This window comes from Dromiciops gliroides, chromosome 1 (genome assembly GCF_019393635.1).
Source record: "Dromiciops gliroides isolate mDroGli1 chromosome 1, mDroGli1.pri, whole genome shotgun sequence".
Classification (NCBI taxonomy): domain Eukaryota; kingdom Metazoa; phylum Chordata; class Mammalia; order Microbiotheria; family Microbiotheriidae; genus Dromiciops; species Dromiciops gliroides.
In genome coordinates this window covers 8,049,664-8,118,447 of record NC_057861.1, presented here as the reverse complement: position 1 = coordinate 8,118,447, position 68,784 = coordinate 8,049,664, and the positions used below count along the sequence as shown (strand labels likewise).

Below are 68,784 nucleotides of genomic sequence, written 5' to 3'. Positions count from 1 at the left end.
TTAAAAGTCTAAACTCTTGCTAAAGCTTATAATTTATTGGTGACCACTCAGTAGATATTTTAGACAGACTAGCTAGAATTTTAGCCCCTTACAATATATATATATATATATATATATATATATATATATATATATATATATATATACATATACATGTGTGTATATGTACACACACAGTTATCCCTTTAACATCTTGACTTTCCCCACTGTGGTTTTGATATGTTGAGGGTTGGCATGAGAAATTAAATGGGAATTTTTGGGGAGCAAATATATACATGTGCAAATATGTGAATGTGTAAAAAAATGTGTGTCTATATGGGGAGAGATAATGATGGTGGTGGTGGTGGTGGTGATGAGAGGGCTTGGGACAGAACCTTGGATTACAACCAGAATTAGGGGTCTAGATATACACCATGAGCCAGTAAGAGAGACAGAGAAGCAACAGTCAGAGGAGAAGGAGATCCAGGATGGGGTGCTATCACAAAGGCAAGAGAGAGGAGAGTATCCAAGGGAAGAGGGTGGTTGACAGTAGCACAGGTGGCAAAAAAATCTCGAAGGCTGAACACTAAGAAAAGCCCAGCAGATTTGGCAATGAAGAGATCACCAGTTGCCTTAGACAGAAGAGGTGAGGAAGCCGGGTCAGCCATTCCAGACTCTCCCAGGAGTTTGGCTGAGAAAGGTAAGTGATACAGAGGATGGTTGTGTGAGGGGTGAGTAGGGTCTAGTGAAGGGTCTTTTTCAGGACGGGAGGACATTTGGGTGTGTTGGAAGGCTGTAGAGAAGGGAACAGTGACCCAGTGAAGATTGGAGATTGGGGATGATGGTGGGAAAATCTGCTGGAGAAAAATGGAGGGACCGGATCTAGGACACATGTAGAGGGCTTCGCTGTGACAGAGAGAAGGGCCACTTCATCAGGAAAGGGAGAGAGTAGGGGGTGGTGTCAAGAGGTTTGGAGAGGAAGAGAAAGGGGAAGGTGGGAGTTCCCTGGGAATAGCCTCAATTTCCCCAATAAAGTGAGAGGGAGGATTTTGGGCTGAGGGGGACTAATAGGTATGGGAGGCTTGAGGGAAGGGAAGCTTTGGAATAGCTTCTGTGGGGAGTGGGATGGAGAATCAATTAGGGAGGTATAGACAGACTATGTGGCAGCTAGGTGGCGCCATAAGGTATAGAGCATCAGGCCTGGAGTCAGGAAGACCTGAGTTCAAATCCAACCTCAGACACTTACTAGCTCTGTGATCCTGGACAAGTCACTTAACCCAGTGTTTGCCTCAGTTTCCTCAACTGTAGAATGAGCTGGAGAAGGAAATGGCAAACCACTCCATATCTCTGCTAACAAAGGATGAGAGTCAGTAGGAAGAGAGGCAGGGGCAGCTAGATGACGCAGTGGATAGAGCCCCAGCCCTGGAGTCAGGAGTACCTGAGTTCAAATCTGGCCTCAGACACTTGACACTTACTAGCTGTGTGACCCTGGGCAAGTCACTTAACCCCAATTGCCTCACTAAAAAAAAAACAAAACAACAATAGGAAGAGAGGTATTTGAAGAGAAAGGACAATATTTTTGATTAACTAGTAGGCTGAGTAAGGGAGGGAAGATGGGGAGGTCAGAGCAGGGGTGAGGGCCTGAAAGAACGCTGGGGAATGGAGGGAGTGGAGATCGAAAGGAAAGTGAAGGACCGGTTTAATGGGCTAAGCACAGGGAGATTTGAGACAATGGGACAAAGGAGTGGGTCAGTGTCAGCAGAGGTTGGGGCTGTGCATAGCTCTACAGAGAATCTGGCTGGAGCTATCCAGAGCTATGCCTGCCAAGTGATTCCTGCCTCCCAGAGCCAGGCAGGGCTCAGAGGGGTCTGGGCCCTCTCTCATATCCCAAAGTGATCTGACCACATCTCCCCTGCTTAATAAGCCCCATGGCTCCCTGTTATGACCAGGTACAGACAGGAAATCCTCTGTGGATGTTTAAAGCTGGGCCCCTTTGGAGCCTTCTGGCCTTAGGTATGCATTATTCTGTACCATGAGCCCTCCACCCTCCCTCTAATCCAGCTCAACAGGATTCCTTACTAGGACTGCCTCCAGTATCTTCTGCCTCCCTCTTTTTGCACAGGCTGTCCCTCATGCCTGTGTCAGGATGGGGCTTGACTGAGTCAATCAGCCAGATCACCCCATTCCAGTAAAGTAACTGGCAGGGATCTTTGTCCAGTGAGAACACATCAAGCAGAGGTGTGAACGAATATGAGCAAGGCCTCCTGGCATAGAGTGGAGACCCCTTAAAAGTAGGCATTGTTTGATTGTCCTTTTTTTTTTTTTTTTTAGTGAGGCAATTGGGGTTAAGTGACTTGCCCAGGGTCACACAGCTAGTAAGTGTTAAGTGTCTGAGGCTGGATTTGAACTCAGGTCCTCCTGACTCCAGGGCTGGTTCTCCATCCACTGTGCCACCTAGCTGTCCCTGATAATTTGTTTTTATGCAGAATCACTGATGCCTAGTACAGTGCCTGCAATAGAGTCAGTGCTCTATAAGTGATTGGTGATATAACCTGCACTTGCAGACCTCCAGTGATGGGGAACTCACTACCTCTCCAAGCAGGACATTCCATTTTTGGACAATTCTAATTGTTAGGAAGTTTTCCCTCACATCAAGGATAACTAAATTTTAATAATTGCCTTTCGGAAACTCCCCACCCCTCACTGCTCCTGCTTGAGCCCTGTGGGGCCAAATAAAACAAGTCTGATCCCTCTTCCACAAACAACATTCTGATACATAAAAATAAAAAGTCACATTCCCCTTAAGTCTCCTCTTCCCCAAACTCACCAGCCCCCAACTCCTTCAGCCAATCCTTATACGGCATCATCTTCAGGCTCTTCCAGATCCCAGCTTCCTCCTCTGGACACTGTCCAGCCCATCAATGTCCTCTATGAAATATGGCCCCAGAATTGGCTGTGGTAGCCCAGCTGTGTCCAGCCGGGATCCAGCATTAAGGAAAAGCACCACAGGGATGAGCCCTGGGCCTCCCAAAAATGTTTGAGCATGTGTGAAGCAATCTGAGCCAATTAACTTCAAGTGTCAGAGATGAGAAGGCTCTTAGAGTACAGAAAAGAGAAAACATCCCTCTTGGAGAAGGGAGGTTCTCAGAACAGGGGATGTCAGGGCTGGGAGGGGCCTTAGAACAGGGATGTCAGGGCTGGGAGGGGCCTTAGAACAGGGGATGTCAGGGCTGGGAGGGGCCTTAGAACAGGGATGTCAGGGCTGGGAGGGGCCTTAGAACAGGGGATGTCAGGGCTGGGAGGGGCCTTAGAACAGGGATGTCAGGGCTGGGAGGGGCCTTAGAACAGGGGATGTCAGGGCTGGGAGGGGCCTTAGAACAGGGATGTCAGGACTGGGAGGGGCCTTAGAAACTATCTAGTCCTTAGACTAGATAGAAGAATACAAAGCTCAAAGAGGAATGCTACCTGGGTCACCAAGGGCGGTACCACTTCAAGCCTCTTCTTTCTCTCAGTGCCCTTAGTTCCCTAACCCTGTCCCAACTCTCTCCTGGCCCTTCTAGGCCACCTTCCCAAGGGGCCAGTCCTACTGTCCACTTTCTGGTCCTGGGGATGCCCCTGGAGTTCCCAGGGTGTCCACATTTGCAGAATTGTCCTCCAGGGCCTCATCTTCTTTCATCACTAATACTCTTTTTTTGGTTTTTTTTTGGGGGGGCTTAGGGGGGGTGCAATGAGGGTTAAGTGACTTGCCCAGGGTCACACAGCTAGTAAATGTCAAGTGTCTGAGGTCAGATTTGAACTCAGGTCCTCCTGAATCCAGAGCCAGTGCTCTATCCACTGCACCACCTAGCTGCCCTATCACTAATACTCTTGAAGGGGAAGGCTGGGTTTGGGTAGAGAGATCCTGGCTCTGGTAGGCTGGACACCTGGGCCTCAGCCTTGTCTTTCTCAAGAACTACCTCGTGACCTTGGACAAATCCCCTCCTTGGCTGGTGGTGTATAAATGTAGATTAAGCCAAATGCTCTCCAAAGTCTCTCCCTCAGTTCTAAGCTGTCCTTTCCCCTTCCTCTCTAGACCAGTCCCCAGTACAGACCTGGAGCAGCTGAGTTGCTGGTATGGGGGACTCTTGAAATAAAATTGGATTTATTGTTTGGGCTGGGGAGAACATGAAGCCTGCAGGCCTGGTGGTTGGCTCCGAGCCCCCACTGAAGCCATCTCATCTGGCCTCTGTACAGCTGCTGCCCCAGGGGAGAGTGAAAAACATCTGCCTTACTCTTTGCTTGCTGGAAAGCCATGTTCCTCCTGGGGAGGGAGCCTTTGTGCTGGGGTCCAGCCCTGGAGCCTGGGTCTGGGAACAAGAGCTGCTTCTCCTGGGCTGAAGCCCCAGTCGATGCCGGTAAGACCAATTTTAAGCCCAGTCCTCTGGGCTAAAAAGCACATCTAGGCTCCCGGTGAGCCAGCTTCCAGCCAGAGATCATAGAAGCTCAGGACAGACTTTGGTCACACCCCCACCAGCCCTGGACCTGCAGACAACATGAAATCTCCCCCATTAGGTTGTAAACTCCTCGAGGGCAGGGACTGTCTTTTGTCTCCCTTTGAATCCCCAGGGATTGGCACAGTGCCCAGGCCATATTGGGCACTTAATAAATGTTTGTTGAATGAATAAATGAAATCAGACCCTGCCCCCAAGGAGCTTCTATTCTGTTACACCCAGTCAACCCATCCCCAAGCAGGAGCTTTGTTGGAACTCCCCACATGACCCCTGGGCAATCCCAAAGTCTTGGGGGCGGGGCCATATAGCACAGATGTGGGGACTGAGAGCCCCAGGTCAGACAAGTCATTGCTAGTGCCATGGAAGGCAGTGAAGCCCAGTGGAAAGGGCGCTGATTCTAGAGACAAGGGACTGGCTCTGACCCTTACTACCTGTGTATCCTTGGGGAAGTCACTTGGCCTCAGTTTCCCCATCTGTGAAATCAGAAGGCTGGACTCAGGAATCTGGCAAAGTCTCTCCCGACTCTGCCTCTCTGAGCCTCTTGCACTGCTCTGCCCTGAGTCTTGTTGAGCCTCAGTTTCCCCATCTGTAAAACAGGAGAAGAGAAACCCTAAACAGGAAGTGAGAATGCTAACACTTTAGGGCCCATGTACTGTAAGCCTCTATTAGGCCCCTAACCTCTCCTGTCCAAGTGGGATGCTCTCCCAACTTTTCCATCTCCCCCCATATCTCTATTATTAGTCAGAATGTCCTCATCTTAAAACCAGATGGGGAAAGCATGAGAGAGTTTGGAAGCCTGAATGCCGTGGGGAGCCGGGGGTCTCTGGGAAGCAGCAGATGGCTGGGCACAAGAGCCAGAGGAAGGATGGGGGCCTGCCCCGCCCAGTGGCTCCCACCATCGGAAACGAGCCACGTTGACATTTGGCTTTGCGATACTCCAGGCCTGGCCTTTCACCCTGGCCAAAGGATGCTCTCTCCCCAAGCCCAGGAGAGTTACAGGAATTGTTCTCAGCCCAGATTGTCTCTGAACTCTGGGGCCAGCCTGAGCCTGGGAGTCAGTGCAGCAGTATTGAAGAGCGCTGGTTTGGAAGCAGAAAACCTCTGCTCAAGACCAGCCTCTAACACTCATCGACTGCGTGGCTTTGGGAGGATCTCTTAATCTCTCTGGGCCTCAGTTTCTTCCCCTGTAAAAATGAGGGGATTGGATTAGATAATGCCTGAGGTCCTTATCAATTTAGATAGATTCATTACTATACACACACACACACACACACACACACACACACACACTGGCCAATTTTATATATTCTGAACTCAACATTCCATCTTCCATCTCCAAATACTAGCCATGCCCCATGCCAGCAATGCCTTCCCTCTTCACCCCTGTCTCTTAAACCTAGGATCTCTTCAAGACTCAGCTCAAGTGCCCCTTCCTACAAGAGGCAGGGCCTAATTTCTCCCCTCCCCCCAAATTCAGTCACTAATGCTCTCTCTTTGCTTTTGGGTTATATTGTAATTGTTTTTGTGCCAACTTATCTGGGTAAAAGTTGTTTTTCCCCAGTAAAATGTGAGTTCCTTAGGGGCAGAATCTGCTTTGTTTTTCTCTTCCAAATCTCCAGCTCCTAACACAGTTCCCAGTGCATAGTAGGGGGTTAATTAATGCTTCTTAATGAGTGGATGAATGAAAGGCTGGATCACATGAACAAGATGAAGGACTAGCAGTTTTCTATGATCCCCAGGAACTCTCCAACATCTCCAAAACAGAAATTATACAAACCAAGATAAAGCAACTTCAGCTGCTTCTGTGCTGTAGCACACCCTGAATCCAAAAGAAGGTTAAAAAGCAAACAAATTCATGAACTGGTATTCCCTGATCCCAAACTTACTTAGCACCTCTCTCCAAACTCCAAAGCTATGGAGAGCAAGATCTAAAGATGTGACACAGGCTTACCACAAAACCTAACTATACACCCTGCTCCCCCCTCCCTCTTCCCAGTGCCAGGGAGAGCCTAGCTCCAGGCTGGAGAAGTTTGCTCAGGGCTCATCAGTCAGCTCCACCAAAGCCCTCGAAGAGCAAAAGCCCAGCAGGGCTACAACCGTATAGCACCAGTGCTGCAAAGTATGCAAAGTCTCCAGTATGGGAGGATGATGGGACACTTTGAGATCTATCCCCCAAGCAAACCAACATTGGAGGGGAGGGGATCCGAAAGTGAGTAATAAGGAAAATAAGGAGTGGGGCTGAAATTACTAGATTTCAGGAAGAAAAAAAAACTCAAAGATCTTGAATATAAACAGATAAATCAACAGGAAAAACATTAACAGAATCAAACATGGTCTCCAGATCTAGTAAATGAGTTCAGACATCTATGAATAAATATTGCCAAAAAAAGGGAAAATGATTTCATATATTATGAAACAGACCCCGTGGAATTTGGGAAGAACATGGAACCATAACATACTGTTCCTGAGTGGTTCAAAAGAGAAATGATAATCATGAGAACAGAATTTATGTTTGCACAGCAAAAATAATGGGCAGAAAAAAAAATAATGGGCAGAGTAAAAAAACTTGAAGTTCCAATGGCAAGCCACACCAAAGAAACAAGAGAGAGCAATAGATCGGGAATGTAAATACACAGAAATAGCTGGAGCTCTCTGCTCTCCATCTCCATCTTCAATATGAGGTAGGAACAGAAGCCCCCAAGTCTAGGATCAAGGTGTATTGACTAGATTGGAATTCCAGGGTTTATGTGATCTTGCAAGACAATGAGTTTCCTAAGGACACAATAAAGTATGCCAAAGTGAAAGACAACCTGGAAAAAGAGACACAAAGACTAAAAACATTAAAAGAAAACGTGGGGCAGCTAGGTGGCACAGTGGATAGAGCAACGGCTCTGGAGTCAGGAGGACCTGAGTTCAAATCCGGCCTCAGACACTTAACACTTACTAGCTGTGTGACCCTGGGAAAGCCACTTAACCCCAATTGCCTCACTAAAAAAAAAAAAAAAGAAAATGGGTTCACTATGCACACAAAACATACATATCTTGAAGACAGGATGCACAGAGACAACAGAAAGATCACAGGTCTCTCACAACATAATGGGACACAAAATTTTAACACCTTAATGAAGGAAATAAAAGAAAGGACCCGCCCAGAACTTCTGAGCATAGAAAATAAAATTCCAAATGAAAATGTTGTTTGCCCTTCATGTTCGGAGAGGACCAAAATAACATCACGATGTAGGGGTCAATGTACTTCATGTCTGACTGTGGCTGGTCAGACCAATATGAGCCCAGAAGGCTCCACTCCTGGTTGGGCATAAATAGTCCATCTGAACATTTGGAGAAGAGATGTCTCTAAATGTGTACATCTCATGTTTCTTTTGAGCTACTGCAATTCTGTTTCACTCATAGAGCACAGATCCTTCTTTGGTATGGGCACGCCATGCTGGGCAGTCATGGGCCAGTGTCTCCCATGTCTCGCAATTGATTCCAAAGTTCTTCAGAGAGACCTTGAGAGTGTCCTTGTATCACTTCTTCTGACCAACCTGTGAGCACCTGCCTTGTGTGAGTTCAAGGTAAAATAGTCTTTGAGGCAAACCTAAGTTTGGCATTGGAATAATGTGACCAGCCCACTGGAATTGTGCTCTCTGCGGTAGAGTCGGATGCTTCACAGTTTAGCTCTAGAGAGGATATTGCTATCTGACACCTTATTCTTCAGGATCTTCCTAAAACAATTCAAATGGAAGTGATTCAGTTTCCTGGCTTAGTAGACTGTCCAGGTTTCATGGGCATACTACAATAAGCTGAGCACAACGACCCTGTAGACCTTCAGTTTGATAGTCAGTCTAATAATACCTTTTCTTTCCCACACTTTCCTTCAAAGCCTCCCTAATGCTGAGCTAGCTCTGGCAATGCATGTGCCAACCTCATCATTTACGTGTACATCCCTGGAAAGTCTACTGCCAAGGTAATTGAACTTATCCACAGCAACCAAAATCTCTCCATTTGCTATAACCGATGGTTCCACATAGGGGTAGTGTGGAGATAGTTGATGGAGAACCTGTGTTTTCTTGGTGTTAATTGTTAGGCCAAATTTAGCACAAGCAGATTAGTGATCTATACTTTGTTGCATCTCAGCCTCCGAGGCTGCATTGAGTGTACAATCATCTAGGAACCAAAAGTCCTACACCAACTCTCCCTTCACTTTAGTCTTGGCTTGTAGCCAAATGAATGAATGAATGAATGAATGAACGAACGAACGAACGAACGAACGAACGAATGAATGAATGAATGAATGAATGAATGAATGAATGAATGAATGAATGAATGAAGTCTCTGAGTCTCAGACACAAGGGTCCAACGAACCTCCTCCCCCACTTCAACCTTTCACACACAGAGAGCTGTGTATGAATTAGGAAACCTAGCAATGATAAATTTTTGTCTTGCCTCTGCTATGGGCACTCAAGTTTAATCCGACAGTCTTCGTAATATGCATGACCATTGTTGAAGTTGCTGTGTAGCCCCTCCTAGGCTGGGTCAAGCTGGTCACTGGGGACTTCACTCCTCACTGGGCTCAGCTGTTCATGGAATCTAGCTCCCTGTCCTCCCATGGAAGACCCACTCTCTGAACCCTTTAAAGGTAACAAGGCCGAAGTCTAGTCTGATAGCAATGCCAAGAGACAAAGACGCAGGAGCCGTATCCATGGCTGGCTGCATGTTGGCAGCCCGGGGTGGTGGGGACAGAGGTACCAGGCCATGCCACCCTCTCCAGCCAGAGGCTTACAGCATGTTTTCCTTGGATCACAGAAGAGAGGTAACACATACAGATGATTTCTACCTTTAGAATGCATGCCCCATCCACTCAAGGACCAGTCAACAGCTTGGTACTTCCCTACCTGCTTATCAAGACAGAAAACAGAACCCCCGGGGATGGCATCAGCTGCTCAGCTGATACCATACATACATACCTGAGGGCTGGGCTCGCCCATGATTGGCTGCAGGAATTCAGTGCGCTTTTCCTCAGAGGCACACATTAGTGGTCTTCAAAAATCTGAGGGACTGGCCCAGGGAGAATGGATTAACCTTGTCCTGCCTGGCCACAGTGCCCAGGACCAGGTGGAGGGAAGGAGATTTAGAACCAAGGTAATGGAAACCTCCCTAACAATGAGAGGTAGCTGCCTGTAGGGGAGCAAGTCACCCATCACTGAAGGTCTTTAAGGAGAGGCTGGAAGGCCACTCATTAGAGGGGTTGGAGCAGGATTCTTGCACTGGTGCATAGTAGATCAGGTGTCTCCTGAGCTCTCTGTGCCACCTTCCCCCCATCTCTCCCTTCTTTCCTCCCTCCCTTCCTCTCTTCCTTTCTGCCTTCTTTCCTTCCTTTTATCCCTCCTTTTTATTTTTCCTTCCTTCCTGTCTTCCCTCTTCCTTCTCTTTTCCTTACTTCTTCTTCTTTTTTTTTTTTTTTTTTTTTTTTTTTTGCGGGGCAATGGGGGTTAAGTGACTTGCCCAGGGTCACACAGCTAGTAAGTATCAAGTGTCTGAGGCCGGATTTGAACTCAGGTACTCCTGAATTCAGGGCCGGTGCTTTATCCACTGTGCCACCTAGCCGCCCCTTCCTTACTTCTTTTTATTCTCTTTTCTTCCTCCCTTCTTTTTCTTCCCTCCTTCCCTTCTTTTCCTACTCTTTTTTCCTTCCCTCCTTTTTCTCCTCTCTTTTTTCCTCTTTCTTCCTCCTTTTTCTTCTTTTCTTCCTTCCCTCCTTTTTCTCCTCTCCTTTCTTCTTTCCTTCTCTCTTTTTATTCTTCTCCTTTCTTCCTTCCTTTCCTCCTTTTCCTTCTCTTTTCTTCCTCCCTTCTTTTTCTTCTTTTCTTCCCTCTTTCCCTCCTTCCCTCCTTTTTCTCCTCTTTTCTTCCCTCCTTTTTCTTCTCTTTTCTTCCTTCCCTCCTTTTTCTCCTCTTTTTCCTGCTTTTTCTTCTCTCCTTTTTCTCCTCTTTTTCTCCCTCTTTCCTTCCTTTTTCTCCTCTTTTCTTCCTTCCTTCTTTTTCTTTTCTTCCTTCCCTCCTTTCTCTCTTCTCTTTCCCTCCTTACTCCTTAAAGGCTACATAATATAGAGCAGTACCTGACCCTCATAATGCTCACATTCAATAATGAGTAAGAAATTGAACCCAGGTCTTCCAGATTTATTCTTTCTTTCTTTCTTTCTTTCTTTCTTTCTTTCTTTCTTTCTTTCTTTCTTTCTTTCTTTCTTTCCTTCCTTCCTTCCTTCCTTCCTTCCTTCCTTCCTTCCTTCCTTCCTTCTTTCTTTCTTTCTTTCTTTCTTTCTTTCTTTCTTTCTTTCTTTCTTTCTTTCTTTCTTTCTTTCTTTCTTTCTGCAGGGCAATGAGGGTTAAGTGACTTGCCCAGGGTCACACAGCTAGTGAGTGTCAAGTGTGAGGCCGGATTTGAACTCAGGTCTTCCTGAATCCAGGGCCGGTGCTTTATCCACTGCACCACCTAGCGGCCCCCCAGATTTATTCTTGCTCTCTTTTCACTGATGGGGGTCACCAAAGGGCCACGGTGGAGTTGGTCACCAGGTTTCCTTTGGGAAGGAGGTTGAGGAAAAACCTTTGGGGAGCCAGTACCCCCTCCATCCTCATCCCCTATGCCAAGGACACAGACCCGGCAACAGCAGAGACCCAGGCTGCCCCAGAATTGGCTGAGCTTTCCTCGTGGAAGACCCTACTGTCCTCCCAGGTGCCTGGCCTTGATATTTCAGTCATAGCTAGATGGCTCAGTGGATAGAGCTGGGTACAGAGACAGGAAGGCCTGAGTTCAAATTCAGCCTCGGACTCTTACTAGCTATGTGACCCTGAGCAAGTCACTTCACCTCTGTCTGCCTCAGTTTCCTCAACTGTGAAATGGGGATAATAGGTTGTTGAGCAAATGAGGTGGTTACACTATAGGCCTCCCAAGGTCCCTTCTAGCTACAGATCTGTGATTCTTCTCCAGTTTTCTCCAGGGCTCTGCTTGGGTCTCTCCGTCCCCCCCTCACACCTGTCCCTGTGCCCTTCGCTCCCCTCCCCGGTAGAGCATGAACTCTTTGGAGGCAGGACCTCGCCATCTTTGTAACCCCAGCCTGAGGACAAAGCCTGGCAAACAGTTGGGGCTTAATAAAGGCGGGTTGAATTGACTGCATTAACCTAGAGCAAAGGTGGCCAGGACTTCAGACGCCTCCACGTCTGCCCACCAGGATGCCCGGGCTTCCTGGAAGAGGGCATTGTCACTGCACCCCAGCCCCAAGCTGACCCCAGATGAGCACTCACTCCAGAGAAGGGCCAGGAGCGCCCGAGAGGCTGCTTGCCCCTGCTCCAGGCTCTGGGTTCTGGGCTCCCAGAAAGAACAGGTTTGTCTGGTTCCTGCCACATACCCCAAGCTCCATCCAGGACACTGGGTGTGCTCCTGAGGATGAGGGGGCCTGGGGAGGTGATGGCTTGTATCACGGGCCCAGACTCTGCCTGGGACAGGTCCTGCTGCGCCTCACAGTGGGAAGCCGCAGTGGGGGCAGGATGGGCGCGCTTATGGATGCACTGGGGGGATTGGGGTGGGAAGGCTGGGAGGCTGGGAGGGGCTGCTCAGTTCTGTGTTCCCAGGTGATTCCGAACCTTCTGGGACCTGCCAGATGACACTCTGGACCCTTAGAACAAGGAATGTCAGAGTTCAGAAGAGGTTTAGAACAGGGAATGTCAGAACTGGAAGAGGCCTTAAAACAGGGGATGACAGGGCTGGGAGGGGCCTGAGAACAGGGGATGGTGGAGGTGGGACGGCAGAAAGAACCTTAGACCATCTGTTCCTTCCCCCCACCCCATAATAGCCGTTTTGTAGAGGAGGGAAATGAAGGCCCAACATAGGAAGTGAGTCACTCCAAGCCAAGTAACCAGCCATTGGCACACAAGGCCCTGGAATCTTGTTCTCCTGTCCTGGAGTCCTGAGCTCTTCTTGGCCTCCCCTGCCTCCTGGCTTCTGGGCCCAGGTCTATGTGACCCTGGCTTTTTCTTGCCAGGGTTCGGAGCCATCCTGGGTGCTGGAGCCTGGCTGAGGAGAACAGTGCTGTCCCCTTCCCTACTCCCTCCACTCCTCCCGACGCGGCACCCAAGGTGTTCTCCCCCAGTGGGCGGTGGTTGTGACTCATGGATCTGGCACAGGATGGATTTTTAAAATATTTATTTTCAAATGTTTGGGTTTGAGCAAAATATTGTAATTGGCTGAGTAGCTAATTCCTATCCATCCATCTTTCCCCACCCCTGCCCCCACCTTCCCCTCCCTCTCTGGAAGGGGCCGGGCGTGGGAGAGAGTTTGCCCTCTTCAGTCCCCCATACACCCCCTCTCCTCCCCACCAACCTCCCAACACTAGCTCCTTTTGTGGCCTCTGATACCCCAGGGCCTCAGTGAGTAAAGTTCTTACCTCCAGGTACGAGGCACAAGAGCCAGGCCCAGGATCTGACATGAGACTGGCTGTTCAGGCACCTTGTAACCCTCCCCATCCTTGCCTTGCCCCTGAGAGGTGCAGAGCTGTAGGGTTTAAAGCTAGAAGGACCCTTGGGGGTCAGCGAGTCCAACAACTACTTATTAAGCACCTACTATGTGCCATTTGATCCTCACAGTAATACTGGGGGGGTCGCTGATATTATTATCCCCATTTTCCAAATGAGGAAACTGAGGCAAACATGGTTAAGTGACTTGCCCTGGGTCACACAGCCAGAAAGTATCTCTAAGATAGGATTTGAACTCAGGTCTTCCTAACTTCAGACCCAGTGCCCTAGCCATTACCTTCAGCTTCAATTCCATGTACAGTCATGGGCCCACATAGGTGGACCAACATTTATGCAGGAGCATGTAAATGTATATATGTATACATATGTGTATGCACACATACACAGAGAAAGACATGCACAGACAGACACACCTGTGCACTACTACAGACATTATGTTTGTCCCTAAAATGGAAATTGGGCAGCTAGATGGCACAGTGGATAGAACAACAGGCCTAGAATCAGGAAGAAATGAGTTTAAATCCAGCCTCAGACACTTCTCAGACACTTACTAGCAGGGTGACCCTGGGCAAGTCACTTTACCCTGTATGACTCAGTTTCTTCATCTGTAAAATGTGCTGGAGAAGAAAATGGTGAAACCACTCCAGTATCTTTGCCAAGAGAACCCTAAACAGGCTCACGAAGACTTGGACATTACTGAAAAACAACCGAATCAAAAGGAAATTCAAAAGGGTTAAATATAAAGTGCTGAACTTGGTTTCAAAAAGTCAATTGTCTCAGTCTAGATTTTAATTCAACAAACATTTTAAAAGTACCTACTATGTGGAAGGCAATATGTTAGGTACTGGCAATAAAGGCCAAAATGAAATAGTCCCTCCCTTCACAGAATTCACATTTGACTGAGTTGTTTAATCCTGGAGTGGAGAGCCTTACAAGGTAGTGAGTTCCCTGTCACTGGTGGTCTTCAAAAGAAGGTTAGGAGGGGGCAGCTAGGTGGTGCAGTGGATAGAGCACAGGCCCTGGAGTCAGGAGTACCTGAGTTCAAATCTGGCCTCAGACACTTGACACTTACTAGCTGTGTGACCCTGGGCAAGTCACTTAACCCCAATTGCCTCACCAAAAAAAAAAAAAGAAGGTTAGGAGACACAACTTTTAGGCAGGCATCAGAGAAGGGTCATTCTCTGATTCTAAGACCCAGAAGCTACCCAGGCCCATTTGTAAGGTCACACACACACACACACACACACACACACTCGCACAACTCTAACACACTCTAACAACACTCACTTTACAGATGAGAAAACTGAGGCTCAAAGCACTTAAGCATCTTCTCTCAGTTGCACAGAGTGGCAAAAACAGTCTCTGGGTCTCAGAAAGGGAACAAATTATTGTCCTTATTATACAGATGAGAACACTGAGGTTCAGCCTAGTCACATTATCATGATTACCTTCACCTTCATCATTATCATAACAGCTAATAATGTTATCACTTCACTTGTTCTCTCACAGACTTCAGAGGAAGGAAGGAAGGAGAGAGGGAGGAGGGAGGGAGGAGGGAGGGAGGGAGGGAGGAAGGAAGGAAAGAAGGAAGGAAGGAAGGAAGCGGGGAGCTAGGAAGGAGGGAAGAAAGAAAGGAGGGAAGGAAGGAAGGAAAGAAGGAGGGAGGGAGTGACAGAGGGAGGGAAGGAGGAAGGGAGGGAGGGAGGAAGGAGGGAAGAAAGGAAGGAAGGAAGGAAGGAGGGAGGGAGGAAGGAGGGAAGAAAGAAAGGAGGGAAGGAAGGAAGGAAAGAAGGAGGGAGGGAGGGATGGAGAGAGGGAAGGAGGAAGGGAGGAAGGAAGGAAAGAAGAAAGGAGGCAGGGAGGGAGGGAAAAAAAGCATTTATTAAATACCTACTGTGTACCAGTAACTCTAAGTTACTCTAAGTGCTATTATTATCATACCCATCTTGCAGATGAGAGAACCGAGGTCAGGTGGCCCAGGGCCACCTAGTCCGTGGTAGGAGTGGGAGCTGGGCCTCAGACCCTTCCTGAGTCCAAGTACAGCTATGCTTCCATCACACCATGCAGGGAACCTATTCCCATCCGGCCTGTCCCCCAGTCCCCCAACTGCATTCCATGTGATTGAGTGTCCATTACTGCTCAGTTCTCCCCAGCTGGGCCTTGCGTGTGCCTTGGCCAGTTATCTGCATCCTGACTGCCTGACACATCTTCTGCCTTCTGGCAGGAGAACAGGAGGCCAACACTTGGGGCCAGGCCTCAAGAAGAGACGGCCCGCCAGGCTGGGGGGCCATGGGCCCCTGGGTGTGCCAGGCCAGGCCCGCAGGGGATAATGCATTAGAGATCCGTGGCAGGCAGCATCCTTCTGCCTTCCCAGCCCCTCCCTCCTTTTGAGCCCTTGTGTCCGCTTGGCAGCCTGGGAATCCACCGAATCTCCCTCCTCATCCGGTCAGAACGTGCCTCCTTCCCCCAAACCAGAGGGCCTCACAGCGGGTGCGCTGGTGAGGCCCACAGTTCTGGGGGGCTGCAGGGGCAGGCCCTCACTGGAGGGCTCTGGGGAGCACTGGGAGAGGCTGGGACCCCGCTTATCCCCCTCCTCTCATCACCTGCCAATTCAATTCATTCCAGTTCCACCCGGAGTATTTGCCTATCTCCAACCAATAAATGTTAAGATTCCTACTCTAGCCACATCGGGGTGCCTGCAAATAAACACATTTTTCAGTATTTGAGAAGGGAAATTCAAAGAGGTTCATTCCTGCGCAGCTGGAGGTGGGACAGTCTCCGCATTGCCCGTCCTTAAGGATTAGTGGCCAGAGGGCCTGGGTTCAAATCCTGCTATATCACAACGTATGGGCCAATAAGGCAAGCCCCTCCAGAACTCTTGGGCTTTGATTTGTCCCCGATACAAAGAAGGGGTTGGGCTGATGATCTTTAACGCGAGAAGGAGAGGGCAGCCCTTCTTAAGGCTAGTTAGCCTTGACCTCGGAAGAGGTGCTTAATCAATGCGCGTTGCGGTCCACACCAAGAGGCCAGCCTGGCTCCGGCGCTCAGAGCTCCGCAAAGGGGGCGCTCCGCTTGGCTCCTGGACTAATGAACGTGGCTCGCATCGCCCCCGCCCGGCTTTCTCGGTCCCGTCCAGCCAGCCCCTGCAGCCCGCCCGGTCCAGAGACTCTTGCAGGCTCGGGAGACCTAAGTGCAGGGGAAGAAGGAGGAGTCCGAGGAGGGGGAACTCAACTGGGAACAAAGGGGAGAGAAAGAGAGAGACAGAGGGAGAGAGGAGCGAGCTCAGCCGCCCGCCCCAGAGCCACCTCGGCCAACCTCCCTCCTCGCGGGGTTGCTTCTCAGGCATTGTCAGTGGGGAGGGCCCCGGCAAGTCCGCGCTGGCAGGCTCGCCGAGGGGAAAGGGGTGAGGTGGAGTGGGAGGGGGTGAAGGAGGAGGAAGGAGTCAAGGACTACAACGCCCAGGAGGCTGTGCGCCAAGTCGGAGGGGCCTTGTCTCGGAGGGAGGAGCTGTAGCGAGGGGGCGTGACCTAAAATTAAATCGAGCCAACCGTGGGAGGTAAACGGGTAGGGTGGGAGGGGCCTGGCGACGGATTGGCGACGGCGGCGGCCTAGGGGCGTGGCGGGGCGGAGCCTGAGGAGCCGGGCTCCGGACGGGCGGGGCGGGCCGGCCAGTGTCCCCTAGAGACCGTGGCAGAAGGAACGGCGGGCGGCCAGCTGCGGGCGGCGAGCCGAGTCCGGCCACACCGACGGACCGGAGCGCGCGGAGCGGACGGAGCCTGTGCATGGGCCAGGGCGCGCGGGGCTGCGCGGGCCGCCGAGCCCAAGTAAGTGTGCGGGCGGCCGGAGCAGGCGCCGGAGGGGGAGGACTGTGTAGACGGGCCCCGGAGGAGGCACGGGACCGTGTAGACGGGTCCCGGAGGAGGCACGGGACCGTGTAGACGGGTCCCGGAGGAGGCACGGGACCGTGTAGACGGGTCCTGGGACCGCGTAGACGGGCCCTGGGCGATACTAAAGACCACGTAGACGGGCCCAGGGGAGACAAGAGGACGGAATAAACTGGCCCTGGAACCGCGTAGACGGGCCCTGGGGGAGGCACAAGACGGCACAGTCGAGCCCTGGGAAATGTCAGGACCTCATAGACGGCTCTAAGGTATGACAGGACCGTGTAGACGGGCCCTGGGAGATAGCAGGAACGAGTAGACGTGCTCTAAGGGATGACCGGACTGTGTAGATCGGCTCTACGGGGTGGCCGGATGGGCCTGGGAGAAGGACCGCATAGACAGGTCCGAAGGCGATGAAGCGGGAAGGACCGCATAGACGGCTGCAGGGGCTGGCCAGGACGCATCCGTGGCTGCTCGTGGGGGAAGGACGGCCCCTTAGTGGGAAAGGGCCACTTGGATGGTCAGTAGAGAAAGGCTGAGTAAACAATCCGAGGACAAGGGCAGGAGGGCGCCCAGGGTCCCGGGGAGAAGGACTGACTTTCTGGACAGGTCCAGTGGAGGCCCATGTTCACGGACCCGAGGAGGGATTGGCATTCCCAGTCCACTGGTCCTTCCCAGGAGGGAGCTGTACAGATGGGGTGGGGACCCCCAGGCGGATGGGGAAGGAGGGGCGCTCACTGGCCCTGTGGTTGTGTGGGGGACCAGAGGAAGGGGCCCCAAAGGCTTTCTTTGTATCTTCAGTACTTGGCACATAGTAGGTGCTCAATAAATACTTACTGCTCGCCTGATGGCGAGGGCTCCTCAGCGCTGGGTCAGGGCCCCCATGAGGACCTCAGCACAACTTGAATGGTCAGGTGGGGAGGGGCGACACAGATGGGGGAGTCATCTGTGACTGAGGTCAGCATGAACAGACCAAGGAGTAAAAGGGACCCCAGCGATGGGGAGAGGGGGGTGCCTGTGGTGAGGTTTCCAGGCCTAGATCAGCTCTCTCCAGGCTCTGACGCCAGGGGAGGCCAGCACCCAGCTGTCCAACCTCCCGGGTCTAGAGCACCCTCCCCTCCACTGCACCCCCACTGGGCTGGCAGCTCCCACACACAGTGAGGGCTTCCTGGCAAAGATGCCACAGACCACAGAGTAGGACCTGGAGCCCTGACTCAGCCTGGGGAGGATACTTGTTAGTCACGGGCTCTGCTCACCTGGAGATCCGGGCATGGGTAGAGCCGGGAGACCAGCCTGGGCAGGGAGGGTGAGGTCCCTGCTGTACCTGCCGGATGTGCCGACAGTGGTTCCCAACAGATGAGCCTTGGTGGGGGGGGAGCCCTTCACGAGCCCTGGAAGGCACAATTGAAGACTCAGCTGGGAGCATGGGCCTGGGTAACTTCTGGTGACCGGCAGAGAGAGGCCCTGGGGCCTTTCTGGGGTGTCTCAGTCCTGTAAGGTGAACCAGGGGCTGGAGGTGGAGTGTGACTAACAGAATCAGTCCCAGGCTGAGTCAGGGGCTCCGGGTCCTCCTGTCTGGATGGGAGAGAAAGAAAGGGGAGCTGACCCATGGGAGGTGGCGCCCTTTCCCTGTGTGTGTGGGAGCCACCAGCCGCATGTGCCCTGGAGCTGGGAGGGTTAAGTAGCTCTGCCCAGCTCTGCCCTAAAAATGGGTGCTGGCCTCCCCTGGCATCTGAGGCTGGAATGGGGGTGGAGGACACCCTGGATCAGGACTTCAAACAGCCCTGTTCTGAGGCCCTGCCCTGCCACTCCTGAGCTATCTCTGGGCACAACAAGCCCCCTCTCTGGGCTTCAGCTTCCTGATGTTCCAGATGAGAGCTTTAGACTTGGTCATCACTAGGGTCCCTTCTAGCTCCAGCCTCCTCCATCCTGAAAAAAGATCAGGAGACTGAGACCTGGGTTCAAATCCTGCCTCTGCTACTTACCTGCTGTGTGAGGCTGACCCCTGAACCTCAGCCTGTGTCTATCCATCATCCTTCCCTCAGGATGATTGTGAGGCTCAAGGATGAGTGTGTATACTAAACCCCTTCCCAACCTGATGCCATTGTCATGGGACCCTGGAAACCCCCTGAGCCAACACCCTTATTTATTTATTTACTTACTTACTTATTTACTTATTTATTTATTTTTTGTTTGTTTGTTTGTTTATTTTTGCGGGGTAATGGAGGTTAAGTGACTTGCTTAGGGTCACACAGCTAGTAAGTGTCAAGTGTCTGAGGCCGGATTTGAACTCAGGCACTCCTGAATCCAGGGCCAGTGCTTTATCCACTGTGCCACCTCACTGCCCCACCCAACACCCTTTTTTAATGTTGAGGAAATGGAGTCACACAGAATCTGTCCTGCCCACAGTCGCACTGAGCAAGAGGTAGAGCTGGGACACAGAGCTAGACCCCTTCCCACTTCCCCATGACATTCCTTGTTCTAAACTGCCCAGCAGCTCTGCCATCCCCTGTTCTCAGGCCCCTCCCATCTCTGCCATCCCCTGTTCTCAGGCCCCTCCCAGCTCTGCCATCCCCTGTTCTCAGGCCCCTCCCAGCTCTGTCATCCCCTGTTCTCAGGCCCCTCCCAGCTCTGCCATCCCCTGTTCTCAGGCCCCCTCTAAGCCCTGACAATCCCTGTTCTCAGGCCCCTCCCAGCCCTGACAATCCCTGTTCTAAGGCCCCTCTCAGCCCTTACATTCCCTGTTCTAAGCTCCCTCCCAACTAAACCATTTTGTGAGCTCTGACTCTAGACGAGCAGTTGGGGACACCAGTTCCTTCATGTGTTCAGGGAATGCTTGATGAAACGCCTTGCGGTCAGGTGCTTGGTGAGGTCCGGAATGGGGGATTCTGCCCCCGAGGCTGCCCGGCCCCAAGATGAGAGGCATGAGGATGGGGCGTGGGAGGGACCGACTCCATGTTCTGTAGTCAGAGACGATGATGGGATAAGAGCAGTCACAGAGTGTTTGCAGAGCACATCCTAACATCTGGGCCTGACAAAGGCCCTTTGGCACAGGCAGCCCAAGCGTCCCCATTTAAGAGATGGGGACTCTAAGGCCTCGGTGAGAAGTTAGATGTCTAGCTTTGAAGAGAGAAGGACTTGAACTGAGTCTTCTTCCTTCCTTCCCTCAATGCCACCCTGGGTATAGCCTGGTGGAGGCTTGAGAAGGAGAGAGGGTCAGGGGCCTTGCAGAGGCTGCCAGAGCTGGAAGGAAGGAAGAATGGATAGAAGGATGGAAGGATGGAAGGATGGATGGGTGGGTGGGACTGTGTTTGGACAGGGTGTGGGAGAGGGGGAATGAGGTTCCTGGTATGCCTTGCGCTTCCCCCTCTCCTCATGGTCTACTCTGGGCTTTGTTGCAGAATCTCCTAGGAAGGCCCGAGGGCAGGACGTGGGCAGTCAAGCAGGGCTGCCCCCTGGCTTTGTCCCTGTGAGTGAGCAGAGCTTGGCGGTTCTAACATGGCAGATGAGGGTTTGGCCGGGCTGGATGAAGGAGCCCTCCGGAAGCTGGTGAGTGGCCCCACGCACACCCCCACCCCCTTCCTCCCATCATCCCCCGGGGCTGCCGAGGCAGGGAGCCTCGAAGGCAGAGGGTGCCTCAGACCACTCCACTCTGACCTCTCACTCTACAGAAGAGCCAACAGAGGCTGTGAGGGAGGAAGGGCGTTACCCAGGGTCCTACGGCTTGGGAAAAACTGGCCAGGGCTGAGATCCTAGGCCTCTGAGCCTGGAGGCCGAAGCTCCAGAGACTTCCTGGGCATGGAGACCCCCTCCCTACATATTCAGAGCATTCCCCATCCACTTAAACCACATAACAACCCCGTGAGGTAGCTCAGGCAGCATCACCCCATTTTACAGATGAAAAGCTAAGGGACATAGGAACTTCACTGTGAATTAAGGACAGAGCTGGGACTTGGAACCTAGAACTCGATCTCACTCCAGAACAGAGGCACAGGGAGGGCTGGGGGCTCTTGCAGCCAAGAATGTGGTTACACTAGGTCAGCTCTGGAGTCCCTGTGGAATGCACCTCCCTCTGCGCCAAGCTACCAATGCAGAGTGTTTTAGCATGTCTGGAGCGGGCAGCCCCGCCTCTCCCCCACCCCCTGATTAAACAGTAAAGGAGTCATGGGTTGTGCCCCAGGCCAGAGCAGGTGTGTGGTGGGGTCTGGTGCCACCCAGCCCTGAGCTGGGCCTGAACTGCCCTCCACCCTCCAGGGAGCACCAGGGGATGAGCGTGGCTGGGGTAGCCAACCTCAGGAGGCCCCAGCCAAGGACACTGGCCAGCCTCCCTCGTCCTCCCCTCTGGAGCAGACCAGCAGTGCCAAGCCTGGAATCTGGGCCCTCAAGGCTCTCCTCTAGAGTGGGACTGAGCATCGTGGCACCTCCTCCCAATCCCCCAGGGTCGCCTGCCTTGATAGAGAAGGTCCAGTGGCCCAAAGCTAGGCCTGGCAGCCACTGAAAAGAGCCAGCCCAGACACACCCCACAATTGGCCCAGAGCCTGGCAGCAGAGCACTTGGAGTCAGAAGGCCTGAGTCCATGCCCTGGCTCAGCTGCTCACTATCTATGTGGCCTTGGGCCTCTCTCTTCCTCATATATGGGATGGGGGGGCTTGGGCTGCACAGTGTCTGAGTGCCCCCCCCCAGCTCTGACATCCTGTGTTCTCAGGCCCTCCTAGCTCTGACATCCCCTGTTCTCAGGCCCCTCCCAGCTGTGCCATCCCTGTTCTAAGCTCCCTCCCAGCTGTGCCATCCCCTGTTCTCAGGCCCTCCCAGCTCTGACATCCCCTGTTCAGCTCTGACTGCTCACATCCATCCATCTGTCTCATCATTCACTCATCCAGGATGCATTTATTAAGTACCTCCCCTGTGCAAGGTGCTGTGCTGAGTCGTGTCACTACCAAGGTGGATAGGCCTGTGGACTCACATGACAGAGTCTGCTGTCTCATGTGGGGAGGAAAGGAGAGGTCCCGAGTGGTCAGTGTGAGGAAGACTGCCAGGAGGCAGGCATCAGGGAAGGCTTCCTGGGGGAGGGCTCTGGGCAGGTGGGGTTGATGGAGGCTGTACTTGTCTGTCTGTTCTAGGCACAGAGCTGGTGTGAGGGGGGTTGGGGAGGGGGGGCAGGCTGAGAACGGAGCCTGGGCAGGAGGCCAGCATGGCTGAGCAGGATTGAGGCAGAAGAAAAATCTGAAATGTCTGCCTAGAGGCAGGGGAGAGCCAGGTCAGGGGGCTTGGAGCTGCCGGCTCCAATGTTCTGGAGCATGCCCGGGAGTCTGGGACATTGGCCAGGGACAGCCACAAGAAAGGGCCTCCTGGGGAGGCGAGAAAGGGCCAGCAACCTGGGGCAGCAGGAAGGAAGGGAGGGATGCCAGGAGGGGACACGAGGAAGGAAGAAGGGGAGAGGAGACGAGGCTGCTGACGCGATGCAGGCCTCGGCGGCATGGGGGCTGCATCCTGGAGGGAGGAGAGGCCAGGGGCCTGCTGGTCGGAGCCTGAGTGTTCCAAGCCTTGAATGCCAGCACCAGCCGTGTTCCTGGCCCCCTCCAGGTGGCTTCTTGGCCCACTTTGGCCCTGCTCTGGTTCCGTGTCAGGGCAGTGTGTTGGAGGGGGAAGAGCGTTTGGGTTTGGGCCAGGCTGGATCTGCGTTCGTCCTCCCTCATTCTGGGGTGTCTCCGAGCACCCTGGCTTCTATTGTCTGTCTCCCCCATTAGAATATAAGAATATAAACTCCTTCTAGACTGGGACTCTCTCTTTGTATCTGCAGGGCCCGGCACACAGTAGGAGCTTAATTAATGCATGCTGACTGGAGCCTGCTTCTGACTCTGCAGAACTGCTGGGTGGGGCAGGGGAGGCTGAGGAGAGGCTGGGCCCTTAAGCTCAGAGCTGGGGCCTGAGTTTAGGCAAGGTCCTGCCCTCAGGGGGCTGCCACTGTGGGAGGACAATGAGACAGGAGAGGGGATGCTGCTTTGACAGCCAAGTGAAAAAAGGCTGCGCTGTGGAGGGAGGTGACCCAACCTGGAGTGGGCAGGGAGGGCTGCTTTCTTCTTCTTCTGTTTTTTGGGGGGGTTAAGTGACTTACCCAGGGTCACCCAGCTAGTAAGTGTCAAGTGTCTGAGACCGGATTTGAACTCAGGCCCTCCTGAATCCAGGGCCGGTGCTCTAACCACTGCGCCCCCTAGCTGCCCCTAGGGAGGGCTGCTTTAAAGAGACATCAGAGCTGGTCAGTGGTTGGCAGGTGAGGAGGGGAACGAAAGGCTTCTTGGCCAAGAGAATGCCAAGAGCAAAGGCTTGGAGGTGGGAAGAGGAAGGTGTCCCTGACCCTGCTGCCCAGAACTCGGGGTGTCTCCCGGAGGGGCCTGATCTAAGCATCTATTGGGGAATCCCAGGCTCTGGGCTCTTTCAGCAGCTCACCCCCAGGGTGACCTTGGACGAGTCCTTGTACTTCTCTGGGCCTCCCATAGGGAGGAGATCTAAGATCCCAGGACAACGGGCCAGCTAAGCCTGTCTGCTGGAGCCCGGCCTGGTCATCAGCCACAGGGAGGGAGGGGGGAGGGGCAGAGGGGACTCCCCTTCCCCCTGCCTTTCCCCTTCCTCTTCCTCTTCTTCCATCCTCCTTCCCTCCCTCCCCCTGCCCCCATTCTTCTTCCTTCATTCCTTCCTCCTCGTTTCCCTCCCCACCCCCTCCGCTTCCTTTCCCTCTCTCCCTCCTCCCTGAGCTCAGAGAACAGGACGGACCCCAGGGCGCGTGGGGGCAGCGGCTGGGGGAGGGGAGGGTGTCCCAGCCCCTGGCTTTCCTGCCTTGGCAAGAAGATCCAAGCTTCCCCGGCTGCTTCTTGGCTCCCGGTCCCGACCAGGGGCTCTGGGAGAAGACAAGCCCATATAAGGGAAAACCCTGCTGCGGGGCCACCACTGGATCATGGGGGCTCCTGCCCCCCTCAGCCTCCTCTGCCTCCCCACCTTTCCCAGGCTCCCACCCCCCCACCCCCCCTGCCTGCCCCGCGTGGCCCTCCATCCTGGGAGGTTTGGGTTCCTTCAGCCCCCTTCCTGTTTCCTTCCCACACATTCCTGAGGGCTGGGCTGGGGGCTGCACGTGGCAACAGCTGGGCCTGGGAGGGGCCGGGGATCCCAGCTGGGCCTGGGGCTAGGCTTGTGTCTGCCAGGGGGGTGGGGAGTGGAAAGAGTGATCCGGGACAGAGACCCTGAGGAGCAGGAACAGCCCCCACCCCCACCCCCATCCCCACTGGGGCCGGCCTTCACGGAGGGCCCAGATCAGCCCTGCCTCCCGGGCTCCAGCCATCCCACTCCTCCCCACACCGTACTTCGGAGCCCCCATCCTTCCCCCCCCCAGTGGCCTCTGTCTCTAATCTTTGGCTCCCCTAGCAGTCATTGGCCATCCCAACCATCCCTTGTGCCTCATCCTCTCTCCCAGTCTCGTCCCCCCCCACACACACACACCGGGGGCCCTCCCAGCCCCCACCATCACCCCTGCCATGGCTGCCCCCTTCCCCAAATCCTGGGCTCCCTTTTCCCAACCTCAGCCATCCTAGACCAGCCAGTCAAGTAGCTTGAGGGGCAGAAAGCCACACCCAGGCTGCCTGGTCCAGCTCAGGGGTGGGGCCCAACCGCTAGTGGGCACCATTGGCTGATTTAAATTAGCCAGCTGCTGCCCGTGGGCACTCCCTGCTTGAGGAGAGGGGAGGGGTGAGATGTGTAGCAGCCACAAAGCCAGAGGCCCGTGGATGATGACATATTGACAGTCCCTCAGTGCTCAGACAGTCCAGGGGCCTGAGAACAAGGGATGGCCGGGCTGGGAGGGGACTTAGAACAGGGGATGGCAGGGCTTGAAGGGGCATCAGAGCCTAGAATGTCAGAGCTTAGAGGATCATGGTCCTTTTGAAGGCCCCCAACTTAAGGCACTAGACAGCAGTAAAGAGGTCAGGGGTTAATGACCCTGTGGCACCCTCACTCCCCTCAGTGAAATCAGGTTCACATGGGGGTGACTGAACCATTAAGGGAGGTCCCCCAGAACCCTCCTAGGGCAGTGGAAAGAACCCTGACTTGGATCTCAGAGGGCCCGGGCTCTGATACAGCCTCCATCACTTAATACCCATGCATCCTTGGGGAAGTTCCTCCCAGAACCTCTGGTCATCCAGGCCATGATTTGTAAAACAAGGGGCCTTGAATGCCAGGCAGAATGAAGTACTCTGATTCATTGAGCGCTGAGACAGTTCCCTTGGGTACCAGACGACCTTGTCCTCGAGGAGATTACACTCTGAGTGGACACAGCAGTCCCCAGGCTGGGGTCAGGACCCCTGGGTTCCAATCCTGGCTGGGCCGTAGATGTGTTGTAGGACCTCGGCCCAGTCCCTGACTCCTCCGGGCCTCCTGTACAAGGCTGCCCTTCCCGCTCTTTACTATGGACCCCTAAGAGAAGCGGGCTGGATTCTGACACTTGCCCCCTCTGCCCCTCCGTTTTCTCCTCCAGGCTGCCGGAGCATCAATAAGAGAACAGGAGGAGGGCCTTTGGGGAGCTGTTGTCCCCCCCAACTTCACCCCATCGGAGCAGGCTTTTCCTCCGGCGTCTGATGCAGGCCCTCAGATTTACTTTGGGCCTAGAAGACTGCCCCTCCCCTTCCCCCCACCCCACCCAGCCTCTGACAATAACCCTTTGTACTTCGCTGTTGACTCATTAACCGTCTCCCTCCTGGGAGGAGGAGGGGAGGGACCTACCTGGCTGCTGGACCAACCAGTGGCCGGGCCCCCAGAGCCTCTGGGGCCCTCCTAGGACTTAGAACTAGCCAGGAGGTAGAAACCCTCCTGTAAATCCGACACCCCCCCTCTTATTTTCCAAAGTAATTGGCTTTCTCCACCAAGTTTTGATGATTGAAATAGAATCAGGAGAATGTAAACTCCCTGAGGGCAGGGACCAGTCTGGGGTTTGTTTGGTGGTGTTGGTGGTGTGCCCATCTCTGGTGCCTGACACTGTGCCTAGCACGGAGTGAGGCCGCAACGAGGTTTCTGGGATTGGATGAGATCCCAGTCCCAGAATGGAAGGACTCATGGGGGAGGGGCCCCGGAGGCCCCCAAGTCCAACCTGTTAGGGAGCCTGAACCCCCCCAGAGAGCGGCCTAGCGATCTGCCTCCTGCTCAGTCCAGGAGTGTTAATGTCTAACCAGGGATGCCTGAGCTCAATCAGAGCGTGGCCCCTGGGGGGTGGGGGAGTGACATTCGACTGAGCCACTTAGGAGGGGGGCCTGGCCCCCCAACTCCTTCCCTTCCTATGTGCTCCGGCTGGGTCTGGGAGAGGGGCCCAAGACCCCAGGCTGGCAGGGCTGGGAGGGGCCTTAGAATATGGTATGTCAGAACTGGGGTGATTCTGAAAACCTAGAACAGACTGTCCCAGCTGGGGGTGGGGGTGGGGAGGAGAAGCTATCCAGGTGCTCTGGGCCCGGGGTTCTGTGAGCGGTCTGATCCGATCACTGCGGGATCTCCGTATTTCGTTTGAGGACACAGGAGAGGTCACCCTGGCCTAGGGGAGCCTCCTTACTTTATGTGGGCCTCCCAGCGAGGACCTGCAGTTTTTTACAGAGAGCAAAGCCCAGAGACAAAGGGCTTTACTGAAGGTCACACAGCCAGTAAGCGTCGGGAGGGGGGGGTGGGGCGGCAGGACTTCACTCCTCACTCCCCCCACAGCTCTTTACTTGTGGGTGCTGGGAAGGGTGGGGACCTTGGAAGGGGGGGCTGAAGGAGTTCCCCCTTTGGAGATTAGGCTGACCTCCCACAGCCCCCCTCCAAAGGGGACCAGGGCACCCATAATCATTTTCACCCATGTTGTTTCCTGCCCCAGCCCAGAGCAGGATCGCCCCTGCTGTCTTGGATGCCCAGGGCACCCCCACTCCTGCTCCTTGAGCCAGGCACACACACACTCTCAGCACAGTGCCCCCCTGAGGGGCAGGCCAGGCCAGAGCAGGAAGGCCCCGTGGGCTCAGTGGGGAGAGGGCACCTGGGGAGTTTGCCAGGTAAGATGACTCTGGAGACTGGGGGGGGGGGGGGCAGGAGCCCAGCTTTCTCAGCAGGGGGTGATCCCAGTGCTCCAAGCCTGTGAATGCCTCAGGCTCCTCCCTCCAGGCCTGGGCATCCCCTGGAATGGCTCTGGGGCGGGGTGCTCAGAGCAGAGACTGTCTGAGCAGGGGGCAGGCTGGACCACTGGCTATCATGGAAGCCAGCCCCTTTCTTCCATCTGGGGAAACTGAGGACCAGCCAGGGTCAGGACTGTCCTAGTCACACCTGGAGTGACTGGCAGAGCCAGGAGAACCCAGTTCTCCCCTTGTACAAATCCTTCCCCCACTTATAGCTCTAACATTGTCCATTTCCTGTTCTAAGCCCTCCCCCCACCTCTGACACTCCCTGTTCTCAGGCCCCTCCCAGCCCTGACATGCCCCGTTCTAAGCCGCCTCTCAAGACCTTAGAACAAGGAATGTCAGGGCTGGGAAGGAACCTAGAACAGGGAGTGCCAGGGCTGGGAAGGAGCTTAGAACACAGCAGCAAAGTGGGGAGGACTAATTTTAGAAGAATTTCAGCAATATTTATAACTATCTGCCAAGTCCTTTGTGATCCTCATCGCTGCCTGGGCGGGCACAATGTCCCTTATTTTACAAATAAGGAAACTGAGTCTCCGAAGGCAAATGGCTCTCCTATGTTCACACATCTGGTCCAACCCCATGAATTCACAGGAGAGGAAACTGAGGCCCTCAGAGGGACTTGAGCAGAGCCAGGCCAGGCCTGGACCCTGTCTGCAGCCTCCTAACCCTGGGCTTTTCCCGGTGTGGAGGAAACAGCCCCCGCCTGGGAGTCCTTCCTGTTGGACACCCCTCCCCACACCCTCAGGAAGTTAGGGGCTGGCCCACCCTGCCCAGCGCTGCTGCCCCCAGGGCCCGGGTCTGAGTTGGTATGAGGAGGGGTCCCTGAGAGCTGCCCCCAGCCAGGCCTGCCAGGGGAGGTGGCCGAGGCCCCTTCTTGGGCTGTGGGCACGTCGGGGCCGCCCCTGCCCATCCACTGCCAGATGAAGATAGTGCTCAGCACCTGGCTGGCCTTCTGCCCCGAGGGCCCTCCCAAGGCCTCTCCCTCAGGGCTCCCCTCCCTGGCTGGTCCTCCTCCTCCTGGCTCCCCCTTCCCTTCTCCTATGGCTCTCCCCTCTCCCAGTCTCCTCCTCCCTTCTGCCTTCCATCCTTCTCTCTGCCTCCCATCCTTCTCTCTGCCTCTGTCCCCCCACCAGTCCTCTTGTTCTCCCCCCTCCCCCATCCTGGCCAATCTTCTCCCAGGCTCCCCAGGGCTCAGTGAAGTTCCTCCAGCTTCTTCCTATCAGGTGCTACCCTCGCCCCCTCCCTTGCCCAGAGGGTGACAGAGATTACCTGGGGCCCAGCCGAGTTGGGGGTGGGACCCTTCCATGGGTCTGGGAGAGGCCCCCAGGAGGCCTTCCCCATTTCTTTTCCCCATTCCTTTCCCAGAAGTGGGGCACCCTTATCCCTAGAGCCCCCCACCCTTCTGGGCTTTGGTGTAGTAGGGGGTAGGTAGGGGGCCAGATTCTACCCCATACCCATCAAATGGGTGTGGAGCCCCTCCCAGTCCCCGTTCTAAGGCCCCTCCTGGCCCTGACATCCCCTATTCTGAGAGGTCACCCCCTTTCTGGCTCCTTGGTAGAAGTCTTCTCCCCACCCCCAAGCGCCAGCATTGCCTAAGGCAGGTACCCCAGGAAAAACTAATTGAATTAAATTGCCCCCCACCTAGTGCCAGTCTCTGGTCTACGGCTGCAGTGCCAGGTGAGCTGGCAGTAGGGAAGGGCCAGCCTGCCTGATTTGGGGCTAGGCATCCCCCCCAAACATTTGTGAGCCTACCCCTCTCCAGCCCAGAGAATCCAATTGCTGGGGCTTGTCAGAAGGACCATAGAGAGACCAGTGCCCTTCCTCCCCACCCCACCCCCCAGCCTCGAAAATGGGGGGGGGGGAATGAGAATAGAGTTTAGTTCTAGATGGGGGGGCAGCCAGGGAGACCAGGAAGTTGAGGACCAGCTCCAAACCCTGGGGCCCGGCCCCCTCCCTCCCAGGGCAGCTTTGAGAGAGTCTGAGTCCTCAGCGGCCCTGAGTGCCAATCCCGGTGTTGGAGTGAGGCTATGACTACTTGCGCAAGGTCACAGGGCCAGAAACCAGGTCATGGACTAGAGTCCAGATTTCTTTCCAGGGAGAGGATGAAGGGGCATCACTGGGAGGAGTGCAGTGGCTAGAGTCAGGAAAACCTTCCTGACCTGAGAAACTGACCCTGGGCAAGTCACTTAACTCCTGTCTGCCTCAGTTTGCTCATCTGCAGTTTGGAGGATTGCAGACTTGACAGAGCTATACAAATGCTGGCCGTCATCAGCAGCCTCCTGCCTTTCCCCTCCCCCTCTCTCATGAGAACCAGCTGGGCCTGGGTTCAAGTCCCTCTCCTGACCCTTGACCCTTATCAGGCAGCAGCCAGGCCCAAGTCCACTTCAGCCTTTCCCACACACACCTAAGAAATCCTGGGTCAGTTCCCTCCCTGAGGTGCGGGCAGAAGCCTCTGTGGGAAAACCCAAACATTCTCCTCCCAAGGTCAGCCATCTGTGGAGGGAAAGAGCCCCGGGCCCCTCCCTCCCTCCCTCGGCCACACCCCTAACCTCCTCTCTCTGTGTGAAAGACTAGACTGACCCTAGGCCTGTCTGTCTGGGGCCCTGCCTAGCAATTGCTGTGTGACCTCAGGCAGGTTCCCTCCCCTCTCTGGGCCTCTCAGAATCTCTGGGTCAGAAGGGGCCCAAGTCGGCCTCATTTGGCCAGAGCCGAATTTGGACTTTTGAATCCCGACTGTCACTGACTCGTGCTGGACCTTGGCCAATTCACTTCCCCTTGCTGGGCCTCAGTTTTCCCTCCTGTATGTAAAATTAGATAATTTTTATCTCCATCTTCCCTGGTCCCTCTCAACCTCTGAAAATGTTTCTCAAATCTGGCCTCAGATATTTATTAGCTATGTGGCCCTGGGCAAGTCACTTAACTCTGTTTGCTTTAGTTTCTTTATTCTGTAAATTCCTTAGTTATGCTCTCCTGAGGTCCCGTCCTTCAAGAGAACCAAGCCAGGCCCCTGGGATGGGCCTCAGTTTCCCCCAGGGGTACATTAGATCTTACTCCTTAAGGGCAGTTCCTGGAGAGCCATCTTTTGTCTTTCTTAGTGTGGTCTTTGCTTAGCACAATATCTGACTGTTAATGAGTGCGGATTGACTCACTGGTCTCCTTCTAGAGTCTGGTGATAGGAAAGGGCAGTGCTGGGGAAGCTGACCACTGATGTTGGTCTGGGCTGTAAGACCCCCTCCACCCCAGACACCTCCCGTGAGGCTTGCTCCCTCAGGGGTCCCCCCTCCCCTCCCTTCCCTCCTGAAAAAAAGGCTCCTCCATCCCATCTGAGGCCAGATCTTGTCACTTCCGTCTCCCAGACTTCTCTTAGGTATCAAACCCCTCCTCATCCCCTCTGGCCTGGACTGTGATGGATCTCCCAGCCTCCTGCCTCTCCCTTCTGATCTATCCTCCAAATCAATTTTCCTAAAATAGCGGCCACTTTCCTGCTCCAGAAGCTTCCTTGGCTCCTGGCTACCTTGAGGATCAAGTACAGACTCCTCCCTAGAGCACCTTCCCAGCCTGGCTCCACACCCCTCCTCCAGGCAGACGGGGGCCCTTGTCTAGGCTGCCTTCCCAGGACCCTTCACCAGCCCCAGCAAGCAGAGACCTAATGGTCCTGGGACCCCCAAGTTACTCACCCCTTCTCCCTTCCCTCAGGGGCCAAAGCCCTGGAGACCCTAAGGTCAGAGGTGTGTAATGGCAGGTGCTGGGCCTCCTTGGGTGACCCAGGGCGGGTCATGGGCTTCCCTGGGCCTCAGTTTCTCTATCTTTGGAATGGGAATCATTGGTCCAGATGGTGTCCAAAGGAGCCCTCCCTCTGTGGAAGGAGAGGGCTGGACTGGATGGCGCCGTGGGCCCAGCTCCCGCTGACCTTCCGGCCCCAGGCACAGGCCGCAGTGCCAGCCCCCGGCACGTGAGTGTGTGGGACTGTATAGGCTACCCATTGTGTGCCAGGGCCAAGGGAGCCCCGCAGCTCCTGGCGTGGGTGGCCCCCACACAGCCCCTCCCCTCCTGGGAAATGCCACTCCAGCCCACCCCGGACTCCCTCTGTCTGTCCCCAGCTCGAAGTCACACTGGACCTGGCCGAACGGCGCCGGATCCGATCGGCCATCCGGGAGCTGCAGCGGCAGGAGCTGGAGCGCGACGAGGGGGCCTTGGCATCCAAGCGCTTCCGGGCAGAGCGGCTGGAGAACAAGGAGAACTGGCTGCAGTGAGTACCCACCCTCGGCCCTGGCACTGCCGCCAGGGGTCTGCCCCGAGACGGCTTGGGGCCTCAGTTTCCCCATCCAGAGTCAGGTCATTCAGCTGGTCAAAGGCTCCTAGAGCCTGAGCGGGAAGAGATCTTAGAGCCCCCCACCTGCACCCCTACAGATGGAGAAACTGAGACCCAGAGAGGTTCCCCTGCCTCACCCGCCCCTCAATGTCTGAGGGGGATTAAACCCAGGGCTTTCTCCCTCTATGAGCAGTGTTCTCTGTCAATCAGTGATGGAGTAACCCCCCTCCCTCCCTCCTTCCTTTCTCCCTCTCTCCTTCCTCTCTTTCTCCCTTCTTTCCTTCCTCCTTTCTTCCTTCCTCCCCCTCCTTCTCTCAGGCTATAAATGGGGATCTGGCTCCCCCCACCCCCCACATTAGACTGTGAGCTCTTTGAGGGCAGGACCACGGTTTGGGCTTCCTTTGCATGCCAGCTCCTAGAACAGTGCCTGGCACACAGTAAGTGCTGGTTGCCTGCTGTGCCCGCAGCTCCCAGCAGCAGGAGGAGGAGCAGCGGGCAGCTCTTGCCCTGCTGTCGGGGAAGCTTGAGTCCATCAGCGACGTGGAGGAACTGACCACACTGGTGAGGGCCCAGAGCCGGGGGCGGGAGGCAGGTGGTGGCGGGAGGAACCCCGCAGAGCCCCCCCTCACCCATCTTGGCCCCATCGTTGCAGCTGCGGGCGGCCGGTGAATACGAGGAACGGAAGCTGATCCGCGCTGCCATCCGCCGGGTGCGCGCCCAGGAGATCGAGGGTATGAGCTCTCCTCAGCCCCCGCCCCCTCCTGCCCTCCCGCCGGCTGCCCCGGCCCCTGACCACCTTCTTCTCCCCTTGCAGCGGCCACCCTGGCAGGGAGGCTGACCAGCTCCCACGAGGACAGTGAAGGAAGGGCAGCCAGGAGGCGGGCACGTCAGGAGGTGGGTAGGGCCCCCCGGGGGGGTGCCTAGAGCCACTGGGCTGTCCCCAGGTGCCTGTTTGTATCCATGGGACTGTCTGGGCAGGGGCACCAGGGAGGAAGAGGCTGGCTCATTGACTTCCCCAGGGAGGCCCACCCCAGACCGCTTCCTTTGGGGCCTGCACCTGGACTGAGTTCTGCCTCAGTCCCTTCCACGTGGGGTGACCTTGGACATGTCACTGCCCCAGTGAGGAAGTTGGTCCCTCGGAGCTCGAAGGTTCCCTGTTCTGATACTCATTTTGGGTCTGGCCTTCCCCTGCCTAAGCCCCTCTCAGCCCTGGCGCGCGCGCACGCACACACACACACACACACACACACACACACACACACACACACACACACACACACACGCCCCTTCTCCATCCTTGGCTCCCTGCCCTAGCACAGAAGAGGAGGCTTGCCAGGAGATGGGCCTGGCCCTGGAAGTAGTGAGTTCCCCATCCTGGCAGTATCCCAGCGGGTCCCTGCTCTGAGGCCCACTGGCTCTCGGATCATCTTTCCTCTGTGTATCTGCACCACAACCTGTTCCCACCTACATATTTAGCCAGTTTGAGTAGAGGTGGGATGCTGCCCATGTGTGTGACCTGGTCCCTGGACCTCAGTTTCCCAGAATGTAAAGTGAGGGGCTGAGGAGCTCAGCTCCCTGTGGCTCCCTAGTCTATAGGTGCCAAAGAGGGGGAGCTTGCCAGGCCTGGCCCACTCGCCGACCTGTTTGGTTGAGTGGGGTTGGCGTCCCTGGAAAGCAAAGTGTGTCCCTGTTCCCCCCCCTCCCCCAGGGCCCTGGCAAGGCTCTTGGAGAGGGTTTCCCAGAAGCCCGGGTGCAGGTTGCCAGGGCGGGGTTGGGCCAGGTGTGGTCTCCCCATGCACACCTGCCCTCTATTTGCTCTCCGAGAGTGGGTGAAGGGTTGTGCTATGTGCTGGAAGGGGGCAGCCGCTGTGGGCACTCAGGGTAACCATGGGCAAGGCTCCTCCCTGAGCCTTGAGAGTGTCCTCCAGCTCTGACATTTTCACAGTAATAGGACCTCAGAGCCAGAGGCCAGCCTGTCCCTGACCATTGGGCCATCCAGCCTCCTTGTAGGCCGCCCAGGTGGCCTGTCCCTCTGTGGGATGCTGCCCACATGCACGACCTGGTCCCTGGGCCTCAGCTTCCAGGAATGTAAAATAAGGGGGCCCAGGGAGCTCGGCTCCCTGCCCATTCCAAAGGCTCAGTTTCCTTGAATGTCAAATGTGGGCCTGGTTCTGGCTGGCATCCTGTGAGCCCGAGACTGTCTTTGCCGCCTTTAAGGCCAAGTGAGATTCAATTAAGTTAAATTCACCCTTCTCCTGGGGGAGATCCCTAGAAAGTCTCCCAGCCCATCCTGTCCAGCTCAGCCTTTTTTTTTTTTTTTTGTGGGACAATGAGGGTTAAGTGACTTGCCCAGGGTCACACAGCTAGTAAGTGTCAAGTGTCTAAGGCCGGCTTTGAACTCAGGTCCTCCTGAATCCAGGGCCGGTGCTTTATCCACTGCACCACCTAGCTGCTCCCCAGCTCAGCCTTCTTTAATCTGCGTCATTCCGGCCTGCGTTTTATGTTCCAGGGGCCTGGGACCCTGGGTGTGGGGGAAGCTGGTGTGGGCGGAGGACCAGAAGAGGGTCCCCCGCCACTCCACCCCCTGGCAAAAACCATGGGGAGGTGCCATACCAGGAGCCACCAATAGAGGCCGCTGCCCCACCAAGGCCAGGGCACCCTTGGCTTCTGGTCCATCCATGCTCAATGTGGGGCCAGTCACAGCCAGTGGGACTGCCCCACCCCACCCCTATTGGCACCAACCTTCTTTGGCCCCGATGGGCCAGTTTCTCCCCTTGTCTCTCCTTTAGAGGCCCCCAGGCCACTTGAAGCTTAGGAAGGCTGAGTGATTTGCTTAGGGTCAACTCAGATAATGAGCATCAGGGCAGGATTCAAACCCAGAGCCTTGGACCCCAGAACCAGGAGTCTTTCCTCTAAAATGGGGTTGGGGGAAGTTCAGCTCAATCTATGACCCCATGTGCTTGTGCATGGGGCACACGCCCACCTCTACAGTCTGTTTTCCAGTCTGATGACATGTCAGCACCCATGTATACATGTATGTAGCCTGTGTGCTTTTGTGTGTTATGGGGTGTGTGTGTGTGTGTGTGTGTGTGTGTGTGTGTGTGTGTGTGTGGTGAATTGTGAATGGGAGGCATACCTGGGTGGTGAGGGTGTGCCCCCATGTGCCATTGTGGGGGCAGGGGAGACAGGTTTGCTCCAGCCCCATCAGGACTGGCCACCTGGGCCTCACCCTGGATTTAACTTCAGCTACTTTGCATGGCCAGTGGCAGCCCTGGAGAAGACGGGCAGGCCCCAGGCTGGGGGCGGGAGCTGGGTGGCCGGGACCCTCTCTCTTTGGGTATGTCTGTCTGACTGTATCTGTCTCCTATCTCTGTCTGTCTCTCTCTCTGTCTTGTCTCTCTCTCTCCTGAATCTCTCTCTCTCTCTCTCTCTCTCTCTCTCTCTCTCTCTCTCTCTCTCTCTCTCTCTCTCTCTCTCTCTCTCTTTCTCTCCTGTCTCTGTCTCTCTCTGTCCTTGTCTCTGGCTCCTGTCTCTGTCTCTCTCTCTCTGTCTTGTCTCTCTCTCCTGTCTCTGTCTCTGTCTCCTGTCTCTGTCTTGTTTCTTTCTCCTGTCTCTGTCCTTGTCTCTCTCCTGTCTCTGTCTGTCTCTCTCAGGCCAGGGAGCGGGAACAGCAGACTGAACCAGCGCAGACTCAGGCCCCGAGTAGCCAGTGGCAAGAAGAAACCCCCCGCTCGGAGCTGGATGGTATATCCTGGGTTCTGGGGGCCCCTGGGCCTTTGGCGGGAGGACCGGGAAGGAAGCCCCCGCTGGCCACCTGGGCTACCCCCACTTCTTGTCTTTCCCAGACATGGCGGCTGGGCCCCTCCTGCTGCTGGATGCTGTGGGCCCAACACCCCCTAGCCTGCCCAGCCCACCCTCCACGCCCGCATCCTTGGAGCCAGCCCAGTGCCTGGTGGCGGCAGGTGGCGAGGAGGCCAGTGAGAGGCCCCCGAGGTCCTTCCCAGAGGAAGAGCCAGATGCCGGGAGTCCCCCCAGAGCCACAAGCCCCGAGGAGCCCCAGCCTTCGGCCCCCCAGAGCCCAAGCCCCTGCCTAGCCCAGCCGAGGGAGTGCATGCCAGTCCGGCTTGGAGGCAGTGATGTCCAGAGTAACAAGGTATGAGGCCTGGGGTGGCCAAGTCTATCCCCAGTGTGACTGAGCCCCAGGATTCACAGGCCACTGCTCCCTGGCAAGGGGCATGGCGACCTCGGGTGTGGGTGGCAGCCTGGTGGGGGTGGGGGCAGCGGAGAAGGTCATCAGCACCTACATCTCTCCTCAGCTGGGCCCGGGCCAAAAGAAGCCGGCGGCAGAGAGAGTGGTCGGGACCCCTGATAGGAAGACAGCTGGTAAGGGACTGGGCCTTCGCTGGTGCCCGGGCTGGCTCTGGGGAAGGGCCTCAGGGCGGGGGGCAGGGCACTTTAGCGGCAGGGAGGAGAGTGCTCAGGCTGGACTGGTCTCTGTCTCGTGATGTGGCAGAGCTCTTGGCCCGCTTCTGCTTGGCGGTGGATGGCGGCCCATGTCGGGGCAGATTTCCTGCAGTGGGTGGACTGCCTCAGGAGGTAGCGAATTCCCCGTCACTCGAGGTTTTCAGGTGGAAGAGGCGGCCATGCTGAGGGGGTGCTCTCTGGGGGCTGGGGCAGTACCCAGGAGGGAGGCTTCAGCACAGGGCCCTTCACCCGGGCCCCAGGCCAGCGGGCAGCTCCGCCACCATCCCAAGGCCCCGCTGTCAGGGCTGGGAGATGGAGGGGCTGTTTATCCCGCAGCCCATCCAAGCATCTCTACCTCCGGGCCTTGAAAGGGAAACCATGGCCTGGTGCATTCTTCTCCCCAATAAGGGCTGGGCCTGAGGCTCCCCACCCCCGACGCCCTCCTGGGCACTGGGCAGACCGGGAGGGGGCGGGGAGAGCCATCCAGGCCGAGGCAGCCCCCAAGGGAGCGGCCTGGCCTCGGGCTCAGGGGACCTGGCTGTGCTCTGGGCCTCAGTTTCCTCCTCTGCAAAATGAAGAGGTCAGACTAGGCCATCCCCTCAAGCCTTCGGTCACCAAAGCTGTCTCAGGGCAGCTGGGGGGCTCAGAACACCCCTCACAGAGCAGGGCCTCACTCAGGGAGGGTGACAGGGGTGCAAGGCTCTAGCGGGCATCGTGGTGGGAAGGAATCTACCCCAGGTGCAACCTGGCCCTTCCCAGGGCTCAGGGACCTCAGAGACCATCTCATCCAGAGGAGGAAACTGAGGCACGGGGTGGCTAAGTGGCAGAGGGAGTAAGGATTGGAACCTAGGTTTTCTGGCTCCAGAGCCAGACCACCCCGTCCTGACACCCAAGTCTGAGTCAGGGAGGAGGGCAGAACATGGTGGTTCTTAGTGGGGGAGTGAGGAGGGGAGGGGAAAGAGCCTGGGACAGATTCCAGCTATGGGGGGAGGGGGGAAGGTGTGGGAAGGAAGAGTGTGAGAAGGGAGTGAGAGAGAGAGAGAGAGAGAGTGTGTGTGTGTGTGTGTGTGTGTGTGTGTGTGTGTGTGTAAGGGGAAGGAAGGAGGTGTGACAGGGTGGGGGGGTGAGAGAGGGAGGGAGCCGGGGGGAGGAGGGAAGGCGTGAGTAGATTGTGGGGTGAGTTGTGTTGAGTGGCCACAGGAGGCTTAGGAGTGAGTGTTTTGGGGGTACAAGGAGGTTTGGGGTGAGTGTGGTAAGGGCACAGGGAGGCTTGGGGTGAGTGTGGTAGGGGCACAGGGAGGCTTGGGGTGAGTGTGTGTTGGGGGCACAGGGAGGCTTGGGGTGCTCAGGTGGCTGGATGGATTGCAGGCCCCCTCCCCTGGCCCTCTATGAGGGGCCCACACTGCCTGCCCATGGGCTCTCTATTACCCCCCCCCAATGGCTTTCCTCTCTCTTCTTGGCATGCACGGGCACCACCACCCACTCTGGCTTCCCTTGCGGCATTGGTCCTGGCAGTGCCCTCTCTCCACCAGCCCGGTCCCCGCTCTTGCCAACGCTCCCTGTCGCTGCTCACCCCCCGCAGGGCTCAGGCCACAGGTAGCAACCCCTCTGCTCCCCACAGGTTGCTCACCCTTGGGTCCGGGTTGGGGGGGGGAGGCGGGATCGTGGTGGCGCCCTCAGTGGCTCCCTCACCCTCCCATCCCAGACTCTGCCCCCAGGGAGGCGTTGCATCCATTTGGCTTCATCATCCTGGGGGCCAGAGCCCTGGTGCTTGGGTCTGGCCCCTAACCTCACCTTCCCTCCTTCTGATTCTCCTTCCCAGAGTCGTCCAAGGCCGGCCCTGCCAGCCCCTCCCCTTTCCAGAGGACCAGTTCTGTCCGGGACCGGGTCCGCAAGTTCACATCTTCTGAGTCACCTGCCCCCCCAGGCCCGAGCCCACGAGGGGACCCCCCAGGGGCCCGAGCTCCCCAGCAACAGCGGCTCCTCAGCTCCGTGGAGCGGGTGGCCCCAGGACCCCTCCGAGCAAGTGAGCAGCGCCCTGGACTCCCGGGCAGCATGAGAGGAGAGTCAGGCCTTTCCTCCTTCTCCTCTTCCGTCACCTCCAGGATCACCAGCAGCAGCACCCACACCTCCTCCTGGCAAGGAGAGCCCCAGATTGTCAGAGTCGGGGCCAGGCATCGGGACTGTCCCAAGGAGGAGGGCCTGGGGGGGCGGAGCCTGGCCACGTCACAGGGGAGGCCCCTTGAAAACAGAGAGAGGGGGCCCCTGCTGGGCTCAGAGGAGCCCGGCACTCTGCCCGTCACCGTCCCACAGGCTGAGCAGGGCAGCTGGACTCCACCGTCCCGCACCTCTGGGGAGGCCAGCATGAAGACCACCTTCACCATCGAGATCAAGGATGGCCGAGGCCAGCCCATCAGCAGCCGGGTGCTGGGCCCCGTGGGCAACCAGAGGGCAGGTGGGTGAAAGGAGGGCTGGGGGCAGCCCAGGAAAGGTGGGAGCAAAAAGAAAAGCTGCACACAGCGCCCCCCTCCCCAGTTCCCCGGGGTGGACAGGGTGAGGTGTTTTTGTTTTTGTTTTTTGCTGGGCAATGAGGGTTAAGTGACTTGCCCAAGGTCACACAGCTAGTAAGTGTCAAGTGTCTGAGGCTGGATTTGAACTTTAGTCCTCCTGACTCCAGGGCCAGTGCTCTATCTACTCCACCACCTAGCTGCCCCCTGGGGTAGCTGTTTTTTTGTTGCACTCATCCTTGCTGGGTCCTTCCCCTGGCATCTCTGCCCAGCCAACTGGCACTGGGTAGGCACAACCTCCAGGGGATGTGGGAGTCCAGGCCTGGTTTCTCTGAACCTCAGCTTGGTCTGGATACAGAGCCAGGAAAATTGGGGGCCCAGGGTGGGCAGGAACAGGAGAAGTCTCTCCCCCAGGGCACATATTCTGGCTCACCCACCTGGAGGCACTGACCCAGGAATGAGCACCTCGGGGGTTTGGGTGCCATGCACAGAAGCAGAGCCAGTGGGTCTGGGGTGTGTGCCCAGACGTGGGGATCCTCAGCTCTGATCCTATCTCCTACCTGCACAGAGCTGACGCTGGGGCTCAGAGGTACCCCCATGCACTTCAGTGGCAGCAGCACCAGTGTGGGAACCATCAGTCATGTCAGCTCCCCCAGGACTGTCAGTCATGTGAGCACCCCCAGAGCCGTCAGCACCCCCGGGAGCATCAGCACCCCCAGAACTGTCAGTGCCCCTGGGATCATCAGCACCCCCAGGGCCGTCAGCACCCCCAGAACTGTCAGCACCCCCGGGACTGGCACACGTGTGGGCAGTACCACCCACATCATGAGTGTGGGCCGCATCAACAAGGTGAGGTTCCCATCCCCAGCAACCCCTGCCTTTCCTTGTGCCCCTCCTCCTCTAGCCTCACCATCATTTTTTCCTTCCTGTCCCCTCCGTGGCCTGTGCCCCCCAGGAGGATGTGGGCAGGCAGGCAGGGGGGAGGGCAGGACCATCATCTGCCAGTACGGGGTGGGCTGCTACCTGGCAGATGGGCAAGGCTGGCTCTGCTCGCAAGGCCCCAGAGGGCAGAAGTTACAAAGAAAAACCTTCCTAAGGATGAAAGCTGTGCCCGTCATGGGCGGGTTGTCAGGGTAGTCTCTGCTCTCATTGAGAACAGATTGTTTGAGCTTCGGCGTTTTGGGGGGCAGTGGGCTAAAATGGCACCAAGACTGGCATCAGTATGATGCCCCAAGGGGGGGGTGCCACCAGGCTAGACATTGGAAATGGGCAGATGAGTGACTTCTGGGCAAGATCAGGAGACCCAAATGCCCAGAAGAAAAACAAAGTCTGGACTCCCTGGAAAGATAGTGAGCTCCCCATCCCGGGAGGTCTTCCACCCGAGGATGCCCACATGTCAGCAGTGCTGTGCACCCGGGGCTTCTCGTCCAGGTGCAGGCCGGCCCTCTCCCGTGCCCTCCCCCTTCGCTTCCCCCGCCCCAAAGTCGGGCCCTTCCCCAGCTGTGTGAGCACATCCCCAGCATCTCCCCTCTGTCGGTCTCAGTGGCCTCCTCCACGAGATGGGTTCCAAAGACTTGCTCTCAGGCCCTCCTTGTGAGCCCTGCTCGGTGCGGCCCAGGCCCCTTCCCGCCGCCCCCCTGCCTCTGATTTCCCTGGTTAACTCAGCTTCACCCCGCTAATCCTGCCCGCCGGGCGTGGGACAGGGTTAGGATTAGGAGATGAGATCCCCAGTCCTAAGGGTGGGCTAGGCCACAGCAGCAGGCAGGGAAGAGGCCCCGGAGCCGGGAAGGCTGGGGAAGGAGAGGAGGGGGCTGGGTGGGGGCGGGGGCTGGCACGCAGGGACTCGAGCAGCAGGTGCCACAGGAACTATATCCTCTTGGTCCCTTCATTATTCACGAGCCTGGGATCAGCTCCCTTGGAGCTCCTGCCGGGAGACGGGTCGGACCCGGCACAGGCAGGGAACAGGTATCCCGAGTGCCCGGCAGGATCTCTGGCCGCTGGATCAGGTAATGCCCTCTGCTGACCCAGGGGACACCCTCGCGTGTGCCCCTGTACCTGGCTGGGCTGTGGCCCTTTGGGGTACCCTCTGCCCCAAGGGTCTCTGGAGGGGAGAGCCTGGGGAAAGAACCGAGGGACCAGAGGACCAGGCCGCTCCTTCTTAGTGGCCGTGTGACCTTAGACAAGTCACTCCACTCTGGGGCTCAGCTTCCTCCCCTGTAGAAGGAGGCTCTTGGACCCGCCGGTGCCTCCTAAGGCCCTCCCGCATGCCAGTCCTCAGGGCCACCTGTCCCTCTCCCTCCCGGCTGACCTCTGCATGCTCCTGCAGGGGAAGCCCTTGGGGTGCTGCCAAGAGCTGGGGGAAGGGGCCAGAACTCTGGCATGTGCCGGGGCCCACACTCTCCCCTCCGCCCCACCCCCGCCCCTCCTGGCAGAGGCCTCTGGCCCCCTCCCCGGCAGGGACAAGAATAGGTTTCTCTTTGGAAACCAAAGCCCCTGCTGGATTAGGAGCCAGTCGTGGACGGGGGCGGGGCAGCCGGGCCCTCCTGCCCTTGCCATCACCCTCCTGCCTGCAGAGCTGACTGTGGCCTGGGCCTAGGAGGCGGGATGCCGGGGGTGGCTGGGCCTGGCCCCGAGGGGCCTGGGGTGGCCTCTGCCTCTGCACTGGAGGAACAACTGACCCGGGCCCTCCAGCAGCTGCGACAGGAGGTGGAGGGTGGGCAGCAGGCAGCCGCCCAGGCAGCTGAGGCCGCGGTGGCTGCTGTGGAGCCCGTGGCCCGAGCGGCCCAGGAGCTGCAGAAGGAAACGGCCGCCCTCCGCAGGCAACTGGAGTGTCTCAGCCTCCAACTGGAGGCCCTGAGCCTTCGGCTGGGGCTGCCCGACCCCAGTGCCCTCCTCCTGGCTGCCGAGGACCCCGAAGCCCTCTTCCAGGGGGTTGAGGATGAGGAGGGGCCCGAGGTCACCCCCGTGGCCCACCCCCCTGCCTTCAGCACCCGGCGCCTGTCCTCTGCGCCTTTGTCCCGCGGCAACAGCCTCGTGAGTGGGGGTGCAGCTACGAGGTGGGAGGAGGGGGAGGATGAAGGGGAGCCAAGCCCCCCGCTCCGGGCGACTCTGAGAACTGAGGTTCTGGGCAGCGAAGGCCAAGAGGCAGAGTCTGGAAACTCAGAAAGGGGGCCCTCCCTATACCAGGGAGCTCGGGCAAGGGTGGCGTGTCCAGCCTCCAAAGGTCTAAAGCCCATCCAGAAGTCTGTGGTTGGTATGGGAGAGCTGGGCCCTGGGAGGCCATTGGGAGCCTGCCCAAGTGCTACCCTCCTCTGCAAAGAGAAGGGGTTCAGCACACACTCCCCAAGAGCCCTGCCTTGCTGGTGGCCCCAGGCCAGGGGAGGGTGGCTGGGGCCTGGGAGCTTCTGCTTGGGGAGGAGGGTGGATACCGTCCATAGCCTTGGTCCGGTTTATCGCCCGCTGGGCAAGCCGGGAGAGGCGATAACTGTCTGAGGGAGCTTGGGATGCAGGTGTTGGCCGGGAGGCCCAGGGCTGGGCTGAGTGGGAGAGCAAGGAGCAAGGAGCAAGGAGGGAGGGGCCTCCCCGGGACAGCTGCTGCGGGTCAGGAGGGAGGAGAGGGGAGAGGGCCCAGGCCGGCAGTGCCCTTCCCCCTGTAGGGATGCCCAGTCCCTCCCCCTCTGCCCCCCAACTCTCCTCCCTTTTGCTAGCCTAGGCCCAGGGCTGGGCCAGAGCCCACCCTGGAGGAGCCCCAGGCCTCCTGGAAAGCCAAGGCTGAGCCTGGAGTGTGGGCCAGAGCCAATGTCCTCCTCTGGGTGTTGGGTGGGGCCTGGAGAGGCTGCTGCCACCCCCCCCCCCCCGCCCCCATGCCCAGGCAGACACCCAGCACATTCCAAGCCCCTGGGGGCTTGGCCAAGTGGGGAGGATGAATGGGTGGCGGGTTGGGGGGTTGTGGCCTCCGGCACCTCCCTTCTTTCCCAAGCCTCAGTTTCCTCCTCTATCACATGGCAATCATGATCCTTATCTCATGGAGCCCAATCAGGGAGGATGCATTGATTAAGCATCGACTGTGTGCCAGGCACCGCGCTTCATATAGAGGGAACAGCTACAAGGCGTATGTGGATAGTGGAATTCAGCAAGACCTGAGTTCCAATCCAACCTCTAGCTGTGTGACCTTGGGCAAGTCAGCTTCACCTCTGCCTACCTCAGTTTCCTCATCTATAAAACGGGATAATAACGCCACGGGAGAAAGGGCCTCCTTTTTACCCATGAGGCTGAAAGAGGGAGAGGGGGAGGCTGAAGCTGGGCCTCGGACCCCAGGCCTCACCCTCCACAGTCAGGAGTGACCCTCTCCCTCTGGAGTGATGCCCATCCTGCTCTGGGGCAGTTCTAACGATTATTGCCATTGGGTGAGGGAGTTTGTCCTCATGGAGAGCCGAAAGCTGTGCCCCCCCCACCACGCCCATCACTCCTGCTTCTGTCCTGGTAGAGCGAGGCTGATGCCTCTGGCTGGGCCTCTCAGGCACTGGAGGACAGCTACAGGCCCACCACCCTCTGCACCCCCATCTTCTCCAGTCCCTTCTGCCAGGATCTGGATACCCTTTGCCATCCTGGTCTCTCCTTCCCTCTCCTCTGCCGCTGGCACCATCCCTGTCTGTGTAGGATTGGGGTGGGCTGAGCTGAGCCTTCCAGCTGCCATATCTTTTGATCCCTCCCATGAGCCTCAGATTACCTTTGTCTGGGGGGAGAAGCCCGGGAGCTGTCAGGGCCCCAGAGAGGAGGGAGCAGCTGACTGACCTCTCCTTCTCGGTCCCTCCCCACATGAGTCAGTCCTCTTGGACACCTGGGGCCCAGCTACATGGCACCCCTCTGGGCGACCAGGCAAGAGTGGGGCTCAGTGGCCCTTGGTGTTCAGCCCACCCCAGCCATGTTTGGTCTGGCCCCCAGCCCCTCCCCTCTGTTCAGCAGAGGCAAGGGCTGCCTTGGGCCCCACAGGCAGTGGTGGAGCCAGGCTGTATTTTAGGATTTGGGGCAGTTATGTTTAGCCCCCCAGACTCCTGTCCCTTGTTTGGTTGGCTTCTGGCGACCACAGCTTGCTCCCCTTCTGGAGTTTTGGGGTCAGTCTCTGGAATGGGCTGCGGGTTCGGGGATGGGTAGGGTCCTTGACATCACTGGCCATTGTCTCTTCTCCTCTCGCTATTGGCCTTGGGTCAAAAACATAACCCTCCAGTTGGCATTTAAAGCCCTTCACAACCTTGCTTCAGCACGCCCTTATCTCCTTCCACATTGCCAACCTCCCAGATGTCACCTCCCATTTCCGCCTGCATTTCCTCCTATCTGGAACGGGCTGTGGTCCAAACGGGCTGCTTTTAGAGGGCCACCTCCAGAGCTTAGCTCGGCCACTCCTTCAGGGTGTCTTAGTTGCGCCCTATCTCTCCCTATCTCTCGCCCAAATGGCCTTGTCAATTTCATTTGTGCTGAGTCTGCATTTACTTTGTGTGTGTCTGTGTGTGTGTACGCGCGCGCGGGGGGGGGGGGGGGGGGGGGTCCAACAGACTGTAAGCCCCCTGAGGGCAGGAACTGTTTCATTTCTCTCTGCATCCAAGACACCCAGCACGGGTGGGCTCTCAGTTGTGCTTGTTGATCGACTGATTGACCGATTGATTGATTGATTGTTCCTCCCTGGTCTCTTGCCTTCAAAGATGGATGCAGAGACGGTGGTGGAGACCCCCACCACGGTGGAGCTGGAAGTGGACGTGGCCAATGGTGTGGAGAAGAGTCGGCCGGGGAAGGAGCCAGAGCCCCAGCCTCAGAGCAAACTGCGCCCAGAGGAGCTGGCGACCATAGAAGATGAGAACGTCCTGGACAGGATGGTACAGAGGAGGCTGGGGTGGGGGCCGGGAGGAAGGGCCATCTGACGGGAGAGGGGAGGCAGGGACACAGGGAGGGGGGGGTCATCTCTGGCCTGCCCCCCACAGCTGGACCAGACCACAAACTTTGAGGAGAGGCGGCTGATCCGGGCTGCCCTCCGGGACCTCCGGCAGAAGAAGAGAGGTATGGGCTAGGCTGGGGAGTGGGAGGGACCTGCTAGAGGGGAAGGGGGTGCTACACATGACCATAGGAAGGCTTGTCCTGCCAGGCCAGGCCTGCCCAGCCCCTTTCCCCCAGCTTCTCACTGTTGGTCTCCCTGACTCCAACAATGCCCTCCAACCCCAACCAGAACCCTTGATGGGTGCTCTACATCCCCGCCCCCTCTCAGAGCACACATGCACATGCACATACATACATGCACACATAACCTCACAGTGCACACACACATGCACACATGCACCCTTCCCTGTCCTTGTCCCCCTCCAGATGCAGCCCCCACCCCTTCACTCCCCAGCTTCTCCCTCCCAACCTTTAGCTCTCCCTTCCTGGCTGTTCAGTCCCTGGCCCAGCCCCAGCCTCCGGGGAGGAGCTGAGGGTCCTAAAGCAAACCCTGCGTCCCTAACAACCTGCCCCTCCCCAACCTTGTCTTGTGTGTCTGGTGTCCCTGCGTGTCCCCCCGGATGCTTTGTGTGCGTATGCACGTGCGCGGCCCCCTGCAGACCAGCGGGACCGAGAAAGGGAGCAGCGTCTCCAGGAAGCCCGGGCCCGGCCAGGGGAGGGCCGGGGCAGCACGGCCACAGAGACCACCACTCAGCAGAGCCAGAAGTCGGCCGATGGGTCAGCCATGAGGACTGTCACCAAGACGGAGCGGCTCGTCCAGTCTAGTAAGGGTCCGGGAGCGGGTGGCTGAGGAGGCGGGACCAATGCCAGGCCTGACTTCTGACTGCCGGGCTGGGCTCTCAGAAGCCGTCCAGGCTGACCCCTTCCCACTTTAAAGGAGAGTCAGGCTGGGTAACAAGTGGCAAAGCCAGCACATGTGGCCTCCAGAATCTCTGGGTGTCAGAGCTGGGAAGCAGAGACTGTTAGAGCTAGGAGAGGACTTGGGACAGAGTCAGGATTGGGAGAGAGCTTAGGCAGGACCTTCCTGCCTCAGTTTCCCTTCCAAGAGGGCAGACTTTCTCATCTCGAGTCATCCCCTGCCTAGGGGCGGGGGGCATACAGAGAAGAGGCCTGGCAAGGCGGGGCATCCTCCCATAATTCCCACTGACTGGCCCCTTTTGGTGTCTCTCCCCTCCAGATGATGGCAGCCAGACCTCCCGGACCACCACGGTGGAGTCGAGCTTTGTGAAGCGATCTGAGAGTAAGGCCCGGCCAGCCAGCCCTCCCCGGCTCTGGATCTCGCTCTCCATCCCTGACCTTCTGCCTGTCTGCCTCTCTGGACGCTCTCCCCACCACGCTGCCTTCTCTGCTCCTCCTCAGACACTCCCTTTGAGGCCTCCTGAGCCCAGGGCCCTCAGACCCTCACTACTGCCCCTTTCTCCCTCCCCCCAGATGGCGGCAGTAGGACCGTGGTCCAGACCAAGTCTTTCAGTTCCTCGTCCAAGAAGATGGGCAGGTGAGGAGAGCCTGGGCTGAGGTTGCTGGGGGCTCGGCAGGACTGGGCCGGGCTGGAGATGGGTCGGTGTCTCCTGGTAGCAAGAGGTCTGAGCTTAAATCCTGCCTCTGATGCTCCTGTGCGACCTTGGCCAAATCCCTTATGACTCTGTGCTGTTGGGCAAGCCCCTTCCCCTCTCCGGCCTGTTTCCTCCTCCGTAAAATGAGAGAGTCATTGGCGTTCAGCCCCTTCCCCTCCCCCTCTCCAAAAGCATCTTTGACCGTGAGGATGAGACCCCGTCGCGGGCTGGCAGCCTGGCAGCGCTGGAGAGACGCCAGGCAGAGAAGAAGAAGGAACTGATGAAGGCGCAGAGCTTGCCCAAGACGTCTGCCTCCCAGGCCCGCAAGGCTATGATCGAGAAGCTGGAGAAGGAGGGTGGCGGTGGTGGCAGTGGCGGCGGGTGAGGCCTGGCCCTGAGGGAGGCCTGGAGGAGGCCGGGGTGGGGGGAGCGGCCCGTGACGTTCCCTGACCGCCGGGCGGGCTCTCTCCCCACAGCAGCCCTGCTGGCTCCAGGGGGGCAGTGCAACGCTCTTCCAGTTTTGGGGTGCCCAACGCCAACAGCATCAAGCAAATGTTACTGGATTGGTGCCGAGCGAAGACCCGAGGCTATGAGGTGAGCAGCCCCTCCGGGCCCCTCGGCCCAGGGACCCCCGCCCTCCACCACCATCCTCCCATCCCAGGCACCCCAGCGAGCCTTCAGGCAGCAGGGCCGAGGGGCAGAGACGGAGGGCCAGAGGGCCCTTGGGCCAATGAACACAGTCTGACCCCCAGTGTTCCCAGTGAGGAACCTGAGGCTCCCCAAGGTTGTCACTGACTCCAAGCCCAATGAGACCTTGCTGCCCCTTGGGGCCTATGGGTGCTCGGGAGGTCTGGGATCAGACCAGCCTTGCTCTGACTCACCCTGTAGCCTGGGGCGGGCAGCTCGCTGGGCCCGGGAGCCTGGTGCTTCCCATGTCTGAGGGAGCCCCAGCCCTGTGCAGGTGGGGCAGGAGTGGGGTGATGATTCCCATTTCACAGGTAAGAAAACTGAGGCTGCAAAGAGCAGGAGTGACTGGTGCAAAGGCCCCTGGCTAGAAAGTGTCAGGGCTGGGACCAGGAGCCAGGACCTCCACCCCGAGGCCACATTGATTCTCCTTGCTGCTTCTCAGCTGCTTCTGCCAAAGGATGAGGAAATGTGGCCTGATGCTCAACAGGGCCCCTCTGCCATGCCCTGTTCTCAGGCCCCTCCCAGCCCTACCCTCCCCTGTTCTCAGGCCCCTCCTCTCTCTGACATCCCCTGTTCTCAGGCCTCTCTCCCAGCCCTGACTTTCCCTGTTCTCAGGCCCCTCCCCTCTCTGACATCCCCTGTTCTCAGGCCCCTCCCAGCCCTGCCATCCCCTGTTCTCAGGCCCTTCCTCTCTCTGACATCCCGTGTTCTCAGGCCTCTTTCCCAGCCCTGACTTTCCCTGTTCTAAGGCCCTTCCCTCTGCCATCCCCTGTTCTCAGGCCCTTCCTCTCTCTGCCATCCCCTGTTCTCAGGCCTCTCTCCCAGCCCTGACTTTCCCTGTTCTCAGGCCCCTCCCCTCTCTGACATTCTCCTCTGTGGGTCTCTTTCTCAAGCCTGAGAAGGCCCTCAAATCTGCAGCCAGCTGGAAACAGTAAAAGCCTCCAACAGCCAAGAACATTCAGTCCCCTGGGGCCGGGGATGATTAGCTCTGTCTAAAGGCCAAATCCTATTGCCTGGGGCCCCGGCTGGAGGTTTTGGGGTTGGCCTGTAATCTTCTTGCAGTCATAAAAATACTTTTACATTAATCCCATTAGAGTCTGATTATCTCACTGTCTCCTGAAGCCCTTTATGCCTCCCACTTGGCGGGGGAGGCCAGGCAGCCGACCTCCTCCCCCTTTTCAGGGGTACTGGGGAGGCTCACCCAAGGTCACCCCCATCAGACTGGGGGCTCCTCAGGAGATATAGTTGGCCCTTACTGAATGCTTGTTGTTGTTGACTGACTGACTGACTGACTGAGCAGGATCACACAGGGAGTCAGTGGCAGAGCCGCGGTCCCTGGGGCTCTTTCTACACCAAAGCTGCCTCTTTGGGCCCCTCTGATCACTGACCAGCGCCTCAGAGGTCATCTAGCCCAAAGCCCTCTCACCTACAACCAAGTGACTTGGCCAAGGGCACACAGATAGGACTGGCCCAGCCAGAATTCAAGCAGACGTCCTCTGGAAGACCGGAGACTGAGATGTGAGGATCCCAAGTGTCTGTGGTGGCTCTGGCCTTTCTGGAGGCTTGGTGCCCGGGCAATCGGCTTCCTCATCTCCTCTAAGAGACAGTAGGCTCCTAGAGGGCAGAGATTGCCTGTCTTTGTACTCCTGGGGCCTAGAATGGGGCCTGCCTGGCACACAGCAGCTACTGAATCTTTGCTTGTTGACTGAATAATGGCCAAGATTCAGAAGGATATTGGCAGGAGACTGAGTCCAATGGAAAATAATAAGATGTAACTCACTAGGCAGAAACGTACACAGCCTTGCCCTGGAATTCCAAGATGGAGAGGCTCAGCTAGACAGCCATGATTCTGGAAAAGATCCAGAGGTCTTAGTGGACTGCAAATGCTGTTGGAATCAGTAGGGTGATGGAGCAGATTGATTAGAGTCTCCCAAACTCTGCCTGGTCAGACCTGGGCACCACAGGCTTGGGACAGGCCGGACAGTGTCCACCAAGGGATGGCCACGGGGTGAAGGGGCCTAAATCTGCGTCACCTGGGGCTCCATCTCAAAAGAGCTGGGGGTGGTCAGTTGGGAGCAGAGAAGCTGCAGGGAGGGCGCCTCCCTCCTCATCCCCTCTTCTGACGGGCACCTCCCTCCTTCTCATCCCCTCTTCTGACGGGCACCTCCCTCCTTCTCATCCCCTCTTCTGACGGGCACCTCCCTCCTTCTCATCCCCCCAGCATGTCGACATCCAGAACTTCTCATCCAGCTGGAGTGATGGAATGGCCTTCTGTGCTCTGGTGCACAACTTCTTCCCTGAAGCCTTTGATTACGGGCAGCTGAACCCCCAGAACCGGCGCCACAACTTTGAGGTGGCCTTTTCGTCAGCAGAGTACGTACCCCAGCCCCTGGACCCGAGAGGCTGAGGCGGGGGTCCCCAGGGAAAGGCTGCCCATGGGCCCTCGCCCTAGAGATGGGCAACCTATCCCTGCCCCTGCCCCCTCCGTGGGCAGAACAGACCCCCTTCTGGCTTCCCTGCCTTCTCCGCCCTTCTTCCAGGCCTGGGGTCCTGGACCTCCTCATCTCGCTTTCTGCTGCTCTTCCCGGTCCCCAGGACAGGATGGGCTGAGGCCCACCAGCCTCAGTGTCCCTCCCAGCCCCAATACTTTGAGGGGCAGGGACAAAACGTCCCTGCTCCCACACTGACTCCTTCTGGCCTCTGCTCCCCCTCCCCCTCCGTCCCCTTCCCCCAGGACTGAGTCTCCGTCCCCCACCTCAATGGGGGGCCAGTATTTTCTCCAGTCTGCACAGGGGGCTTCCAGCCGGACTGTAGGAGCCCGGCCTTGACCGTCCGACCAGCCCCATCCGTGGCCCGCGAGCCAGGTGGCCCCTTCCCTGCCCTTTTCCTCCTCTCTCTCCTCTCTCTGTCTCTCTGCCCTTCCTTCTGTCCCCCAAAGCTTTCTGCACCCCCATGTCCACTCATTGTGCCGGCCCAAGATTCCAAATGGAGCCAATGGGCTGGGGCGGGGCCACACCGGCCCCCTGGGCCTATATACGCCGGTTATATAGCAAGGAGAGCAAGCCTGCTCTTGTTTGGAATCGTCTGCTGTTGGAGCACACGGCCCCTGCTGCCAGCACCCTTCACCCCAGCCCTGCCCATGAGCCTGTGTGTTTTCTCTGGCCCTTCTCTCCCCTTCCCCTCCTCCTCCTTTCACTTCCTCTCACGCCTCCCTCAGCCTCACCCCCCCATGCCCACCCCAGGGCTGGAGGGTGGCACCACTCCTTTGTCCCTTCCCTGCCAGCCCTCCAAGCCCTGCCCTCTGCACCTGTGACTGGTCTGTGATGGTGCCTGGCCCCCCACCCTGCGCCCTCCCCCACCAGCCCTGTATGCATCGCACACCAGTAGAGGATGATAGTACCCCCACCAGCCCGGAGAGCATGCAGGGGGTGGTGGTGGGCTGACGCCAGCAGTGTGTGGAGAATGTCACCAGATTTACGGATCTCTTTCTGTCTCTCTCTCTCCCTCTCTCTCCTCTCTCTTCCCTCTCTCCTCCCCCCTCTCTCCCTCCCTCTCCCACCCCTCCCCTCTGCCCGCCCCCGGTTGGGCCTGTCTCCGCGGGGCTGGCTGTGTGCCCCCCCACCCCCCAGGACTCACGCTGACTGCCCCCAGTTGCTGGACACAGAGGACATGGTGAGGATGCGCGAGCCAGACTGGAAGTGCGTTTACACGTACATCCAGGAGTTTTACCGCTGCCTGGTTCAGAAGGGGCTGGTAAAAACCAAAAAATCCTAACCCCCCCAGCTGAGAGACCCACGGTGAGAAAGCCTTCCTAGACTGGCCCTGCTCCCTGGCACCAGGGAAACAGCAGGGCTGTGGGGGGAGGGGGACCACAAGGGGGAGGGAGTCGCCCACTGGCCACGGGACACCTGCTGAATGGGGAGGGAGCTAACGCCAGCATGACTCAAAGCCAGAACCAGCAGTTCTTGAAGATCTGGGGATCCCTGAGCAAGGATGCCAGAGCTGGAAGGGAGCTTAGAACAGCTGATGTCAGAACTGGGAGGGGCCTTAGAACAGGGGATGTCAGGACTGGGAAGGGTTTTAGAACAGGGGATGTCAGGGCTGGGAGGGACCTTAGAACAGGGGATGTCAGGGCTGGGAGGGGCTTTAGAACAGGGGATGTCAGGGCTGGGAGGGGCCTTAGAACAGGGAATGTCAGGGCTGGGAGGGGCCTTAGAACAGGGGATATCAGGGCTGAGAGAGGCTTTAGAACAGGGGATGTCAGGGCTGGGAGAGGCTTTAGAACAGGGGATGTCAGAGCTGGGAGGGGCCTTAGAACAGGGGATGTCAGGGCTGGGAGATCACCTATCCTTTTCAGAAGAGGCCATGGGGAGAGGAGTTTGCCCCATCCCACACACAGTGACAGACTTAAGACTACAAGGCCCCCATCTTGGGGATCCAGGCCCAGGAAAATGCCAAGGGAGAGTGGGGAAAAGCTTTCTCAGGGGCAGATCCCATGCCCTCCCACCCCGTTTTCCAGATAATGAGACAGACCCAGAGCAGGGTTTGGTCCAGCCATGGTCACAGAAGGTGTTGGTTGAAGGCAGATCAAGTGGTCTTTGCACAGGTGCCCCCCGAGGCCTCAGCTCTGGGCTCAAAGTCTCCTTGGGTGCAGAGGGAACAGGCCTTACCCCCCCCCTTGGCAGGCTGCCACAGCAGCTGTAAGTATGGGTGGGGAAGCAGGCAGGACGCACCTGGCACTAGGGGCTCACCTGTCCCAGGCAGGCTTCCCAGGCCAGTGGCCAGGACCGCCCACCCCGCAGAGGCTGGCCCCTTCAGTGCTCCTTGTCATATATGGGCAGGGGAGCGCACCCACAGGGAGTGCTATAAATCCTGGAAAGTGTGACTCAGCCCCAGGCTGCCTGACATTTGTTTGGTGTTTGGCTCTCCTCACCAAGGGCATCCCGAGCCCATGAGCCTACGCTCCCCAGTCCTCCCAGCATAAACAATGGCTTTATAAGGCCTAGAGGAAAGACTCAGTGGGAGCCAGGGAGGCAGGGGCCAGGGGAGACTCCCAGGATGGGCCTGGCTCGGAAACCTTGGGAAAGGAGGGGGCAGGTCACTGGCCACAGGCAGCTAGAAGGGAAGCAGGAGGTGTTGGGCCCTGAGCGGTAACGCTGGGAGGAGCCTCGGAACAGGAGATGTCAGGGCTGGGAAGGGTCTTAGAACAGGGGATGTCAGGGCTGGGAGGGGTCTTAGAACAGGGGATGTCAGGGCTGGGAGGGGCCTTAGAACAGGGGATGTCAGGGCTGGGAGGGGCCTTAGAACAGGGAATGTCAGGGCTGGGAAGGGCCTTAGAACAGGGGATGTCAGGCTGGGAGGGGCCTTAGAATAGGGGATGTCAGTCTAGGAGGGGCCTTAGAACAGGGGATGTCAGGGCTGGGAGGGGCTTTAGAACAGGGAATGTCAGGGCTGGGAAGGGCCTTAGAACAGGGGATGTCAGTCTAGGAGGGGCCTTAGAACAGGGATGTCAGGGCTGGGAGGGGCTTTAGATCATGGACTATATGTTAGCTTCAGAAGCTGCTTCATTTTAAAGAGAAGAGAAGCTAAGGCAGCAAATAAGGAAGCAACTTGTCCAAGGTGCCACAGTGAGTTAGGAGCAGAGCCAGGACTAGCTGTCAGTTCTCCTGGTTCTGGGCCTGGCCTCTCCACTCCAGCACTCCAGCCTAGGGCTCAGGTCCCCTCTCTGCCCTCTTCTCTCCCCCTGCCCCCTGCGGCAGCCCTTGCTGTCCCCCTCCATCCTGCCAGACCAGACGCTGCCCGACTCTCTGCCACCCCCAGCCCTTGCTTGAACCCACCACAGGCCTCCTTGGCTGCACAGGATCCTTCAGAGAAACAAAGTAGAACTGAGCATCCAGGAGCCCAAGAGCTCTTGTGTGTCAAGACTCACCAGCCCAAGACAGAGCCAGGGTCAAAGGGAGTGGTTGGGGTCTGGCTTCCCTGGAGGTGGTTCCAATCTGCCACCAGCCATTGGTGGTAGAGGGGAGAGCCCCTCTCCCAGGCTGAGTGCCAGCCCCACCCTGGAGGGCCCAAGACTAGGAGAGGGAAACTGAGGTCCACAGTGCGCGCATGCGCGCGCGCGCGCGCGCACACACACACACACACACATACGGGCACAGTCAGCTGGGACTCTGCTCTGCACAAGCTCCATTGCTCAGCAACAGTTGAGTGCCCAAACAAAGATAAACACATGTCCTTGCACTGGCTGATGGATTTACCAGAGGACTGGCAAGGTCTGGGACCCATTCCCAAAGGGGGCAATGGGCGTCCTGGCCAAGAGTCAGGAGGTCTGGGTAGTTTGTCCTCCACGGGCCTCGAGCTCACTGTAGTCTTGGCCAGTGCCCTTGGCCCTTCCCATCCGTAGCTTGATGTTGTTCAGTGGACCCCGTAAGCTGTGGCGCTTCATCTTCTGGGCCTCGGTTCCCTGACATGTAAAATGAAGAGGCCTCCCCCAGGCGGCCTTGGAGGCCCCAGCTCAAGAGCTAGGAAGGGGAGGAGGTGCCCTGGGCTGTGGCCCTGGCATTCCGTTGTGTTTCACTCTTCCCGACCCCATGAGCCGTGGGCTTTTCCTGGCAAAGATCCTGGAGTGGTTTGCCATTTCCTCCTCGGGCCACGGGACTGGATAAGGCAGATGTTGTGACCATTTTCAAATGAGGGAAGACAGTAGAGTGTAAACTCTAAGCCAAGGGAGTAAAAGTAGAGGACACGTTATTAAAAGGATGGCATTTGATCATACGGAAAGGGAAGCAGTGCCAATGGCCAGGCAGCGTGGCCACAGGGACAGCTCGTGCCGGCCTGCCTGGTTCTTCTTCGGTTGGCGGTGCGGGGAGCCAGCTACTAGACCAGGGAAGGCCAGAGGAGGGGGCACCTACCTCCCTTTGTGTATTCAGCCAGGCGTTTCATAGTCCGTGGAGCTATTCTCGCAGAGATGATGGATAGAGCTGGGGCAGTAGCTAGATGCTTTCAGAACCAGACCCTAAGACCTCTCATAAGAACTCGGACCCCTTAGAAGGGCTCCCGGGGTCTCAGATGAGCCAGTGATCCTCCATGGGATCACTTTTGCAGATGATGTGAATTGGGGAGACAATTCATGGGCTCCCTGCTTTTAGACCCAGAACCACCTCAGGGACCCTCAAGACCAACCCCCTCATGTTGCAAATGAGGGAACTGAGTCCAGGTTCACAGCATGACTCCAATGCCCCCTCCTCTCCCCCAGGCTGCCACTTGATGGCTTAGGATCCAAAAAGATCTCAACCACCCCCCCCCCTCCCCATGTTGGGCAGAATCCAATAAGAGGAAAGTTCATAGAGGTCAGTTCAAAGGCTTCTACTTGTATAAAAGGCATCCCCTGCATGAGTACAGGACAAAGGAGGTGTGGGTACCTAGAAGTTCCAGGCGAGAAAGAGCTGCAGGTTGCAGTGGGCCACAAGCTTAGTATGAATCCAAAGTCTGGCGTCAGTAAAAGGACACTGGACTTGGAATTGAGGGAATTGTACTGAAACCCCTGCTCCAACATTTACTGTGGGCAAGTTTCCTTCCCCCAGACTCCACCTAAAAATGGGGTCGTGACCTAGGCTTGTTACAAAGGAAGTGGGTTGTGCAGGCAAGCAAGCAGATACAGTCCTGGGCACCACGAGGAGTGGCCCTCAAGAGTGGGGTGTCGGTCCCTCTGGCCTCCACTCTGGTCAGACCCCACCAGGGGGTGAGTGGTGTCTGGTGCTGGGCACCATGATTTAAGGAGGACATGGGGGAGCTGGGGAGAGGGTCTGGAGCAGGGCAAGGGGAACCTTGGTGAGTGAAGCAGTCTGGGGAAAGAAAGAGGGCTCAGCTCTGCTCGGCCCCGAGGGCAAAGCCAGAAGTAGCAGGTGGAAGAGGTGAGGCCTATTGCAGTCTGATGACTGTATGCGCTTCGCACAGGGACGAATGGCTGCTGTCACAGCAGCAATGGATGGGGTCAGTAACAGCCAACGTTTATACAGCGCCTACTATGGGCCAGTCACTGTGCTGAGACTCAGAACACCCCCCCCCCATTTACAGAAGGGGAAACTGAGGCGGGCAGCGAATAGAGCAACTTGAGCAGAGGTCACCCCATCAGCAAGTTTGAGGTGGGCTTTGTGACTTCAGGTGCGGCACTCTAATCACTGAGCCACCCAGCTGCCTCCTGACAGGCTTGGATTTGGTGGCTCGGAGATGCCTTCCGATCAAATGATTGGGCCGAGCTCTGCCTCTCACCGGCCCGGTTCAGGGCCCTGGACCAGCGTCTGGGCTTCCAGGGTGGAAGGGATGGAGCTTGTCCCCACAGGGCAGGGGTTAGAAGAGCCGGAGGTCCTTCCAGGAGTCACCCAGTGTTAATTCAGAGTCCCTTGTGGGACGTCCATGCCAGGCCTAGCCCCACTGCCTGACCTCCATGTCTCTGAGCTAGAGAAGAGCCGAGTGGGGACCCCAGGCACCTTCCAGCCTCCAGACCTGCCTGGGAACATCGCAGGAGGGTCCGGTGAGCGGGACTATCCTGTGCCTCCCTCCCACCTCCAAACAATGACCCTCGGCTGCTTCCGGGCAGAGGATGGAGAGGGGAGGGGGGCGAATGATGGCCCCTTCCAGTGTCAAAAGTTTATGAGCTATGGGGCACCTAGGTGGTGCAGTGGATAAAGCACCAGCCCTGGATTCAAGAGAACCTCAGTTCAAATCCGGCCTCAGACACTTGACACTTACTAGCTGTGTGACCCTGGGCAAGTCACTTAACTTTCATTGCCCAGAAAAACAAACAACAGTTTATGAGCTGGGAGGGATCCTGATCATCTAATCCAACCCCTTTCCCCACTTTACAGAGGAGGAAACTGAGGCGCAGGGTAGGGGTTGGCCCGACGACAGCCAGAAAGCTGAGCGGCTGCCAAGCAGACTCCTGGCGGGCTGAGGGCAGGAGGGAAGGGCTCACCCTGTCATTCCCCACCCCTCCCCTAACTCCTGCAGGGTGCTGGTGGACTGCGTGCCCCTGGTGGACGTGGAAGACATGATGATCATGGGCAAGAAGCCGGACCCCAAGTGTGTCTTCACCTACGTACAGTCCCTCTACAACCACCTGAGACGCCACGAGCTGCGTTTACGGCAAAAAGAACTCTAGGGTGGCCCCGTCATCCCCAGTGTCTGGCCCCAACCCTCCCTCTCCAGGGCAGAGGGGGGCTTCCTGCTGCCCCTTCCCTTTTCCCCCCAGTGTGTGGATAAAGAAAGGCTCACCGGACGGCACCTACCCTCCCTGCCTCCCTCCCCTGGCACTGCCCTCCACTCACCGCACCCCTGCCCGACCCCCAGCCCCAGCACCTCTGCTACTCACAGAAGTTCACAGCGTTTTTATAAATTATTCGTTCTCAACTGGCTTCCCCTGGTCATTGAACCCAGCTTCCTAACCCAAAGGAGGAGGGTTCCCCCCGTGGGTAGTGAGCTCCTTGTCACCCAAGGCAATGGGGGCACCCCCTAGTCCAGAGCTCAGTCTAAAGGTGGCAAGGGCCCCAAACTTGCAAGCCAGAAAGTCTCCTGGGTCACAGCCCCTCATCAGACAGAAAGCTAGAAAGACGTCATCCAGTTTATGTCTAACTGGAGAAACGGGCAATGACTTGCTTAAGGTCACACAGCTAGTAAGTTTCAGAGCTATGACTTGAACCCAGGACCACTGACTCAATCAAGCTCTCTTGTCACACCACTCTTCTCAAGCTGAGGGTCAGGAGACCCCAACCTGGACAGCCATTTAAGGACCACCGACGTACACGCACACACATGGCCGGAGTGTTTGTGTTGGGCCCCTGGAGGGGGGGGGCTATGTCCAGCCTCCCTCCCACGTTACCCCTCTTCCCATGGGCCACCTGTGCCCGGGATATCTTATGACCAGTCCCATATTTGCCCCTGCAGAGAGTTCATTATGGGCCGAGTAGGGTCACAAGCACTTCCCACCCAGTTTCTGTCTCCGAAGCTGACTGAGGACACCAAGTTTTAACTCTGGACACAGGACCATCAATCTAGTGCTAGAGGAGCCTTCAGGGCCTATTTAGTCCAACCTCCTCCTTTTACAGAGGAAGAAACTGAGGCCAGAGGCGAAGAGACTTGTCCAAGGTCACTGGGGCTGAATCTCGATGTAGGGGGTTGGGGAGGGGGCAGTCACCCTCAGCCTGGGGATTCCAGCCCAATTTACAAAGTCTACAAGGGACCCTTTGTGGCAGTGGTGGGAAAGAATGGCAAAGACAGGCATGGTGGGTTGGAATGGGGGGTTTTACTACAGAAGGGGAAGGGGAAGGGGAAGACCTCAGCCCCAGCCTCCACATACCCCTGGCCTGGCCCCAAGGACGCATCCATCTGCCCTCAGCAAGAGTAAGCCTTTGAGCTGAGCGCTTCATCCTGTCCCTGGTGGCCGGACATGGGGGTGGGGTGCTGTGGACAGGGTCCCCACGCCACCCGTGCTGACCTACTCGCCGCTTCTCCCAGACTGGAGCAGGCGCCCATTGTCCCGCCTCCCACCCAACCCTGAGGGGCTCTGCCAGCTCTATAGGGATGTTAGGCAAGTTGAAGTGTGTGGCCCCAGCCGTGTGCCAGCCCTTCCCTCCAGGGGCACGGGCATGGGCATGGCCCTGGCACCTCAGTTCCAGTTAAGGAGCATGGCATGCAACACCATTTCACGGCTGCCAGCTAGGGTGGGGGCCATGGTCCCTGGACCTAGAGCTCCAGGCGAGTGGGTATTGCATCCCCGTGGGGCGCTGGATTGGGCGCCTTTTCTCCCAAGGGCCTAGCAGGGGCATTCTGGTACTCGGGAGGTACGGGGGCATCCGGGCTGGATTTTCGATAGAAGCCCAGGTCCTTCAAGAGCTGGTTGATCTCCTCCCGGGTCATGTCACGGAGGGGGATTCTCTGTAAAGGAGCAGAAAGATCAGAGTGGACCCCAGAAGGATAGGAATCCCCAGACCAGACTCATTGATCAACCACAGGCCCCATCAACTGTGCCAAATCTCCACAGGATGGTCCTTTGACCCCACCCTACCCTCTGTGTGTGGGGACAGAGGAACTATGAGATGGCCTCTCACCTCAAGCTCTTCATACTGGTAACCTAGCAGCACCAGCTCAGGGTCGGCTCCAGGGAGGTATTTCATCACCAGGTTGTGGCTGGTCATAGAGTTAAGGAAGGAGTAGGGGGAGGGAGATAGAAGGGTTTGGGGATTGGGAGGCCTGACCCCACCCCACCCTAGCGGGGAGGGGCCTGGAATTTGGGAGTAGAGAGGTTAGCTACCCCATTAGGCTCATCAGATGTACAGTAAACTGAGGGAGGCGGAGCTGACCAGCACATTGCTGGGGCAGAGGGATGAGGGGCTCCTAGCTCCCTTTGCCCCAACCGGAAGTGCTGTAAGTGGGAGACCAGGGGGCCACCAAGAAGGTTGCAGGAAGAACCCTTTGGCCTAATCAGATTCTTGCCTTTATCCCAGGCCACCCTGCCGAATGTTAGTCACTTTCTGAGGAACCATCCCTCCCATGCCCAAGACTGTCCTTATGGGGGAAAGGGTGTCCCTGAGGGGAACCGAGAATCAGGAGCCTCAGAGAGGGGCCAGCGAGACCTGTCCAGGGCTCCTGCTGACCCCCCACCCCCACCCCCCAGCCTGCTGAGAAAAGATACTAGTAAGGGATGTCCTGGGTGACGAAGAGTTTCACCTGGAGGAAGAAGAGGAAGGAGAAGTGATCATTGGCAGCCCCCCAACAGCACCCGCTCCAGGCCCTCAGTGAGCCCCTTCCTCTCCAACCCCACCCCCATCCAGGAACCTACCTCCTTCAGCCGATTCAGCTGTCATCCTCCACAGGTCTGCCAAAGGACAAAGGCACGAATCAGCCAGTCACTGGGGCTCCCCTCCTTCCCCGGCTGCCCCAGCCCCCACCCTCAGTAGCTGCTCAATGGCTAGGACCTACAGGGATGGCCCTTGCAAACTCTAAAGGCCCAGATGAATATGAGGGTGCTCTTATTTTGAACCATCTGGTTGCCATGGCAACCCAGCACCCATCGCTGGTTTCCAGGGAAACACAGGGAGGGTGGGAGGGGCGACTTCCTTGAGGGCAGCATCCATGATTCTTCGGGAAAGGATGTCAGTGATGAGAGCGACAGTAGGAAGAGCTAGGGCCTGTGATGTGGGGGGAACTTTGGGGAAACACTCTGCCAAGGCAGGTTGGGACAGTCTTAGAGCAGGGCTTCTTCACCTGAGGCCGAGTTGAGATTGGAACAGGGGGGGGGAGGTCTGTGAACTGTGACCCCTTAGAGCTGTGAAGTGATCTGCCTAAGGTTACACAGCTCATGTCAAGGCTCAGATTTGAACCCAGATTTGCAACTGCATAGTCAGGACTCTTTCTTGTATCACGCCCTCCTTTTACACAGGAGGAAACCGAGGCCCGAGAAGAGACTTGCCCACAGTCATGCTGCTAGTGTCAATACACGGATGGGGGTGGGATTGAACCCTGGCACCAAATCCACTGTGGAGTCCAAACCTGCCTTGTTTTACTTAAGGGGTTAACTGAGGCCCAGAGACAGGAAATGGCTTGCCCAAGGTGCCAGAGGTTGAGTGAGTAGCAGAACTGGGATCTGAATGCAGGTCTTCTAACTAAATCTGAGGACTGGCCCGACACCTCCTTATACCCCAGGTGATGGCTCTCAGTGAAAACTTTAATGGGTAGGGGACTATGCCCCAGGCTGGATCCAGAGCTCCCTCTAACCCCTGTCAGTTTCAGGGAAACAAGTGACCCCAAGGGTCCCTGCCGCTCCCCTCCCCATGCCCATCCCATCAGCCTCTTGGGGTCTGAACATCCAACCCTGGAAAGAACCACAGGTGCAGAGAGGGCACCTTTAGGGCAAGGGGGGAAGGATGGGGCCCCATGGGGACTTCCTATGTGGAGAGAGAGCCCCTGGGGAGGGCTGCCATCTGTTCCCTCCACCTGCCTCAGAGATGGGTCCCTCCCCCAGGGCCTGGTTCACATGCTTCCCTCTCCTCTAGGCAGGGGGGCTGGGGAAAGGGGGGTGGGGAGGGGACTTCCTTATAGCCCCACCGAGAGATGGAAGCACTTGGCCCCTAACACCCCAGAGAGCTTCCCGCTGCCGCCTCTTTGCTTCCCCCTCCCCCAGCTGAAGTACTAGAAAAATAGAAACATCATAGCTGTCACTCTAACCCCTTCGGTTTACAGATGAGGAAACAGGCCCAGAGAAGGACAGTGACTTGCCCCAGGTCACACAGCTAGCAACAGAAGTGGGATTTGAACCCAAGCCCTCTGACTTATGAGCCAGCCATTGTTCTGCCCCCTGGTCCATACTTTCTGTCTCTATCTCTCCTGACTCCAAATCCAATGGCAACATCTGGAAGGAGCCTTAGAACATCGAATGGGAGAGGAGGAGAGACCCCTCCACACCTCATTTCCCCAAGAGGGGAAGGGACTTTCCCAAGGTCGCCCAGTGAGTTCAGTGACTAGAGCAAAGGTCTCTGGGACTGGCAGGGAACCATTACTCCACTGGCTCCCAGAGGCTGCCTCCTCCTCCGAAGTGGGGAACGGTCCAGCTCAGCTCGGGTTTTCCCCAACATCATGTGGAAGCCACAGCCCCTGCTCCTCCCCAAGGCCTCCCTTCCAGCTCCTGCCTCAAAGCTAGGGTTACTAAGTCAAGGGCTCTTGAGGGGAGGGGGGTAAGAACAGGGGATCCCAGAGCTCTCATGGGGTTAGAGCAGTTGAAAGAGGGAAGGAAGAGCCAAAGAGGCCCGAGAGGGAAACTGGGGCCAGGGGAAGAGGCTGGAGTCCGAAGCCATCATGAGAGGCTTCTGGGAAGGGAGGAGGTCCTGCAGGATTGGGTTCTGGGGGAGGAAGGAGGCTGAGAGGAGTAACGGGCGCGAGGTAGTGTCAGAAGAGAGAAAGGAGCGAGGGGGAGGGGTCTGTTTGGGAAGGAACTGGGGGGGTGGGGGGGGAGGTGCGTGGGGCCGAGGAGGGTCCCCCAGAGAATCGGACAGGAAAGTAGAGGGATATAGTGGGAGCGGTTGGGGGGGGGAGGGTCAGGCCGCTCTTCAGTCCCGAGTGTGGGAGAGGGTGGGTGGCGCTCTGGGAGGATGGGGGCACAGTGCTGGCGGGGTGGGGGGGGGGTTCTGGAGGGTCGGGTAGTAGTACATCAGGGGGCTCGGGTTCCCAGGGAGCAGTGGAGGGCCCCGGGGCGGGGTTTTGGAGACACGGGAGCATTGGACAGGGGCCAGGGAGCCCCAGGGAGAGTGGGGACCCCAGGCGGGGAGGGGCTGCGGGCAGGGTCCTAGAGGCACGAGGAAGGCTCACGGAATCAGCCCCGCTCGGGGCTGGGTGGGGGCTGAGGCCCCCTTACCTCCACTCTGCCCCGGGCCAGGCCACGAAGCTTGTTCCAGTCGGGCTGGAAGGCGGCGAAGAGTCCCGGGAGGAGAAGAAGAGGCAGGAGGCGACGCATGGGACCGGCTGAGGGGGCCCGGGGCCGGGGACTGGGGTCGGGGAGGGGGCAGGGAGTGGGGTGGGGGTCCGGGCAGGACCCGAGCCGGGAGCTCGGCTTAGCGCGACCGGCCGGAACGGACGCAGATGGAGGAAGGATGGAGGAGGAGGAGGAGAAGGGAGGAGGGGGCTTGGCGGGGAGGGGGACTGCCACGTCATAGTTCCGGGAGAGGGGAGGGGCCAGGGCCAGGCCGGAGCGACACGGTCTGCGAGCCATCTGGCCCTTCTGAGCGCCCCGGGTCCGGTAGGGGCCCGCAGCGGGGAGCCCTCCATTCGATGCGCAGCCTCGACCTCTCCCTCTCAGCGCCCCGTCCCGGCTCTCCATCCCAGGCCTTCATGCCTATACCGCAGCCATCCAGCCTGGGCCCCTCAATCCCTCCAGCCTTGCCCCCCAGCCTAGTCCCTCCAGCTCCCCCGCCCAGCCCCCCAGCCTAGCCCCACATCTTAGCCTCTCCATCCCTCCTCCCCCAGCCCAGCCCCCTCAGTTTAGCCCCTCGGCCCTTCCTTCCTAGCTCTCCACCTTCCAACACTTTGATCCTACCCTATCCCAGCTTCTCAATTCAATCTCCATCCCACACTCCTTCCTGGGGCCTCGATCCTATTAATATCAATCCTTCAATGCAATTCCATTCTAATCGCGAGCCAGCCCCAGGCCTTCCTTCCCTCTTAAATTCCCATTACAGGGGGCAGCTAGGTGGCGCAGTGGATAAAGCACGGGCCTTGGATTCAGGAGGACCTGAATTCAAATCTAGCCTCAGACACCTGACACTTACTAGCTATGTGACCCTGGGCAAGTCACTTAACCCTCACTACCCTGCAAAAAAAAAAAATTCCCATTACAACCTCACCTTCCTATTCTCCATCCTGGCCCCCATCCCAGTTCTTCAGTCCGACCCCCAGTCTAGACCCAGCCCACCCTGTCAATCCCCAATTTTCTCACCCAAACCCAGCCCAGCCTCAGAACTCCCCCGAGTCCCTGTGTCCAGCACAATCCTGCCATCCCGTGCCTCCCCACTGGCCATCCCATGGTGGCAACCACAGGCACTAGTCACCGAGAGACAGAAACAGAGGAGGACACCCCAGCATTCTCTGCAGCTCCCCCAGCTCCCCCCAGAGACCCTTGCCTAGCCCATCACCGGAGTGCTTTTCTGATGGGGAGAAGGGGGAAGGGTGGCAAATGAGAAGGAAGTAAAGACTGAAGAGCCAGCTTTCAATACCAGCTCTAGTTAGCAGAGGGGGGAAAGCCCCTGCAGAGACCCAACCTGAGCATAATTACAATCACAGCAGCACATCTGAACGGTGAATGTCAAGGCTGGGAGGGGCGTCAGAACAGGGTATGTCAGGGCTGGGATTGGGGGGCGGGGTCGTGGAACAGAATGCCTGAGCTGGGAGGAGTCTTAGAACAGGGGATTGTCAGAACAGGGAACATCAGCAAATCACTCCTCTCTGTCAGTTTCCTCATTTAGAAAATAGAGCTACTATTTGCTCTAGCTGCCTCAAAGTGAATGTGAGGAAATAGGTCTGCAAACCTGAAGATGCTCTGGTTCCCCCCCCCCTTTTTTCTTTTCTAAAATTAATTTTAATGAATTAATTAATTTCCAGTTAATTTTATCTGTTCCTCTCACTCTCCTGGTTGAAAAATTAAAAATAAAACCCTCCTAGCAACATGCAGAGTCTAGCAAAACAAATTCCCCTATGAGTGGTGTCAGAAAATGGACGTCTCATCGTTCATTTCAGGCCAATGACCGCCTGGGAGGAGGGGAGTGGCTGGCTTCATCTTCAGCCTTCTGGGCTCCTGATTTTCCACTGTAGAGTTGGGGGAAGAAGGGTAAAGTCATGCTGTTTTAGTAACTTTTTGAAAATTATTTTTTCTTTATTTTTCACCCTTTACAATATTTTATTTTTCACACATAATGTAAATTCTTTTCCAAATATATTGTATATGATACTATGGTATTGTAAATTACAAACAAAAAAAATAAAGGAGTTATTAAATATTAAAATCCCTTCATGACTTTTGACCCATGCTGTATCAAAAGAATAACTATTTTTGTAGCTATTTATGTAGCCAACAGCTAAGTGGCAAAGTGGATAGAGCACTGGACCTGGAATCAGGAAGACTCCTCTTAGTGAGTCAAATCTGGCCTCAGACAATAGCTCAAGTCACTTCACCCTGTTTGCCTCAGTTTCCTCATCAGTAAAATGAGCCAGAGAGATGGTCAACTGTTCCAGTATCTTTACCAAGCAAACCCCAAATGGGGTCACAAAGAGTCAAAAATGGCTGAACAACAAGCAGTATTTTTCCTCTTTCATTGATCTCTTATGGGGTATAGCAATGCCCTGATTTTAAACCTCCGATGCCTTGCGGCTATACCCATATATGGGAAAGGCTTCGGGAGTTAACCCCGAGGAAAAATCAGGAGTCGGAGTCCCTTAGGCAGTTGGATGCTGGACATCACATCCCTCTGGCACTGGTGCCAAACTGTACAGGCTCTGTCTCTCCTTTGGATCCACCAAAGTCGAGGAGAGGGAAAACCTGCTACATGGGCAACAGCTTGTTTTCAATATTTATCCGCCCAGGCCAGCGCCCTGGAGAGTACACTCCAGCTACTCCTCATGGGGTAGATACAACACGGGATGCAGCAGTTACTGATTATAAGTCACTCAGGAGCTGAGGCTCCCATATCAGACTGCACAGCCACACTGTGGCCTGTGACTCTTCAAGGCACTGATCCATGGTCGTCCGAGACTGATGAAGACCTACTACTACTACTACTACTACTACTACTACTACTACTACTACTACTACTGGGCAGATTAGCGACTTTAGGGACATTATTCCAAATTATTCTCCTAAGGGTGAAACCATTTTTACAGCTCCACCAACAATGTATTGGTGTGCCTATTTTCCATTAGGCCCCTCTAACATTTGTCATTTTCTCTTTTTGTCATCTTTGCCAATGTGATGGCAGAACCTAAGAGTTGCTTTATTTCACATTTCTCTAATTCTAGACACTCCATCTCACTACCCTACATTTTCACTGTCTGTCCCTATTCCTGAAACTCTCACCCTCTTCATCTCTACCTCCTGGCTTCCTTCAAATCTTAGCTAAAAAATCAAACCTTCTGCAAGATACCTTTTCTGGTTCTCCTTAAAGCTGGTGTCTTCCCCCTTTGATATTACCTCTGTTTTAATATTTTGACTTACTAGCCTAATTTGGGGGGACTAATTTGATTGGGGTACTAATCTGGGACTAGTGACTAGCTGGGCCTAATTTGGGGGGCACTAAACTGTGGAGGACTAATCTGGGGACTTTTGACTATTTGGCTATCCAGCTGCTGTTAACTTAATATGGGCCGTTTATAACGTTCCACCACACTGCTCCACTCCCAAAATTGATAAGCGAAATATTAAGAAGCCTCTTAACCAAATAATCAAAGCAGAGTTTATTTATGAGATACTATTGAAAATTAAGAATACAGGGAAATAAAATGTACAACCTGACTGTGTTGCGGTGCTTCTCTTTCCACTGTGTCTCTTTGGAACTTCTTTAATACAATAAGGGCCTTAGCCACCGAGTGCCTTAGGGCACTCAGGTACTTTATTCTAACTCCGAGCCCCTTTCACTTTGTAAATCCCCCTGCTTCTAACTTTCCTCTCCTTACTGCCACTGCTGAACCCGTGTTTCTCTCTCACCGACCTTCTGTCTGTCTGCTCCGTCAGTCTGCCCTCTGTTGCCTTTGCCGCCCCTCTAATCTTGTCCGCTGCCTTTCCTCCTTGCTCCTAGTCCTGCATTCGTCTCATCCCCCATCTCTCCTTTCTAATCTCGTCCGCCGCCCTCTTGACCTCTTCTCAGCCCTCTGTCTCCTTGTCCGACGGACCCCTGAGTCTAACTCCCAGGTCTATATATACCTTTTCTTCTCTCCACTCAAATCTCGGGGCTTCCTATGCCCCCACAGACCAAGCTAATCCTCCAGCCAGGGCTGCAGCTGGTTGGGGGGGGGGTGCGCTGGAGCCTCACGTGCCTCAGGCTATGCCAGAGCCCGGCCTGGACCAGTCCGGGATCTCTCGGATAGCTCTGCTCAGGTCAGGGGGATCTGAGGGCCTTTTGCCCCAGCTGTCTGACCTGGAGTCTTGTACAGCCCACAGGGCTTTTTGGCTCAGCTGAAGCAGAGGGAGAAGGGCACCAGCACCTCCCACACAGAAGAGACCCTGAGGGCCTAAGGCTTTCTAATTTCAGCCTAAAGGTAGGGTCCCCAAATCAAAATCAATTTCCACACCTCCAAGATTTCCTGTCCATATCTTGTTTGTCCATAATTGTTTGCACGTTTCTCCCCCATTAGACTGTGTGCTCCTTGAGGGCAGTGTTAAGGGCTAAAATTCTAGCTAAACTGTCTAAAATATCTAATGAGTGGTCGCCAATAAATTATAAGCTTTAGCAAGAGTTAGACTTTTAAGCATTTATTAAGGAGAATAAGAATTTGGTAAAGAGAGAGAAAGGCCTAGATTCCTATCTATTAAAGGGAGAGCACATTTCTAGCTCCGCTCTCCACCAGAGTCCAGAGGAAAGAGCGTGAGACTGAGCGCCAGTCTCTTCCTTCCTCCTCCCACTAGCCCGCGTCACTTCCTGACACCAAAGAAAAGACTCCTGGTCTTGCCCTCAAAGACCTTCCTTCATGGGCGGAACTCTTCTACAGTAAGTCTCCAGCAGGTGGCGTCATTGCAATCGTTACAGCAGGGATTGTCCTTTGCCTTTCTTTGTATCCCCAGAATTTAGCACAGTGCCTGGCTCAGAGTCAGGGCTTGATAGGACCTGAGGAAATTTGGAGGATTTCACCGTGATGTGATTTGGAATGATTTAGAGCCTTTTTTCATAGGTTGTCGATAGCCTAGATTTCTTCTTTTGAAAACTCTCTAATAAAATATAACCAGTTCCTTATATATCTTGATTATTAAACCTTTAGGAACTTGCCCAAAGATTTTCCTGTCCCCAGCTACCTGTTTCACTTATGATTTTAACTATAGCAGTTTTGTTTGTACAAAACCTTTTAAATTTTATATAACCACAGCTTTCCATTTTATCTTCTGTGATCTTCTTCCTTATTTATTTTGTCTGTATTTATATAGCTTCTGTCGCCTCCGGAGTCTTTATCCTAACTCCCACTTCAATGGGTAAGACAGGTCCCAAAGCAAGGCTTTATCTCCCCTTCAGGGCTCCAGGGGTACCCACAAGGAGTTGAATCTCTTTTCTTTTTTTTCTGGGGCAATGGGGGTTAAGTGACTTGCCCAGGGTCACACAGCTAGTAAGTGTCAAGTGTCTGAGGCCGGATTTGAACTCAGGTCCTCCTGAATCCAGGGCCAGGGCTCTATCCACTGCGCCACCTAGCTGCCCCCTGAACCTCTTTTCTAATGGTGACTTAAGCCTCCATTTCAGTGCATTCTCCAAGTGCATGTTAGCCAGTCATCTCTCCCATATCATCTAACCAGTGTCCTTTATATCTCCTCAGCTTAATCAACACCATCTGTGAGTGCTTCCAGAGCATTTAATCAATTAGCATCAATTAACCTGTACCAAAGGGATAGCTCCTGGGAAGATGAATAGAAGTATAAGACCCATCCTTTCTGCACTAAGGGCACACTCTCCTCTCTACTACCTCCATCTTTGGGGAGAATGAGCTTCAATTTCCAAGTTCACTTCCAAATGCAGTATGGTCAGCGGACAGCCCCTGCAGCAGAACATCAATCCGCAGCTGGGCTGGATGATGTTATTTACTCCTCAGGGCCATCCTGGTACACTGGGCAAACTCAGGCACGGACACAGTTTCCTAGACTCCTGCTACTCTCTTGACCTTTCAAAGCCCACAAGGTCCCAGCCTAGTCCATTCCATTTCCCATGCCCCTCCAACAAATAAAGGGAAGAATATCTCCAACAGAGGTATAAGTAACAGCAAGGCCATGTGTTCATAGCGCTCTCTCCACCTGGAGGCTTACAGCAGTTCTTACCTCCTCCCCAGAACACAGTCAGACACAAAGGAGATTGAATGATCCCTGTGGGTGTCTTTTGTATCCAACTCAGCAATCAGTCCAAAGGGCACACAGTAAGCTAAGTGGAAATAGTTACAGAATTGCCACATGTAGCCCAAAGCCCACACCAGAGACTGTGTCAGGCAGAGAATGCTCACAAGATTGTTGGCTTCCCATTGACCAGCTCCCGTTACATGTCTATGTATTGTGGACTATAAAAAGTGTGTAAGTGCCATGAGGGCAGGGACTGTTTCGGTTTTATATATGTATCCTCAGTGACTAGAATATAATATGACAGGTATTTGGTATATGCTTGTTGGGTGAGCGAGTGCACATATAAGAGCCAATATGAGGAAGGGGCCGCTAGGGGGCACAGTGGATAGAGTACTGGACCTGGAGTCAGGAGGACCTGAGTTCAAATCTGGACTCAGACACTTGACACTTACTAGCTGTGTGACCCTAGGCAAGTCACTTAACCCCAATTGCCTCGCAAAAAAAAAAAAAAAAAAAAAAAAAAAAAAGAACTCTAGTGGAACTTAAGCTATGCTAGGTCCTACCAAAATAAAGAGGCGTTGAGCACAGGTTTGATGATGGACTATATGAGTACCATTCCCCTCCTCAACAAACTTCAGTGGCTCCCTATTGCCTCCAGGAGCAAATACAGAATACTGGTTGGCATTCAAAGCTCTTTTTTTGTTTGTTTGTTTTGTGTTTTTGTTTTTGTTTGTTTGTTTTCAGTGAGGCAATTGGGGTTAAGTGACTTGCCCAGGATCACACAGCTAGTAAGTGTTAAGTGTCTGAAGCCAGATTTGAACTCAGGTCTTCCTGACTCCAGGGCTGGTGCTTTATCCACTGTGCCACCTAGCTGCCCCTCAAAGCTCCTTATAACCTGACCCCTCCCACCTTCCCAGTTTTCTTACACCTTACTCCCTGACATTTTCTCTTTGATCCAGGGACGATGGGCTCTTGGCTCTTCCATGGACAAGATCTTGGCTCTGGGAATTCTCTCTGGCTGTCCCCCATGCCTGGAATATTCTCCCTCCTCTGCCCCAACTGCTGACTTCCCTGGTTTCCTTTAAGTATCATCTAAAATCCCTTCCCCTTCAACAGGAAACCTTTCCCAACCTCTTTTAATCCTAGGGTCTTCCCTCTGTTAATTATTATTAACAGTAATTAATAGCCAATAACAATAAGGATTAGTCAATGATAGTGATAATAGTTAATGATAATAAAGGGGAGAATTGTTATTCCCTCTGTTAATAATACATATCATATGTAATTGTATATATCTGTGTGCTTTTTGTCTTCCCCCTTAGAATGTAAGTTTCTTTTTTTTTTTTTTTTTTAGTGAGGCAATTGGGGTTAAGTGACTTGCCCAGGGTCACACAGCTAGTAAGTGTTAAGTGTCTGAGGCTGGATTTGAACTCAGGTCCTCCTGACTCCAGGGCCAGGGCTCTATCCACTGCGCCACCTAGCTGCCCCAGAATGTAAGTTTCTTAAGGGCAGAGACCATCTTTTGCCTGCTTTTGTATCCCCAGCCCTTAGCACCGGACAAGCACTTAATACATACTTATAGACTGATTGATTTGGGGCTCACCTCCCAGTTCCTCTACTCACTCCCCATGTGACCTGGACAATGTCTTTTACCTCT

General features: G+C 56.2%; 2 protein-coding genes across 7 annotated transcripts; one reads left to right on the top strand and one right to left on the bottom strand.

Annotated features, from left to right (window-relative positions):
• Window positions 1–16,688: 16,688 nt before the first annotated feature.
• On the top strand, window positions 16,689–55,735 carry SMTN (smoothelin). Of its 6 annotated transcripts, none has more exons than XM_043962849.1 (22): window positions 16,689–16,821; window positions 20,280–20,427; window positions 31,157–31,305; window positions 31,836–31,929; window positions 32,021–32,099; window positions 32,183–32,262; window positions 35,022–35,112; window positions 35,214–35,521; window positions 35,685–35,751; window positions 37,348–37,428; window positions 37,655–38,287; window positions 38,908–39,188; window positions 44,039–44,209; window positions 44,315–44,390; window positions 44,927–45,091; window positions 45,505–45,567; window positions 45,759–45,822; window positions 46,073–46,261; window positions 46,360–46,474; window positions 48,789–48,940; window positions 50,197–50,364; window positions 55,577–55,735. In XM_043962849.1, the coding sequence occupies exons 2-21, from the start codon at window positions 20,377–20,379 to the stop codon at window positions 50,339–50,341; spliced, it is 3,054 nt and encodes a 1,017-aa protein (XP_043818784.1). In that variant the 5' UTR covers window positions 16,689–16,821; window positions 20,280–20,376; the 3' UTR covers window positions 50,342–50,364; window positions 55,577–55,735. The 6 variants fall into 6 exon arrangements, with proteins under 6 accessions (XP_043818784.1, XP_043818771.1, XP_043818791.1 ...); XM_043962836.1 differs by having other exon boundaries at window positions 46,357–46,474; XM_043962843.1 differs by lacking the exon at window positions 16,689–16,821 and adding an exon at window positions 16,975–17,147 and having other exon boundaries at window positions 46,357–46,474.
• A 1,112-nt stretch (window positions 55,736–56,847) lies between these two features.
• SELENOM (selenoprotein M) lies at window positions 56,848–61,514 on the bottom strand. Its single transcript, XM_043962880.1, has 5 exons — window positions 60,972–61,514; window positions 58,404–58,439; window positions 58,257–58,291; window positions 57,673–57,751; window positions 56,848–57,499 (listed from the first exon to the last, which is right to left on the bottom strand). Exons 1-5 carry the CDS (start codon window positions 61,431–61,433, stop codon window positions 57,308–57,310), a joined length of 804 nt encoding a protein of 267 aa, XP_043818815.1. The 5' UTR covers window positions 61,434–61,514; the 3' UTR covers window positions 56,848–57,307.
• Window positions 61,515–68,784: the final 7,270 nt, after the last annotated feature.

What these genes read in the sequence shown, in the direction of transcription:
- SMTN (XM_043962836.1), top strand. Translation starts at nt 20,377, where the DNA reads ATGGCAGATGAGGGTTTGGCCGGGCTGGATGAAGGAGCCCTCCGGAAG. An exon ending in CCGCAGGGCTCAGGCCACAG is followed by an intron (nt 37,429 to 37,654) that starts GTAGCAACCCCT and finishes TCTCCTTCCCAG; the next exon opens with AGTCGTCCAAGGCCGGCCCT. An exon ending in CGAAGACCCGAGGCTATGAG is followed by an intron (nt 46,475 to 48,788) that starts GTGAGCAGCCCC and finishes TCATCCCCCCAG; the next exon opens with CATGTCGACATCCAGAACTT.